This window comes from Quercus lobata, unplaced genomic scaffold (genome assembly GCF_001633185.2).
Source record: "Quercus lobata isolate SW786 unplaced genomic scaffold, ValleyOak3.0 Primary Assembly Scq3eQI_1866, whole genome shotgun sequence".
Lineage (NCBI taxonomy): Eukaryota > Viridiplantae > Streptophyta > Magnoliopsida > Fagales > Fagaceae > Quercus > Quercus lobata.
In genome coordinates, this window is record NW_022154708.1 from 412,656 (window position 1) to 484,744 (window position 72,089).

Genomic DNA, 72,089 nt, shown 5'->3' on the forward strand with positions numbered 1-72,089 from the left:
TTAAAGGATTGAGAAGAGGGACAATTGGCTAGTTTCATATGATGTCATAATTTTCTATCCAAATTAATGGCAAAAGTCATAATTTATGGTGCAAAATATACATTCGAAAAGTTTAAGGTACAAAATTTAGCCTTCCAACTTCCACCTCAATATCTTCTAATTACCAATTAAATTATTGATTAACATTGAATGATGAATGATTTTTTTCTTTCTTAAATTACCTTTTTTTTTTTTTTTTTTTATCAATTAACTTCTTTCCCACTTGATTTTTTAAAATATTTTTCAAATTTGGGGTATATTTATCCATTTGAGGCTTCTAAATTCCCAAATTTGAGGTATATTTTCATATTTGAGATATAATTTCTTAAATGAAAGTTTTTAATCATATAATAATTGAAATTACAAAAAATATTATTGATTTTCATTTTTCCTACGAGTCAAAAACATAATTTTTTTTAACCTATTCCAAAATCGAAATCAAACCAAAACACAAGCAAACGTTTTTTTGGGAAAACGTTTTTCGTCAAACAAACGCGTAGACAATATGACCACAACCAAACAAACGGGCTCAAAATTTCATTGATGTATATGTCGTGTTGACTTTTGACTTACCCAAAAGGGTTAAAAGTCTTTTTATTAAGTCCACACCCAAAGGTTTGTTCACGGAACTTGCCTAACATTTCATTTCAGCCAATGACCTAAATCATGTACAGGGAACATTTTAAAAGACCCTTATTGTGTGATGGTTGGCTTTGATTTTGGGCTACCTACTTTATTGGGAGTACACTTCAAAAGTTGACCTTCAAATTTTTTAGGTATATTATATCAGTCTGCCGTGCCTTATGCGAGGGACTGACCAAATCAAACTTTAAATAACATTCATCTAAATGTTCATATTCATCTCTTGAAAGAAAAGCTTGATTTATAATTGGATAATAATTTTCTTTTGGACAAAGCTTCTTTGGAGAAAAGTTTCTTCAACCTACTACGATGACTTAAAAAATTATTCACTTGTACTTATATGACATGCTTTACAGTGATATGACTTGTTTAAATAATATAAATACACATAAATGACCTTATGAACCACTACGTAATGTGTTTGGAGGAAAAATTGGTTTAAATTCTTTTGTGTTGTTAACAGTCATGGTTGCTCTATTAGCACAGGTTATGGATATTAAATATTGAGTTACAAGTTGGAATGCACTTTTACAAAAGGAAAAAAAAAAAAGCAAAAAATCAAAGAAATGCACAACCCCCCCCCCCCCCACCCAAATGGTTTCTTGTTATTTTATGTTTACCGTTAAACATCCATTAAAATAAATGATGAATTGCTTATATGATAACACATGTCTACATGGGGGTTTGTGGTACACTCTAATTAAAGCCCTAAGGGGTTTAATATTATACAATTAGCCGTTTACACACACAAAAAAAAAAAATTATATATATATATATATATATATCATAGTGGGATTTGGTATTATACTCAAAAAATCAAGGGTTGGGTTTTGTGTTTTGCAAGAAAACCACGAGAGGGTTTTGTGTATTTTTCACCAAAAAAAAAAAAAAACTACTATCAATACAAAGCAAATCCTTTAAATTTTTGGGGTAATTCCACCATGGGGTTCCCAAAAATTGTCCATTATTCCATCCATATTGAAATGACTTGATTAAATTTTACCAAGTCATCAACATTTAAATAGACGTTGACATTCTTTATTTTGGTATTTATTTAAACTATGATGATATAGGAAAATTTATTTTACTTGTTTGAAAATGAATGTATAAGATTTTATAAATCCCATGGTAAAGCTACCCTAAAAATTTTAGATCTTAATCCCTTATTAATGATTCACAATTGGGCATGCTCTATAGTAGATATAAACAATTGAAGGTGGTTTTTTTTTCCCCCCTTAATATCTAAAAAATAAATAAAGGGAAAAATTAATTTTAACCCAGTTCTTTAAAAAGTAACAAATTAACTTCAATCCATTTAGTAGAATGACATTGTCTTAGAGATTAATATAGACTAAAGGTTTAATTTATTACTTATTGAAATTTCAAAGTTTAGTAAGATTTAATTTGTTACGTCATTAAATTAATACAGATAAGGAAACAATGTTATCTCATGTAGCTAGAGGGAAAGTTTTTTACCATGAATTTCAGTTAACTTAATTGGTAAGATTTATTATTTTCAAATAAGGGATCTTATTTTAAATTACCTCTACATAAAAAAATAATAATAAATTAAAAAAATAATAATAAAAAAGAAGAAGAAAAGACCCTCACTAATTTCTTGACCTAATGGTTAGAAGCAATTATCATGAAATGAGTCACAAGTTTCAATTCCTCTGGTCCCACCTACAACAATAAGAATAAATTAAATGAAAATTTTATTTAATAATGGAAATTTTTTTTCTCCAAACCCCGTTACATAGCGATTTATAAAACCATTTAAATAAGTTATGTGACTAAAAGTAAACTAAGATACTCTTTTGAGTTACCAGGTGGTGAGTTGGAAGGGAAACTCTATCCTTTAACAGTAGTGATAACTTATAACAAAGAATGAGTCAAATTTTCGCTTCTCTCACGGTGAGACATGTGGGGCTCATATATGTCTATGCGATCTTATGTTACTGCTCACTTTTCTAAATAAATGAGAGCAAGTCATTTGCTAGTTCCATTTATATATATATATATATATATATATATATATATATATGTGCCTCGCACTCTCGTCTTAATATAACATATAGACTTGCATGAACAAAAAGTTGCTGCGAAAGACCAAAATGAATAGCTCGTCAAATCTGAAAGCACGGCTCCTCTTTGTTTTAGCCATAACTTTTCTCGGCAACTCAAGACTAGCTGCAGGAAATAATCAGAACGCTGGAAGAAAACTTGATGAAATTCCCGGTAAGTACTTCTTCGAATTTTGGTCAACGAACATTTCTCTCTTCTTCTTCTTTGGTGCTTGCCAAGTTGTTGTGCATTTATGTATGCTTTCTTGTACTCGATCTTAGTCTCTTACAATGGAGCGAGTAATTCATGTGTGTACGTTGTAGAGAAGTTTGCTGTGCTAGCTTTCATAATTAATGCAGCCTTCTTCATTTTTTACTCGAGCTTTGTTCTTTTAAGAAACTGTATTCCTATGATCAAAATTACTCCACTTCTTTTTCTTTTATTTATTTATTTATTTTTATTTTTACTCGAGCTTTGTTCCCTCTTTACCTCAAGTTGACTTGAAAGTCTCAAAGCATAAATGACTCCGCTTGTCTTTTTGCCTTTTTTTTTTAATACAAAATCAAGTAAGAGAGTGTAACCGTGTTTGCGATTACTACCAATAGATTTGGACTTGAGTGTTGATTAAATACTTGAATTTTTTAACTGGTTTATGACAAGTCGTACAGATTGTACCTTTTGTTTTTAAGTATATTAACTTTAGAGCATCCGTAGCAGCCAAGGAAGTCAATACTGTACCGGAGGCCGTATCGGTTTGGCCACCGGTACGATATATTTCGGATACCGGTCAATACCAGTGTACCGTTTTGGGTTTACCGCTATTTTTTATATTTATAAATATATATATATATATATGTATGTGTCTGTGTATATATATTATAATAAATATAAAAGTTTACCATAAAACATTTCCTCAATTCAGAACTAATTATTCATGGTTTTAAACTTTAGTATCAATTAAAAGGGAAAAAAATAAAAAAAAATAAAATAGAAAGCTTAAAAGTTACCATTGCATACTAAGAAAACAAATAATACTAATAAGTTAATACAAATAAGTTACCATTCTGTCCTAACAAAAATTCAAAAATTATAAAACTTAAAAAAAAAAAAAAAAAAAACTTTTTTCTGTACCGACCGGTACACCCGGTACCGGCCGGTATTGCCCGAAATTGGTCGGTACGGCCGGTATTTTTTCCGAAACGAAACAAGGGGGTCGAGCGTACTAGAATGCTAGCCGGTACGGTATATTCCGACCGTACCGGCCGGTACGGTACAGAATCGATAACCTTGGTAGTAGCTATTGCAAAAATTATGTCATTTTACCACATCAAAAGCCTACTTTATTATTTTACCACATCATTTTACAATATCTCATTTATCAAATATTTTATATTTTTACCACTTCATTTAAATATTATTTCTTAATTCTTTTTAATTCTTATTTTAAAACCTGGGGACTGGGGACTGTAGCCACAGATGTCAAGATGCCCATACCGTATGCCACAGATGTCACAAATTTAAAAACTCGGAACCTAGGGACTGAGGAGAAAGAGGAATAAAAAAATAATAAAACCATATCCCACATATGTCCGTACCGGGCCAAATATATGAGAATACTGTAGCATGTTGTAAAAATTATGAGATTTGGAATATCTGATATTTGGTGTTTTTTGGTGTTTGGTGTGCCAAATATTTGGCATTTGGCACATTTAGCACATCTAGTGTGGGTGCTCTAAGGATGTCAAGTAAAAAAAGTGAATATTTCTTTCTTTCTTTCTTTTTATTTTTTATTTATTTTTTAAGATCTGGATAAAACTTTTAAAATGTTTTCTTCAAATAAAAGACTATATATATGTGGGTGTATATATATATAATTTGAAGCTGGGGAATTTGAATCTTGAATTTTTCCTTAGAAACAACAAGAGGTGCAAGTGAGTTATACTACAGTATATTCACAAATTATTTTATAATATTTTTGCAAATTATTAATGTGACAAATTCTTACTAGTTCTAATCTGGCTAACATCATATTTTGAGTAATGCTACAACCAAAAATTATTTTATAACATTTAAAAAAAATGTTGATATAGCTAACTTCATATTAGTTTTTATCTAGATTCACCATTAATATCAATTTTTCATTTACCAATAATCGCTCATCACATTAGCAATTTGTAAAATTTTATGTAGAATAGTTTGTATCTTTAGCATTACTCTCATATTTTTATAATTTTACTTACTAATAATTATTTGAAAAATACTAATGATAGGCCATAAATTGAATGGCCCCTTGTGATAGAAATTAATTAATTAATTAGTCAAATTATTAATTAATCAATTTATCATGCAAAAACGTGGTAGCACAAACAAATCACTAATAAACTAATTATGTAGCGGAAAATAAATAATACGGTGATTTGTTTATGAATAGGGAAAACCTAACGGCAAAAACCCCACCGGGTGATTTTCAGGTCACCACTCTCGAAACTCCACTATTATCACAACAAGCGGTTACAAGTAAAGGAATCCTAAGTATTTTACCAACCTATAGTTGAATCCTTATCCCAATACCCAATTGAACTTGTTCTATAGTGACAGCTCCCCTTTCTAATGTACGACTCCCAAGTACGTGACTAACCAATTGCGTGGATCCTAGTACGCGACTTCAATCACCAACTAAGAAGGTTGTTGGTTGCAAAGTTTTTCAGTTCATCCACACGATAAAGATCAAGAAGATGCTTGGTCACAAAACCCTACGGTGCACATACACAGCAACTTCTTCAAGAGAAAGAGATGAACTAGGGCAAGAACTTCGTCTCCGGTCACAATTTGCTTGAACAGAGTTTGCTCAATGCTTGTGCAACTTGTGAACTCTTTGACGGCCCTTAAAACAATCCTTTTATATGTCTAGGGTTAGGAGAAAAAAAGGCCTAAAGACATATTCACGGATCCCAAGAAAATCATATTTGAATTCTGAAAATCTTAAACCTCGACAGATAGGAGGTGTCGAGCAGGTGTCAAGCACACTGGGTTTTGAACAGCTTTTTTAAGCTCGATAGATGTAGCTGTCGAGTCAGTTGTTGAGTTTTAATGAATTTGCACTATTAACTTGTTTTCTTGGACAGACTTGAAGGCTTTTAATACTTGATCTTGAAACATGGTTTCTTGAAGTATTTAAACACATCCTAAATCTACCAAAATACAAGTAAAGTGTGTTTTGTCAAAGGATAAACCAATTACATAATATCATGACATATGTTCTAAATATGTGAAACACATATGTCCTAACAATTTCCCCATTTGGCAATCCGTGACAAAACCACAACAAACAAATGAACATATGAGAGAAGTCATAAATCACTCAACTCATATTCACTTGTTGAATACAATAAAATCTATCCTAACACAAATTCTTGAAAAACTTTGCAAGAAGAGATTTTATGGCAAGTAGACTTTGACAACCTATATTTCTGAAACACTTTAAACAAAACTCATCAATACATCTTTGTGTGAAACAGAAATAACAGATTGCATACAAGTATAAGAAACATATATATTAAGGGAGAAAAGAAACAACACATGAAGGGGTAGGTGAAAGAAAGACATACATCAACATAAATAAGGAGATAAGTACAAAGTATGTCTATAAATGGTCACAAGACCTCATGTACAAGAATAATGTATCTAAAAAGAAGGAAAAGAAAAGATACATACTATCCTCACTATATCCCTCAAAACATATCAACACTCCCCCTAACAAAATGGTCTTATACTAACTCTCCTCCTAAGAATGACTACTCTCATATCCAAAACTATTCCCTCTTTTTGTCACGAGTGACAAAAGGTAAGAGTGTCAAGTAGACATCTCATCGGTAGAGCTAGCATCTCCATCAGCATCATCCGAAGCATCATCGTCATCACCATCATCATCATCCTCATCCTCAGAATCTGAAGTCACAAGAGAAAGTGGTGAAGGAGTAGCCTTAGGAGCAAAACCACCCATGGACGCCTGTCGCCGTGCAATACGGCTGACACAATGTTCACCTGATACAACTCCGTAGAGAGTGTATCTAGGCGAGCATCCATGCGCTGCAGCTGCACCATGATGTCTCCTAAAGTCACATCGCCCGAAGAAGAGGGAGAAGCGAATGTGGATGGAGTTGAATGGGAGGGAGGAGCTACTAAATCCGACTGCCGCAACCGAAGCTGGGCTTCACTACGTTTAACGGTAGCGTAATCTATGGCACACATAATGGTGAAATGGTTGGAAGAGGGAAAAGGAACGGAAAAATGACGTAAGATCCTCGTGATAGCGGAAGGAAAGATGAGCTTATCACGGGACACTGAATCTAGATGAACATCTATAATAGACAGAATGAAATGAGAAGGGAAATCTATAGTAAGATGCTCAAGAAGAGATAACAAAAATCAAGCACGAGGCTTTGTAATGGAGCTATAGTGAGAGAGTGGATGCAAAACAAAGGTCATCACCATGTTCATGAATCTAGGACCTTTAGCAAAAGGTCGACATGGTGTAAACAGACGCTTACCCCAAACAGAAGGGTGCTCACAGAAAGCAGGCATGAACACATCCCTGGACACAGTCCTCAGATGCTCACAACTAGGATAGTCAGGAAACTCTATCCTAGGGACCCGAAGCACATCCGCAACAAGTTACGGTATGATAGGAATGCGCATACCTCGATCGCGAGTGAAGAAAAAGAGGTACTAAACGATCAATCCCGTCATGTTGGAGTAAAACTCTTGAATAAGCACGAGAGGACAGGTGACCGGGACGTCACACAGTGACTTCCATCCCCTATTGTGAATGACAGAGGGAAGGCCAGTGTTGGCAAAGTCTGACAGAACAACTTGGCGTTCCGAATGAATGCCTCGTCTAGAAAAGTTCTCTGAAAATGCCTTGAAGGCATCATCATCATGGAACCGAATATGAGATAGTGTAGGATCAAATGATGAAGAAGCTCCGGAACAAAGAGGGTTTCGGGCTGGAGTGGATTTATACTTAGGTGCCATAGACACGACTAACGTAAACAGAAAGAGAGGGAGAGAAAAGAAAGACAATCAGAAAAGTTCCAAGCAATTTCAAATATAACAAGTATATTGAAAAAGAGTACGTATGCATGGAAAATGCATGAACACGTGAAATGCAAAAGAAATTGCATCATGGGCTCAGCCCAATCCAAACCTATCAGCATACAAACAAATAGCACACATCTAAATACATGACAATACCATTATAATGCTAATGTGATGCAATGTATGAGGTTTTAAACTCATTTAAGTGAAAACTCATCCCAAAATTTCAATAATAACTCATCAATTTTGAAAAACCCCAAAAATTTTCAAAAACCCCAAAACCTAGGTTTCAAAACATGAAATGTATGAATGTGAAAGGATTAGAAGCTTACCAAGTAAAGAAATTCTTCAAAAAGCTTGAAGAAACCTTAAGGAACAAAGATTGGAGTAAGATGAGAACGTTTGGGAGAGAAAAGAGAGAAGTATCCAAAGAGAGACCGAGTGAAATGAGTTTTGGATTGCACAGGGAGCTTAAATAGTGCCAGCAGTAAATCTCAATAGATGCAGGTATCGAGATATCTGTAGAGGGAGGTGTCGAGAAAATGGTCGTCGACAACTGAGGTATCAAGGAACAACCCAACAAAACCAAGAACAGAAACTCGATCGATCCACCAGGTGTGGAGAAGCTATCAAGGATGCAGAGCCATTCTCAATCGATCCACCAGGTATTGAGCAGCTGTCGGGATTGTGATTAGAAAAAGCTGAAGAAGCTCGATAGACAGCAAGGTATCGAGGAGGTGTCGAGCCAGCATTTAAAACCAGTTTTTCAAGATGTGAAAAACACAGACATGAATGCAATCCAACATGTAACTCAACCAATGATCTAATCAACATATTAAGCTCTCAAAATCATATTTCAATAAAAATTTTAAACACATGGATCTTCAAAAAGAAACACACACACACACACACATTAAACAAGTCTAACCAATTTTATATTTCAAAAACAAGTCAAGACAGTTTAGTGAGCATACATTAACACATGTAAAACCTTGTGATGGCCAAATCACATTGTACCTGCACATGTATCAAGAATAGTAAAGAATATTGCGTGTTGTGTGTGAAAAATATCGCAAGATTGCATAAGTGTATACATGTTATGATGATTTGAGATATGAGAAAATTACTTTAACTCACACACAATCATAACTGCTTGATGGGGACTATCACCTTCGAGGTACATTCTATAACTCCCACATCTCCTAGAATACACGCTTGCAATCATATTTAAAGCATTTTTGATCTTTTTGCTTTTGATTTTTCTTTTAAGCATATCATACATGAGCATATTAGAGAGAGAAAAGAAATACCCAATGATATTTGACATTCCAATTTTACTATGCCTAAGCACACAAATGTCATTGACACTGCACTTTTGCTATGCCGAAGCATACAGGTGTCATATTATGATTGGCAGGCAACAGTGATGAGATGGTTATTTATGCCTTTCTCTTAGGATTTTCCAGTCCTTCCGGTAAAAAAGAGTGATATGAGTGTTAAGTATAAGAGACAACTTAATTTTACTCATCATAAACACGAGCCACAAAGCTCACTTGCTTAATTGTGCATAGAGATGCTCATCTAAACTACAAATGATACAAAGTTTAGAAGACTTTGTTTCAATGGCCATTCAAGGTACACAAGTACCAATGTACACAAAACACATACTATTTTTGTCTTTTTTCTGATTTTCAATTTTTTTTTAAAATTTTTATATGAAAAACAAAACAAAGCAAAACTAAAAAATAACCAAACAAAAACATGTTAAACAACCAAAGCATAAAAACTAGATGCAGATGCATTGGGAAGAAAGAAAAAGAGAAGAAGATCATCCCATGGAGATAACACCAATATTTTGACAAAGGAATTCGAAGCGTTTACTGTCAAGAGGTTTGGTAAACAGGTCAGCCTTCTAATCATCAATGTGAATAAACTCAAGAGTGAGAGTACCATCCTCGACAAGCTCCCTAATGAAGTGATGTCGAATTTCTATGTGTTTGGTTCTAGAATGTTGAACTGGATTCTTAGAGATGTTAATGGCACTGGTATTATCACAGTAGATAGTGAGATGTTCTTGACAGATACCATAATCATGGAGGAGTTTTTGCATCCATAGGAGCTGGGTGCAATAGCAACCAGCAGCAATGTACTCAGCTTCTACAGTGGATAATGAGATGGAGTTCTACTTTTTACTCATCCAAGAGACAAGATTATTACCCACATAGAAACAACCCCCTGAAGTATTCTTTCTATCATCAGCATTCCTAACCCAATCAGCATCAGAGTACCCAACTAGGACATCACTTGTGTCCTTGCTGTACCACACACCAAACTCAACAGTGGTTTTAACATACTTTATAATTCTCTTTAAAGCAGTCATATGAGACTCTTTGGGATTAGCCTGATATCTAGCACACACTTCAACACTGTAACTAATGTCATGTCTACTAGCAGTAAGGTAAAGAAGACTACCTATCATGCTTCTATACAGAGAAGGATCAACACTTTTACCTAACAAGTCAACAGTGAGTTTAACATTTGGGCTCATAGGGGTTCTGACAGAACTAGCAGATTCTAAACCAAACTTTTTCATAAGATTCTTAGCATATTTAGATTGAGATAGGAATATACCTGAATCTTGTTGACGAATCTGCAACCCAAGGAAGTGAGTCAGCTCTCCAATCATGCTCATCTCAAACTCGGTCTGCATGAGTTTTGAGAAACCATGAGCAAGTTCATCCTTAGTCAATCCAAAGATAATGTCATCAACATAGACTTGGGCAACTATTAGCTCGCTATCTTCTCTTTTGATGAAAAGAGTCTGATTAGCCTTTCCTCTTATGAACCCATGTGACACCAAGTATTGTGTAAGCTGATCATACCAAGCTCTGGGGGCTTGCTTTAACCCATAGAGTGCCTTCTTGAGGTACAGTACATGATCTGGAAAGTGTGGATCAATAAATCCTTTTGGTTGAGCCACATAAATGTCTTCTTTGAGCAAACCATTTAAGAAAGCAGTCTTCACATCCATCTGATAAAGCTTGAACTTTAATTGAGAAGCCAGTGCAAGGAGAATTTTGATGGACTCCATACGGGCAATCGAAACAAATGTTTCATCATAGTCTACTTTTTCCATTTGTGAGTATCCTTGAGCTACAAGCCGAGCCTTGTTGCGGATTACATTGCCCTCCTCATCAGTCTTATTGCAGAATATCCACTTTGTACCAATGATGTGTTCACCCTCCGGTCTAGGTACCAAGGTCCAAACATCATTCCTCTGAAACTGAAGAAGTTCATCATGCATTGCTTCGACCCAACTTTCATCCTGAAGAGCTTCCTCAACTTTTGTGGGTTCAACTTGTGATAGATAACATGAATAAGACATAAAGTTAACAACACATTTATCAACAGTTCGTTTCCTTAATGTGAGTTCATTCATATTTCCCACAATAACTTCTGGAGGATGATTTAATTTAACCCTGGATGAAGGTCTTTTCTCTTCATGAGACTCAGAATCTGGTGAAGTGGGTATGTCTATAAAATCTTCTAAAACACTGGGAGTACTAGGAGCACTTAGAGATGCAGGTTCTCGTTTAATAAGTTCTTGAACTTCATTAGGCTCTAGAGGAAGAATTTCTTTGGGTAACTCCTCAATTCCTTTCTGAGAACCAGAATTTGAAGACTCATCAATAACAACATTCACTGTTTCCATTACCTTCATAGTTCTCTTGTTGTATACCCGATAAGCCTTGCTTATGGAGGAGTAGCCCAAAAATATACCTTCATCACTCCTAGAGTCAAACTTTCCAACATTCTCTCTATCCTTGAGGATGAAACAGGTGCTTCCAAAGATCCTGAAGTACTTCACATTCGACTTCCTTCCTTTTCATAACTCATATGGAGTTTTCTTGGTACCGTGTTTGAAGTACACCTTATTAACTGTATGACAAGCAGTGTTAACCGCTTCTCCCCACAAGTTTCTGGCCAAATCCTTGTTGTATAACATGGCTCTGGCCATCTCTTGAATAACTTTGTTCTTTCTTTCTACCACACCATTCAGCTGAGGAGTAATAGGAGCAGAGAATTCTTGAGATATACTTGATTTTTGGCAAAATGACTCCATATATGAGTTCTCGAATTCTTTACCATGGTCACTTCGAATTCGATCAATCTTCAGGTTCTTCTCATTCTGCAATCTTGTGCATAAAGCTTCAATGTGCTTAGGAGTATCAGACTTGGATCATAAGAGAATGATCTAAGTATACCTAGTGAAGTCGTCTACCACAACCATGATGTATCTCTTACCACCAAGAGACTCACTTCTAGTTGGACCCATAAGATCCAAATGTAGAAGCTCCAATGGCCTAGATGTAGCTAATGTTTAAGTGCTTGGATGCTTAGCTTTTGTTTGTTTCCCAAGCTGACATGGTCCATACACCACATTGCTCATTCTACTAAGCTTTAGTATTCCCAAGACTGATTCATGCCTAGATACAATAGAAAGATGTTTGTAACTAGCATGTCTCATCCATTGATGACATAAATCTTCATTTGGCAATCGAATGCTGTTACACACAATATCAGCATCAGGAACCAATCCATAACAGTTGTCTAAAGTGCGAACACCGCTTATGAGGTTCTTTCCAGACTCATCCATAACAAGGCATTTTCCCTTTGAGAATAGTACCATGAAGTCTTGATCATGTATCTGACTTATGCTTAACAGGTTCACCCTTAGACCTTCTACATAGAGGACATTTGCAATGTCTGGCAGTCCAAGTAGAAAAATAATTACCTTTCCTTTAATTTGAGATTTGCTTCCATCACCAAAAGTGACATTTCCACCCTTTTTAGATTCGAAAGTCTTGAAGAGAGATCTGTCTCCAGTCATGTGTCTTGAGCAACCACTGTCGAGGTACCACAAACATGTGTCCATAACTTTAAATGCGGATTTCATCATAAAACACGCTTCATGTTTAGATGACAAATCAGTGGGAATGATGCTTTCTCTCATCTACCTTTTTCGAGCTAAGCCTTTAACTTTCACTCTTCTCAGACGCACTCCTTTGCACATTTTCATTCTAAGATAGTCTAGTTTCTTCTTAGCAAAACTGAGATCTTTTTCAATAGTCATCATAAGAGAATTCAAATAACTTTTAGACTTGTATTTTCTGAAACACTCAACTAAAAAGAGATTAGAAAAACAAGATGTATTTGAAAACGAAGATCTCTTCAAGCTAGTTACAGCCATGACAACAGGGGTCAATGGATCAACACAGCAAAGATTAAACCCCAATCAGAGTATGTCTGCTCTGATACCACTTGATAGGCCACAAACTGAATGACTCCTTGTGATAGAAATTAATTAATTAATTAGCCAGGTTATTAATTAATCAATTTATCATGCAAAAACGTGGTAGCACAAACAAATCACCAATAAACTAATTATGCAGCGGAAAATAAATAACATGGTGATTTGTTTACGAATGGGGAAAACTTAACGACAAAAACCCCACCGTGTGATTTTCAGGTCACCACTCTCGAAACTCCACTATTATCACAACAAACAGTTACAAGTAAAGGAATCCCAAGTACATTACCAACCTACAGTTAAACCCTTACCCCAATACTTAATTGGACTTGTTCTGTAGTGACAGTTCCTCTTTCTGATGCACGACTCCCAAGTACATGACTAACCAATTGTGCGGATCCCAATACGCGATCTCAATCACCAACTAAGAAGGTTGTTGTTTGGAAAGTTCCTCAGTTCATCCACACGATGAAGATCAAGAAGATGCTTGGTCACAAAACCCTACGGTGTACATACACAACAACTTCAAGAGAAAGAGATGAACTAGGGCAAGAACTTCGTTTCCGGTCACAATTTGCTTGAACAGAGTTTGCTCAATGCTTGTGCAACTTGTGAACTCTTTGACGGCCCTTAAAACAATCCTTTTATATGTCTAGGATTAGGAGAAAAGAAGGCCCAAAGACATATTCACGGATCCCAAGAAAATCAGATTTGAATTCTGAAAATCTTAAACCTCGACAGATAGGAAGTGTCGAGCAGGTGTCGAGCACACCGGGCTTTGAACAGCTTTCTTAATCTCGATAGATGCAGTTGTCGAGCCAGTTGTCGAGTTTTAATGAATTTGCACTATCAACTTGTTTTCTTGGACAGACTTGAAGGCTTTCAACACTTGATCTTGAAATATGGTTTCTTGAAGTATTTAAACACATCCTAAATTTACCAAAATACAAGTAAAGTGCGTTTTGTCAAAGCCTAAGCCAATTACATAATATCATGACATATGTTCTTAACATGTGAAACACATATGTCCTAACAACTAAAACTATATCAGTAATTTGTAAAAATGTTGTAAAATAATTTGTATATATACTATGTAGCATTACTCAGTTCAAGTTAAGCTAAATTGGTGCCTTGTCATACTTTTTTAAGAAAGCTAAATGCACACAATCACACACTCCCAAATCAAAATATTTTTTTATAAGGGAAAAAAAAAATACAAGGAATTTCTGCCATGACGCCATCTAAAAACTTCCTGACTAGATCGAAGAAGTTGCATGCACATCAGTGGCAACTTCAGGAATTTTTTTCAGGGTGTTCGTTAAGAAATATAAATTACATAATCTAATAATTTGTTATATTGTTGTTTCATAAATTATAAAATTATTAATTATTGTTTAGTCTAACATAATTTAATTTGTTTGTCTTTTATAATATATTGGTTAATTAAATTATTAATTATTGTTTATTAGTTGCTTCTCTTAATTAATTATTAGTTAATTAAATTATTGTTTATTAATTGCACTAGTACACATCTTATATGCATTTACTTCACTTAATTCAAATATTCCATTGCCCCATGTGCCCATCCACCCCACCCCACCCCACCCCACTCAACAGACAAGTCTCATGCCTCCAATAAAAAGTTTTCAATTTTAATTAAATAAGTTGTAATAAATTGTCAACAAGGATTGAACAAAAAAATAAATGCACATACAAGGAAAAAAAAAATCATTGTTGCACTATGTACACAACACAACACTACAATTCACTAACTTTATTATATCTCAACTCCCAATTAATTTCAAAGTTTCAAACAAACTCAATTTTTACTTTTTTTTAAAAAAAAAAAGAAAAAGAAAAAAGACTAACAGACAAGCATAAGAGCACCCACACTAGATGTGGGATATGTGCCAAATGCTAAATATTTGGCACATATCCCACAACAAACCCAATTTTAGCCCATTTAGTAGATGTGGTATATTGTTTTTTTTTGCAACATTGAACAATACCGTGACAAATTTGCCACGGTACGGAAGATATGTGGTATATTATTTGTTGTTTGTTTATTGTGTTGATGAGTAGTAAATATTATTTTAATGTGTAGTAAATATTATTTTAATGTATAGAATTGAATTATAAAACATCTGATAAATAAAATGTTATAAAATAATAAAGTAGGTATTTGATGTGGTAAAATGACATAATTTTTAAAACATCTGCTATGGATGTTCTGACTATTTACCATTAAAAAATCTGCTATTCATATAAGCACAAAAAAAAAAAAAAAAAAAAAAAAAAAAGACAAAATTCAACTCATAGAGCACAACACGTGGGAGGAATGGAGGGTATCAATCCACCACTAGACTCTAGACACTTCTACCACGTGTTGTGCTCAAACTCACCAGAGACTTAAACAATGACTTAAACTCACCAGCCCCGCCCCTAGACTTATATCAATCCACCACTAGACTCTCTCAGTACACCAAATTCAACTCAATACTCTCTCACTCTCTGTCTTTTGTATCAGACAGTTTAAGAGATTTTTTTTTTCGGGTGCTCGTTGCTCACTTGAGAGAGAGATACCAGATCTGGTGAGTTTGGGCTAGGGGCGGGGCTTGCGGCTCTGCTGCTACCATGCTGCTGCTGCCTCTCCCTTCACTGCTTTACTTCAACCATCAGCCGCTAAGTCTCTTGGTTAGGCTTAGGGTTTTATTTGTTTGTTTGTGTTTTTTCTTTTTTAATCTTTGATGGAATGACAGATTAGTTTTGTTTTAAAATTTTGAAAGGCCGGGCTATTTGTTTTTTATAAAATTTGGTTGATTGGGTTAAATTTTCTTTAGCTTTACTATTTTTGTGATTTATGTTGTTGTGCTAAATTTTTTGGGCTTGCTAAATTTTCTTTTATAGATTAGATTCATAAATTCTTTTTATGGTCTTTTAAAGTGCCAATAATATTGTTGGGCTTTTTGTGGGTTTGTTCTGTTACAATTTTTTTTTTTTTTCAAATTTTAGTTCAAAATATTTTTGGGCTTTTTTTTTTTTTTTTTTCCTTGAAAGTAAAACAAATAATTTTTTTTATATATTTTATTTGAGGGTGTTTCTAATTTTTCTTGAGGGTGTTCCTAATTTTTTTTAAAAAGGGTAAACAAATAAATTTTTTTTTATTATTATATATAATTTTTATTTTTTTCCAGTTCAGGGTGTTCCTGGGAACACCCTGAGCTTAACGTGGCGTCGCCACTGATGCACATTCGAGTCTGGGATACAATACAAAGTCCGAGACCATGTTTTTAGTTCTTATCCAAACTCTCACCACCTCTTCCTCTTCTTCTTTCTTCTATAAGGCTCACGATTCTTCCAATCTCTCTTTATTTCTTTGACTGGAGTTTGAGATTGTTTCTTATTTTTCGATCAAAATTTTTGTATTGGTTTATGTGTACAAAATTCTGTGGCATCTTCAAGTTTAGTTTAGGTGAGAGGATTTATTTTGAATACTTGATTTTCTTTTAGTTCTTTTGGAGAAGCGTTGCAGTGGGTTAAGATTTCCTGATATTGGGCTGTCCACATGGGTACCTATTGGGCCCAAGCATATGGCCCAATTCCAAGAATGGCTCGTTACTATATTTTTATTTCAATTTCATGAATTCATTATGAAAATTGGGAGAGCAGGATTTTATCCATTTCAGTTAAAATAGAGTTAATTCGTTTTATTGTTAAGATTTTACTTCTTAGATTTGATTGTAAGTAAAATACCACTCATTTAAAATTCATCTAGCTGGGGACCAAGCCCATTACCCATTGGTCAACACACTCTAGATGCCACCAATCCAGGCAAAGGATGATGTTTTTAGTACCATCTCCTACTTCAAACTTAAAGAATTGCCTAGCCTCATTCTTTTATTTGAGCAAAGTTCTCCAACTCTAATAAGTGTTTTGTTGTGGAATTTTAACATTCCAAAAGTACATTACCCTACAAAAGAACCTCATGGACCAATGCAACCCAAAGAGAACCAACTTCAGCAAAAAGGTTCCAAATGTGTTTCATAACAGCAACCCCGTTCCATTCTCCAGGCCTTCTTAGTACCAATTCACACCTTCCTTTTTTGGAGTACACAATTGCTTCCAGGAGACTTTTTAAAGTTGGCACACACATGCTCTTTTTGAAGTTTTTTTGTTTTTTTTTTTTCATTTTTTTTTTTTTTTGAAAAAGTTAATGGATGCCCGAGTATAAAAAATTTTTATAGGAAAAAAAAAATATAATTGATTTTTTTTAACAGCTTTTTATATTTTTCATAAAAATGATATTAATTTTTTTTTTTCCAAATTGTCCTTTAACAAATGCTATTAAGGCCCTAATGGTACTCGTTAACCAAATATTTTTTTTTCCAATAAAGATATGTACTTATTATGGTACCATACTATCAAAGTCAATGTTTCCAGTATTTGTAAGAAACCTTGTCAAGACAAACGTTTCTGTTCAAGATATTGCACAATTGATATTGTAATGTTTTTTGTCTAATGGAAAAGCATTGCAATTTCCTTCTGAATAGCAAATTTTTTCAAACATGTTTCCATGTTCAGAACTGCTTTTAAAGTCATCTAGGATATCTTAATGTTATTATTTGTTAATTTGTTAGCATGCATACAACGACCCCTATGCACAGCATTGTGCAGTTAAGATTGATTCCAGAGGTTCATTCACTTATCTTTTGATTCTTTTCATTAGTATAGTTGCCCATGTGCATGTTCAATTCATCATTTTTTTTTCTTGGTCACTATTGCCTCAGCATTTTAATGTTTCTCAAGCTTTAATACAACTTGTCTGTTCAATTGTACGTCTCTTTGACTAGAGAGTCACTATGTTCCTCAATCAGTGTAAATTTGTTAAACACAACGAGGCGGTTTAGGAAGTTGTTCTATCAAATGAATAATCAATTCCTATTCACTTGTGTAATAGGCTGGTAGCTTTTAATTAGTAAACACTAAACACTACACTTATGGTATAAAAAAAAAAAAGTTTAACATCTGAATAATCTGAAACTTTAAACAAACCAAAACCAGCGTTTTGGCTTTCACATACATATACAGTTTTGTCTTAGCATGGGAGTTCACAAGGCCACAAAAAGTTGGGTGTGCAACTTGCAACAACATTGACTCACCCAAGCTTGGAGCTTAAGCTATTTGAAAATTTGTGTCTTAGGAATTTTGGTAATTTTATCACTGAAAAACATAGGGTGTTCTGAAACTCATTGGTACCTTATTTGTGGAGACTATATAGGCTGCTTATGACTAATTAACTCCCTCTTTCTTTTTCAAAATTTCAAGGTTTCATTAGCATTGATTGTGGCAGCAATGAAGATTACATTGACGAGCATACCAAAATCCCTTACATATCAGATAAAGGATTGATAGACACTGGCATAGTAAAGACGGTATCCCCTGATTCACCCGGAAATATTCGACAAAATGCTAAGAACTTGAGAAGTTTTCCCCAAGGAACAAGGAATTGTTACACTCTGAAACCAGAGCAAGGTAAAAACAATAATTATTTGATCAGGGCAAGATTCTTTTATGGGAATTACGATGGTAAAAACCAGATACCAGTATTCGACCTACATCTTGGGGTTAATGAATGGAAAACAGTGAATTTAACAAATGCTGGTCCAAATCGTATTGTTCATAGTGACATTATTCATGTTCCCTTGACGGATTACATAGACGTATGTCTAATAAACACGGGCCGTGGGGTACCCTTCATTTCATCATTGGAACTACGGCCTTTGAACAGTTCCATTTATCGAATTCCGGGAAAAGCACTGACAAAAATAAGGGGATATGACGTTGGCAGGAACCCTTCTGACTCGGACGTCAGGTGAGTCTTTTATACCTTCCTAAGCTAAAAAATAAATTAGTTCAACAATTTCCTGGATCTCATATTTGCTTCATCTTCATTTTTCTTTTCCTTTTACAACAGAAGTTTTTTCTATCACTGAATATTCATCTTCAATAACGTGGTGGCTATAACTCATTCTATTGCATATCATGAAGAATACTTCAGATATTAAGAATGTTAAGGGAAAAAACCTCCAGAGATAGAACTCCCATACAAGATACAACTTACAATATTAACTGTGAAAATATTACTACTATTGAAAGATCTCCAATATAAAATACTAAGTATGTAGAATACCCAAAAGAGAAATAGGCAATCACACAAAATAATATATATATATATATATATATATATATATATAAGAGATTTTGGAAACAGCATTTTATTTATTTATTTTTTTTCCAGTTACCAAACAAGTTTTTAGGTTTAGAAAATAGAAAATAGAAAATAGTTTTTTAAGTAAAAAACTGGGAAAAATATGGTTACCAAACACACCTTCTCTCTTATCGTCTCCCTCCCGGTCCTCTACTTTTTCTCCCTCTTTTCTCTATCTTTCTCATATGCCTAGACCTCCCTTAACACACCTCCTCCTCTGACTCACATGACTTACTGGAGATGCATGTTAAATTTAGTTTGGAAATTCAGAAGTATAATGTAGTTTTAGATATCAGTCTAAAACCCAAGTTTGCCAAAATTTGTTAACTTTTTTACTAGTTAGAGTCCTCTGTCACTTGGCAATGGAGTATTGATATAGGGAAAATGCTTAAGTATTTCCAAAGTATAGCGTAATGATGCTCCTCTCACATTATTGGTGGACCTCACCATGAATTTAATAAGTGAACCCTCACCATAAATGTATGAGGAGAGAGTATCATTCACTCCCAAAGCAACTAAGAATTCCTCTTGATATAGATGAGGTGAAGGCAAGTAGTAATTGACAATTGATGACATGACCTTATCAAAAACACTTTTTTTTCCTGATGATATGACAAGTAACGTTTCATTCAATGTTGTATCTTATTAAAATCTACTCTTTAAAAATGAGTATTAAAAAAAATTAATATCAAGGTTAAAATACAAAACTTATTGAAAAGTTTCATTATAATTCATTTTAATTCTCTAATTTTTCTTTTGTTCATTTTAATCTTTTAAGTTTCAAATTTATTTAATTTAGGCATTTCCATTTACTTCTGTTAATTTTTTTAAAAAAATTCTGGAAAATATCTTTCAATTATTAATTAGATTTTTTAATTTAATAACAATTGAAGAAAAAAAAAATTAAAAATTTGGAAACAATTAACCGCAACATTTAACAAAAGTTGGTGAAGAGACCTTAATTAAATAAACTTGAAACCTAGTGGACCGAAATCAATTATGGTGAGATATAGAGGGCGGGTTCTGCATTTTAGCCTAAAATCATATATATATATATATATATATTTATAGGGTTCAAGTTATACCTAGTGTAGTTTCAAACAGTGTTACACCTCTCAATATGTTTTAATTGGATGTGAATTTTGATAAATCTATTGTTAGGTTACATTATTTTCGTATATTCTTCGTGCTTGCAAAATTTTAAAGTGATCAAAGATTAATGGCTATGTCATCAATCAATTGTTTAAATTCAAGTTTTTATAATTTAAAATAATGCATAAAGATGAGTTTATGGATTGAGTAGTAAATAACATCCAATTGACATGAATGTGTTTTTTTTTTTTTTTTTGACATACAATTGACATGAATTTTAAGAACATATAAAACACGTAATTCAATTAAGAGATTTTCAAAATGTGAATTCTATAACAGGTTATAACATATCATGATTGGTGGAGCATAAAAGGTAAAACAAAAGGTGGGATAGAAGATTTGTATTCACTTAAAATTGACTAATGTACAATTTGTGCAATATTAATTAAGATAAAATTTGGCTACAAACTTGATTGTAGTCAGGAGCTGAGAGAGGGGGGCTACTGCCCCCTAACTTTCTAAAAAATTCTCTATGTATTTGTAGTAAATTATTAATAAATGTAGTAAAAGGTTATTTGCCCCTTCTGACTAAAACAACTTTTTAGTTTTTACTATATATGTATAGCTAACTTGTCAACAAGAAGACAATTTTACATTCACAAAGCACTGAAGCAGCACTTTTATTGAATAATGGGTCCCACCTACTAGTACATTGGTTTTGCACTCAACTTCGCTGAATAGGACTGGGAAAAAAAAAATAGTGATACAAACTATAGCACCTCACCAGTCTGCCTCTTATTTACAATTTTTTTTCTCTTGTAATCAACCATTTTTAGGCTGAACTTGAGTTTTTGCTGATCTAAAAGAAAGAAAAAAAAAAACCTGAGTTTTTGCTATAAACTCAAATGTCTACATAACATTTTAAAAGCATTCCTGGCATTGAGGAACATATGCAACTTCATAGTAATATGTCCAGGTCAAATTCTAAATAAGCTCGTACTGAAGTAGATTTTTCAATCGAGTAAATTTAATTAGAAATGAAAAAAAAAAATTAAAGTAAAATTTTATATTTGACTTTTGCATATAGTCGTTTATTTATTTTGTTATTAGTATCGATTAATATTTCTTAGATTAATTTTACCTTCAATTTTGCCCCTCCTGACTTGAAATCTTGGCTCTGCCACTGGTTGTAGTCTAACTCCCACTAAAAAAATTAAAATGATTGTATATTTTGAAAATCTAATCATTGAATTACATGTTTTTATGTTTTTAACACACATGTCAGATTGTATGCCAATTAGATGTTATTTACTATTCGACTAATAAATTTATTTTTTATGTACAGTTTTAAACCATAAAAATTTGAAATATAAACTTTTGATTGATGAAATTGTTATTGATCTTTATTTTTCTGAAAATTATACAAATATGGAGGATATATGTGAAAAAAAAAAATGATCCAATTGAAGATTTGTCAAAATTTACATCTAACAATTTTTTTGTCACAACTTTGATGTAGTAAACTGTGAGTGATTAACCATCACTTATACTTGGATCCACAATTTTTTCTTTACTAATTACACTTTGTCATGTCATAGTTTTTCCCTAGAAAGTATTGAGTAAAGTAAGATTACAACTAAATTTTTCTGTAAAGCTTTGTTGCTGAATTATATACTGCTACATCAATTAAAAATCCATAAGAAAGAACCAACTCAGTTTCTTATCCCAAAAAAAAAAAAAAAAACACTCAGTTTATCGACAAAGAGAGAGATGCCAAAACACAACGGCTGTGTTTCCCTCCGTTATTCCGCACAAATTGTGCTCGTGCTTAAATTTTCAGAGCTAAATTCCAAGCCAGTTTCATTGGTCTTCCTCTCTTCATCTTGCTCTCTCTCATACACACAAATGAAACAAAGCAAATCTCAAGTTGGGTTTCGAATCTCACAGTGAGTCCAAGTTTGACACAACTCCATCTTTGTAAAAGCATTCCAACTTGGGTTTCAAATCACATTTTGAGCTTTTATCTGTTGAGTTCAACAGTGTGGAATTGAGTTTGTGGCTTATACATATACAATGAATTTGGTTTTTGAACCTTCTGTTCATTGAGAAACTTTATCAAACACAACAAAGGCAGCAAACATTCCAAGCTTGCTGCGGCCAAAAATTTACATAACAAACATAAATACTAATAGAGTGAACCCTATCATCTTCTGACTCAATTATTTTATTTTATTTTTTTTTAATTAGGTATCCGTATGATGGATACGATCGCATCTGGAAGCCTTTACTAATTGACAATTGGATTCCAATTGCCACAAGCTTAACCGTTTACTCCCTGAGCACTAATAACGCTTATAACATACCAGATGTAGTGTTGAGGACTGCAGCCAAATCACAAAACTCTACCACTCCGTTGAGCTTGTACTTAAGTCCACCAGATTCTCTTTCACAATGTTATGTTTACTTTCACTTTGCTGAGATTGAGAAGCTTGAAAATGGCCAGCAGAGGGAAATGACAATTTTGTTGAATGGTGAGAGGTATCTGACAGAATCTGTTAGACTTGATTACCTAAAGCCACAGACCATACTCCGGACTGAGCCGGCAATTATGGGAGAACGGCTTCACTTTTCAATAATTGCAGCTGAGGGAAGTAAGTTTCCTCCAATCCTCAATGCTGTAGAGATTTTTGTGTCAAAGGAGCTCCCAAATATAACGACTGCCATAGAAGATGGTATGCTTTCTTCTCTTTTATATTTTCCTTTGTACTGATTAGCCTTATCTTTTAATAAGAGACTTCAATGCTGATTCAATAAGAGTTCTAACCTTAACTTGGTGATGATGGTTGTTTCAATAATTTTTATTCGGGAGTTTTCTTTTCTGAATGGAACATTATAGCTTTAAGTTGTTAGTGTCATATGCTAAATTTAGAAAAGCTTGTTATAGACTTGTGATCATGAGCCTTTGTTTGTTGCCGAGTAGATAATGCAAATTTATAGTGTAGTGGTTGAAGTTGGGAAATTCTTGTTATAAAACTTTTATCAGAGCCATCATACTTTTACCCCTTTTCGATAGATTGCTATCTATCAACGAAATCTGTGATTCTTCTACACACCAAAAAATAAAATAAAATCTGTGATTCTGTATGTCTAAAATGCCCGGAATTTTTAAATCCGAACCTCGATATTAAAATCAAAATATGAAATCTCTGTTTTAAATAAATTTAGGCAATTCCGCTGAATGTTGTATTAATTGGTTAATTTTCCCAACAATTCCAATCACATAATAATCATCAATAATATATAGACTTCTCAAGATAAAACATTAACAACATTCAAAAAATAATCTTTGGTATAGTAAACTCCCAAAATAATATTGGAAAAAATATACAAAACCCACAATTTAGTTTTCCCTTAAACACTGAACACCCTTGAGTTTAGTTTTTTTATTTTTAGATTTTGAATGTAACAATTTTCTTTGAGAGAGGGTGGAGGGGTTTGAGTGTAACACTTAATCCCCTTGTGGTAAGTGTAACTCAAAACCGCTTGTGCCTTGTTGGATTGTTTTATGTGAAAATGCGGTTTTAAATTTTCACATAAAGCAAAACCATAGGGGGGGTTTTGTGTTACATTGAAAAAGCCCAGGGGTTAGTGTGTACAACTAATATTTTAAAAACAAAACAATACAACAAGGAGGTTAACGTTACAGTCAAAATGTTAGGTTTTCTATATTTTATGGAGAAGCCGCATGGGGGTTTTGTATACTTTTCCTAATAATATTTAAACTTCTAGAAAACAAAGAAAAATTCTCTAAAATTAATTAAGCCCTCAAAATCTCAACTAAGAGTCAACCTATAGGCCATAATATGCACGTCTTAAATGATCCTTAAGATTATAAACCTAGACAATTAATTTGAAAAATAATGATAATAATGCATAATTGAGCTATATAGACCATTAAGGCTCTGTTTGGTTTGCTTTGGCGTCTGCATCGACCATGAACAGTGCATCAAGGCAAATGAACAGTAATTGGAAAATTTTTTTTTTAAATTTTTTTATTGTTTTTAGCAAAATAAATGGTATTCAAATGCACACTAAGTAAAATTTGACCTGTAAAAAATGATTGGGAATCGGTGGACCACCACCTCATTCATTTTTCCTTTTGCCTCCGACTTGTGGTCATTTGTGTTTAGCTTGTTTGGTATCTCTTGGGTTATGCCTAAACCAGTAGTTGAGTTGCTTGCTTGCTGCCATGGAGGTGTTGGGAGACATAGAGCAACACCTGTTTGGGATGTTATTCCGCAGTGTATTATGTGGAGTATATAGAGAGCGGAACAATAGAATCTTTGAAGGGGAGGAGTGTTTTATCATTGAGTTGAAGCACATTTTCCTTTTATTTTTATTTGAATAGAAGACTGCTTTGAATGGCCTTGCCATACCCTCTATTTTGGATTTCCAAGATTTATGCAGTTTTGGGTAGATTTTTGCTTCCCTTGTTCACTCCCTGTGTTCCAGGGAATTTTTTTTTTGTTGTACTTTTATTCTGTTTTTCAATAAAATATTTTATTACTGATAAAAAAAAGTACAAAGTGACTCGCTTGTACAATGAGGTAGGTATAAAAGAGTTGGAAAATAAATGGATACAAAAGTTGTAGAGGTAACTCAAAGACCAGGGTGCAAAGATTTAGTTACCGATTAAAGTAAAAAATTTAAAACTAAAGAAATAATGATATCTAATATTAAAATGAATAATGAAGAAGAAGAAGGAGCCCGGTAGCTCAACTAGCACTTTCGAGTGTCTCGAACGGAAACATCCAAAGTCCAGATCCCCCCTCCCTCATTGTCATTGTCAAATTATCAAGGGAAAAAATGAAGAAGAAGAACATATAAATTCATAACCACATAACCAAAACAGGAATCCAATGAAGGATATAATAATATAACCAAAAAAATAAGATATAATAACTTCATGTCTTGTTTATTGGGCCTCACAAGCAGAAGAATGTCCTATGTATTAGTTCCATGAAAGGGTCATGTATAACCTTCTCAACCACCACCAACATATCCTCCACAACACCATATATAAGAACAACATAATCCCTGTCACAGTCCATGCATTGCCTCTATGAACATGGTCCTTGAAATCATTTATGAGCTATAATCAAGAAAGAGTAGTTTATCCATTACTTAAAATAAAACATATTTAGGTTTGTTCGCAATGCAAAAGAATGTTTCAAAAGAAACATAAAAATCTAGGAATAATGATAAAATGCAGAACGCACAAACACCCACATATATTTTATGACATGGAATCTCACTAAGGTAGGGTCTTTTGGATCCACCCTGGGAAGTAAACCGTAGATACACGACCCCAACCGCCAGAACCGTGTATCAAGGAATCTAAGAGAACTCCTATTGGGGATGAACATAAGATGTTTAGGTCTATAGTTCATCCCGAACCTACAAATAATTCTTGAGGACAACAACGAATAGGTAGACATGAAATGATACGCATTGACTAACTCAAGGTTTTACAAAGAAGGAATAAATAAGAGCATGATGGGTAAAATTTTACTTACCTTAACCACTTAAACCAAATAAGCAAAACAATCTCGCACAAGGAGTTAGAAAGATCTTTGGAGCCTAAACCAAAGAAACATAATACTGCCTAATTATGATATATATAATCTTACACTTATGCTATCACTTTATGTAAAATATCTCTTAACTCCAAAATCCTCTAATACTATTTTTTTTTTTTCACTAATAACCATTAAGCTTATTAAATTAATATGTAACTAACCTTAAGAATGTGTTAAAAGTCGATTTGGATCTTCAATTCCATATAACTACTGTCCATTTTGAATTCCTTAGCTTTGATGTACAAAAACACCAAATTAAGGTAAGATCCCCTGTTAATTGCAACTCTAAAATATAATTTTTCAAAAACGTTGATCACCCCACCAAATAAATGTTCAAACCTACAATTGGATTTCATATATCAACCTTCAATTTGAAATCAAAGTAGTCAGATCATCAAAATCCCTAAATAATAACTTGCTTTTTGACTCTATTGTACCCTCCATGGTATGTAATCCAGCATATTCTTTCAAGATTTGGTTTTAATTTTACTTAATTCTCAATACTTTAGTGGAAATTTAATTAATTATAATAGAAATCTCCAAGTTATTTTACAAATATGATGAATTGAAATTGTATCATAAGTTGCGTTGTTACTTGCCACCATAGTATCTGAAACTGTACTTATCAACAAAAGAAAACCATAGTATTTGCAACCGCTGGTAATTTGCTTTGCTAATCATACAAGCTACATTCAGACAATTCATCATCTCTGCAAAGGCATGTGTTCAACTGCTGCAAATTTGGAACTAGCTTTTACTTTTCATATTTCTATATGATTTTGTATTTCAAACTTATGCTTCTCTTTCCCACTCTCTTTTCGAATAATCATCTATAAATTCTTGTTTTCCATTAAAAATAATAGTTGAAGCCATAATGGAAATCAAGACACTGTACAAGTTGACTAGAAACTGGCAAGGCGATCCATGTGTCCCGAGGGAATACTCATGGGATGGTTTGCACTGCAGTTACAACTATTCTATTCCAAGTATTATATCAGTGTAAGTGCATTTCCAAAACATCATAACTTGTGTTCAGGCTTGCTGTGAAATTCCAATCAATATATCATCTGAAGGGAAAAGTATCCTCTTTAACTTGTAGGCATCACATAAAAATAAAATGGACCATTGTATAAACTGATATGAACTATGATGCGTCATTTTAGGAAATGGGATATTGGAACAGATTCCTTTCACACACAATAATAGAGTGGACCAAAAGTAATGTCATGCTTTATGATATTTAACTGAATTTACTTGTTTGTGATGTCACGCTTTGTTTGTTTCGACGTAAAATATTTGCAAAGGTAAAATATTTTACATGTAAAATATTTTATTGAAAATGTTTTCATTTTACCATGTTTGGTTTGTATTCTTGAAAATGCAAAAAAAAAAAAAAAAAAAAAAAGTATATTTTAAAAGAATTTTAACAATCTCACAAAACAATTTTGAGTAAGTCCAGGTCCACCAAACATATTCCTTGAGGGTGTCAATGGTTTTTTTTTAAGGAATATCAACAACTAATGGCTACACAAGTTTGAACAGGCTATGTATAATGTTTCTAGGGTTGGGTTTTCCATTGTATTTCAGTGCTTTCTCTGGAAACACCACTCCATGTGGTTGTTAGTTACTAGTTTTACATGTAATTTCTTCAGTTAAATAAAGACTTTCTATTGTTTTAGCTCAAAAAAAAAAAAAGACAATCTCACAAAACCAAACCACCACCACCCAAATCACCACTAGATCGCCACAATCACACCCACCACCACCCCGACACTCCATTGACCACTCAAATCCACAAATTGGAGAATGAAAAACAAAAAAAGAGAGGCCAAAGCCGGCCACCCACCCACCATAACCCACAAACCCAGTCCTCACCATAGCCCACAAACCATTCCAGCAACCTAAAACCTTAGCCATCAACGGACCTACAAACATCTCAGCCACCCATTGCAACTCAAATACCTAGCCACCCACCACAACCCATAAAACCAGCCAAAAAGCCCAAATCAATAAACTCATGTAGTGGTCAAAAAAAAAAAACTAGATATGAGAACTAGTGGGTGAGTTGATGAAGGTGGAGGTAGAGCCAGTGTGATGGTGGTAAGAGAATCGGTGGAGTAAGAGCTGGTGTATGGTCAGATCGAAAAAAGAATCGGTGGGTTTGAGTGGTTGAACCAAACTCAGTCGGTGGAGGTGTGGAGGGGAGTCAGGCGATGATGGCAGAGGTGGAGCCGGTGATGAGAGCTACCAGAGATGAGTGGTGCCAACGAAACTGAGAGTGGCTAGGTGGCTCTGGTTTGTGGGGAGGAAGAACTTGAGAATGAGAAGGGAAAGAGCGTGAGAGGGACTAAGGGGTGAGGTCTGAGGAAGTGTTTGGGTGAGAGCTTGAAAGAAAATGTAAAATGTTTTACCAAAATTTTTAAGTGTAAAATATTTTACATAAATTTGCCTAGTTGATTTGGTTGACTGAAAATTTTTACTTTTGCCTAAATATTTTACTGCAAAACAAACATAGTAAAATAGGAAAATATTTTTCTGAAAATATTTTACATCAAAACAAACAAAGCGAATGTTCAACCACATAACACCTCCCTTCGTCCATGGGTGCTGACTAATTGCACGAGATTAATTTTATTTGGATTGCATATTATCTACCAAAAATTCAACTCCTCTTCCTTTTTTCATAATGACAAACAGGAACTTGAGCTCAAGCAATTTGACTGGGAAGATTGCAACTTCATTCTCGAATCTTAAAGCAATACAGTCCTTGTGAGTCCTAATTTGAATTGTGGTTGATATGTTGCATTTGGTTACTATACAATTGTACTAGCTAGATACTAGCTGTTCGAGCAACACCACCTATACAATTGTGCTATATGCAAGTTCAGTATCAGGTTTCAAGAACAGAAAACTATTCTTTAACTTAACATTTCTGTATATGTTTTCTAAAGATCTTGCTAACTCTTCTTTCAGGGATTTGTCATACAATAACTTAACTGGGCCGCTGCCAGAATTTTTGGCACAACTGCCAAATTTGAACACTCTGTAAGTTTTTGAGATTTGATCATGGTATTGCAAACGTAAATTTTCGTGTAGGGAGATTGAGGTCATCTGCCTAACACTGTCTCTTCAGTGATTTGCGTGGGAACAAGTTCACAGGTTCAATTCCTGAGGATCTTCTGCAGAAGTATAGGGATGGGAAGTTGGCATTGAGGTTATCTTATCTTCCTTCATAATTCCTTTTGCTTCTTAATTCTAATTTCACTTGGTCATTTTCTATTGTTTTTTTTTTTTTTTTTTTTTTTTTTTTTTTTTTTTTTTTTTTTTTTTCTCTCTCTCTTCCTTTTATATATAACTACTTTTGTGTGCCTAATACTAGAAAAAAACTATATATATATATATATATATACTTCTTCACTTATATGTACGTAAAATCTTAGGAGTATCTCATTTATTCTTCCAATATCAATTTTTATTGTATAAAGACAGCAACATTAATGTTTAATAACTTACTTACCATGGCATACTACCTTGATTCACTCTATGCAAGGGTGAATGAAAATCCAGATCCTTGTCAGTCAGTTGCATGCAAGAGAAGGAAGAAAAAGGAGTTTGTTATTCCAGTTGTTGCATTGTCCGCAGCAGTCCTGCTCCTTCTGTTCATCTTTAGTGGTCTGGCTATCTATAAACAGAAAAGACATGGAGGTATTTCTTTCTTGTAATTGCTAGTGATGTCGTTTAGAAAAAATGCAGTACCCAATCCTAGCCAGTCTTATTTTCCTGTGATACACCAACGCCTTTAAGATGGTTATGAAAGTAAAACGAACATTGTTTAATTCTCACCAGAGGCAATTGTGACCAACCACACGACACAGTCGTGATGGCAATATTATGCAATTGATCGACAATAATAAATACATCCACATACCACTTCAACATGTGAACAAGGGGTAAATGCACTCATTTCTCTTCATGCAATGCTTTGGTATGAATTCATGATTCGGTGGTGCTCTAAGTAGCTTTATTGTGTCAGTGGGTAGTGTTCTTCAACTGTTGTTGCCTTTTTTACTGGACTGATAAAAAAATATTAATAACAATAATGACTACATCCATGGCAGGTTGGCAAGAATTCTAGAAGTTATATAAGATCCCAAGATTGAATGCATAGGGTTATCATATTAATGGCGTGCACTACTGCATTGCATTCTTTCCTTGGATGGGGATAGCTTCCCATATAAGATATTGCCTACCTAAACATAAGTGATCTTTCTGAAAAAGGCTGTGTTAGGAATTTAGACCTTGGCTGATTAATTTTAAGCCAAATTTACCAACTTGATTAATTAAGCCAATTATGCAGAGGCCTAATTCAGTTTATGATGGACACAATCATACCACAAAACAAAAATAAAGTACTGGGTAGTTTAATCTACTAAGCGTTGTCATGACCAAATATTGCTTATATAATTGGGATAGTAAGGTAGTTTATGTAGTATCCTAGCAAGCCACATTTGGAAAAAGTTTGACGCATCCTACAATATGTTAAGGATATTATCTAGTCTAGGGATTCTTTATGAAGTTGGTTTTTCCACTGCTGATTGTACTGGAGATATTTCAACACATAATTCCACAACTGGATATATGTTCAATTCTAGTTGGGGACAATATCTTGGTGTAGCTATCGACAACCAACAATGTCTCTCTCAACAAATAAAGTAGAGAATAAAGTTGGCAGCACAGAATGTGTTTCGTTCTTGGACGAAGTAGTTGAGGTACATCATCATTTTATTTGAGAAAATATACTAAAAGGTTATATTCAAGAACATATAGCAGTTATATTCATGAAGGGATAATCTATCTTGAAGTTCTCCAAATTTTGATGGCAGCTCAACGCCATGAGAAAGTAGTTGGTGTTGATGGGGACTATGTAAGAGTTAGCTCAATAGGTCAATGCTTTGTTCTTGAAGCATTTTGCATGTGTGCTATTTTGTGTTTGCATGTCTTTAGAGTAGCTACAAAATAAGATAGGGATAACATCTCACTTTAGTGGGCGGATGGTTGTCTTTGGCATTCAATGGCTTAGGAATACATAAGCAACTTGGGCATAACATGTTAGATGATGGGATTTAAATGAACCAAGTATTTTATGAACAAGTCAAACTCAACTAGGGAAAAACTTGTTTATATTCATATATTTAGCATATGAGCCAAGCTCATGCCTCAGTTTAGACTTGGACTATTAAATGAGTTAAGCTCAAACATAATAATGCATTCATGTACAAACTCATAGGTCTAAAGCTTGATTTAAGTATACATTGATAAAATTGATTGCCCTAAAAGCTTGAACTGTTAGGAAATAATTAATTTGGTCATTTAATCTAACACTCCTGTGTGGTCCACCTGAGCTGCCCTTAAGTGGGGCCTAAAACTTTGTTTTTATTTATTTATTTATTTATTAAATGAGAGGTAATTTGGAGACAGAGGATTGAACCCAATTCCTCATACCATGATAAATTACAAATTATCTAAAAATTTCAAATTGTTAGGAAATGGTGAATTTAATAATTTCATCTAATATATAAAATGTTGGCATTTGGGCCTATAAGGATTCCTAGATAGGCGCTCATGTAGGAAACCTATTCCATTAGGGTTTTTTTGGTGAGTACATATATAATAGTTCATATTCATAAGAGTGGTGGTAGATCCATTTCCATGGCATTGAGTTTTGCTGAGGGTTTGATACCAAACCCAAGAGGTAAAGTACCAAAAACCTTTGATTTACAACATGAGAACATGTTTGTATGCTTTTCCTTTATATAATAATACATATTCATATGCATACATGTATATATATTTTTATAAACTTGAAATTGGATATAGTAAGTTTGTAAATAAGTTTATAAGATCTTAAATTATTATTTATAATTTATTGAGAATATAAATAATCCATTTTGTATTAAAAATTATATATGATTTTTAACAATATAGGTTTGCTGAATTTAATTATTAGCACGTATTTGTGAAGAGATAAAACATTTTAGTTTGGGTCTTTAATTATTATATATGGGAAAAGAACAAATTAATCAAGTAGCTCGCGAACAAGTGAAAACTTGTTCGACAAGAAAATGGACTAAGCTGAGATATGTAATCTAGTTTGCCGATGAGCTCAAGCTTGACATGTGTTCAGAATAAAATAAAACTAACAATTTTGAACTATAATACTCGACTCATTTACAACCCTATCTAAATGAGAAATAGTTGCTTTGTTGACTTTGTATCTTTAAATATTCAACCTTTTGCAAGTAGTTCTGGTAAGTTTAGGAAGCCTGTCTCTTTTGTATGGTATATATATAAGGCTTCCTACTAATTGGGAAAATGTGTAAGTGAAATAAAAAGCAATAGTGCAAATGAAGAGTGATTAATATGTTTAACAAAGTGTGTCTGTGTGCAATGTTCTAATTACTAATAAAACTTCTCTTCTGTAGAAAACTCATTTCTGCATTCTGTTTGAGTATAGTGTGACTAATTAAAAAATATTTGATTATAAAATTTATTATTCTGAAAAAAATTAATACAAAATTTCAATGGGGAACTCATGCTAAAATGCAAAAGATGCAGACAAACATGCAATTCAAGACTTCCTCTAGCTTTACCACGGACAATACATGTTGAGAAACCTTAACCTAAATATGGTAAACTGTTACTGTGTATAGATTTGGGGCCACAAGCGTGAGCATTTACTGGCATCCCCAACCTAGGATAAGTGGACTCCATATTTAATCCTAGTAACAATAACATGTGAGATAAAATAGATTTGAGGACACAAACATAAGAGATTTAGAACATAGACTCTGCATTTTCTCACGCAACTCTAAAACATTGTTTTGATAGTTTTATTGAAAATCTTCCTTGCTGTAGGTATAGTTACCAAATCCAATATCAGATCAAAGGATCAACGGTATAGCTACTCTGAGGTTATGAACATTACTAATAACTTCGAAACCATCATTGGAGGAGGAGGATTTGGTAAAGTGTACCTTGGTAAATTGAAAGATGAAGCTCGAGTAGCCGTTAAATTGCTCTCTCCTTCATCAAAGCAAGGCTATAAGGAATTTCAAGTTGAGGTAATATAGAAAATTGCAGCCTGTTTCTGAATTGCTTGATTTTTTTTTTTTTTTTTTTTAATTGAAGCTGTGAATCTATAATTACATGAGACAGCAACTAAAGATTTTCATCCAACTAAACTGAAGAACTGGTTTGAAATATAGGTACAACTCTTGATGATTGTTCATCATAGAAACTTGGTTTCTCTTGTTGGATACTGCGACGAGGATGACCAGAAGGCCCTCTTATATGAGTATATGGAAAATGGCGATTTGCACCAGCATTTATCAGGTATTTACCATTTAACCTATGATGAGTCATAGGAATACAGGATGAAGAGCGCTCTTCATCTTGTATTCCTATGACTCATCATAGGTTACCTTTATCATATCAAAAGCATGATTTTTAATATAGGGCAAGACCTGGATTGAGTTCCATAACTGCACTTGGTTGGCTTTTAGTAAGAGCAAACCACCAAACTAGGTGCTACTCATATCAAATGCTTGCCAAATAATTTCCAGTAGGTAGTCCCATTTGGCCTGCTTTTAGCGTGAAAATGATAACTTCTTATGAAAATGAAACTAGGACTTCCCCCACCCCATAGTGAAACACCTATGCAGCAAATAAACATATTAAGTGTAGGGAATTTAATCAAAATCCTAACCTGTGAGAAACAAAAAAAATAGAGAAAACACACGCCAAAGAAAACAATCACACGCACAAGACAATATTTACGTGGTTCGGCAATTTGCCTACGTCCACAGAGTTATAGGGATTTCACAATTATCAGGGAAAATACAATAGTGCACAAGAACACTCTCAAGAAACCCAAATCCCAATTATACCCTAGCACTCTCTCATAGAAAAAATAAGAATAGAAGTTGGCTGCCTCTCTTTTCTCTATTTTCTCTCATGCGGCTGCTAACTAGGTTAATTGGAATTACTCTCTATAATCTCACGGCTACACTACTTCAAAAAAACCTAATATATATATTTATATATATGTCAAAGTCGGCTGGAGTAAAATTTCCTATTACAAATAGGATTTGGTCAATAGTGACCGACTTAGGTGGACGTGGGCTTGTGGCAATTCAAGCCACACACGGCCCACTTCAACAAATCTCCACCTTGGCTTGAATTGATCAAGCTACACGAGCAAACTCCTCCATCAGCTCCACCTTAGCCCTTAAGGGCTCACAAGCTGCAAACATTAGCCACAATCCTCCATAACACAATCCCTCATCCCTGCAACTCATCCTCCTGTCCTCAAGCTAGAAGACCAATTGAAGCTGCGCACAGCTTCAACTTCTCAATAGTGACACCCTTAGTCAACATGTCTGTCGGGTTCTTAGATCCACAAATCTTCTCAAGCATTACCAGCTTATCTTCAACAAGGTAACGGATAAAGTGGTATTTTGTCTGTATGTGCTTCGACTTTGAATGAAAAGCCGAATTTTTGGCAAGAAAGATTGCACTCTGACTGTCACTGTGTAGAATGCCCATCTCCTGCTTCTTACCCAATTCATCTAAGAAACCATGTAGCCAAATCATCTCCTTTCCAGCTTCAGTTGCTGCAACATACTCAGCTTCTGTAGTAGACAAAGTAACAATCTTCTGTAGATTTGAAGCCCATGATATAGCTGTACCACCCAGAGTGAAAACAAACCCTGTAGTACTCTTTCTACTATCAATATCACCAGCAAAATCAGCATCTACATAACCCTGCAGTTTCAAACTTGCACCTGTGAAGCAAAGACATGTATCTGATGAACCCTTCAGATATCTCAGAATCCACTTGACTGCCTCCCAATGCTGCTTTCCAAGCCTACTCATGAATCTGCTCACAACTCCCACTGCATGTGCAATGTCTGGCCGTGTACACACCATAGCATACATCAAGCTGCCAATAGCTGAGGCATAAGGCACCTTGCTCATATGGTCCATTTCTTCTTCTGTCTTTGGTGATTGTTCTTTACTTAGTTTGAAATGACTACCCAAGGGTGTGCTCACTGGTTTAGCTTCATTCATGTTGAACCTGCTGAGAACTTTCTTCACATACTCTGACTGTGAAAGTTTCAATGTATCATTAGCCTTGTCTCTAATGATTCTCATACCAAGGATTTGCTTTGCAGCTCCCAAATCCTTCATTGAAAACTGTTTGGACAATTGCTTCTTCAGATTATTAATCTCTTCAATGCTAGACCCTGCAATAAGCATATCATCCACATACAACAGTAATATGATGTAAGAATTGTCAAAAGACTTAACATAGCAACAGTGATCAGTTTCACATCTCTTGAACCCAATTCTATGCATAAAACTGTCAAATTTCCTGTACCACTGTCTAGGAGCTTATTTTAGGCCATACAAGCTCTTTCTTAGTTTGCAAACTAAATTCTCTTGTCCTTGAGTAATGAATCCTTCTGGCTGAATCATGTAAAGATCTTCCTCCAAGTCACCATGAAGGAATGCTGTCTTCACATCTAACTACTCAAGATGTAAGTTTTCTGCAGCCACCATTCCTAGTACTAGTCTGATTGTTGACATCTTCACAACTGGAGAAAATATCTCTGTGTAGTCAATGCCTTCCTTCTGCTGGAACCCTTTAACAACTAATCTGGCCTTGTAACGTTTGCTACCATCATGCTCATTCTTTATTTTGTATACCCACTTGTTGTGCAAAACCTTCTTTCCTACTGGCAATTCAGTCAGTTCCCATGTCTGATTCCCCAACAAGGAATCCATCTCATCCTTCATGGCTAACTCCCACTTGCTTGAATTCTCATCTTGCAAGACTTCATCATAACACTCTGGCTCACCACCATCAGTCAACAGGAGATAATTTAGAGTGGGTGAATAACGCTGTGGAGGTCTAATGTTTCTGGAAGATCTGCGGATTTCAGCTACAGATGTACTCAAATCTAATTGTGAATTTACATTCTCCTTGTCTTCTTCATCCCTTTTCTGGACAGTACCTTCAGTCAATTCATCTAAGTTGACAAACTCAGATTTCTTTTGATCTATCCCTGTAATATCTGACACTACAGTTGACCTGTCTTTGTACATAACCTGTTCATTAAATATCACATTTCTACTTCTGATGATTTTCCTGTTTTGTTCATCCCAAAACCTATAGCCAAATTTCTCATCACCATAGCCAATGAAAAAACATATTTTAAATTTTGCATCAAGTTTACTACGAGCATCAGAATCAATATGAACATAAGAAACACAATCAAAAACTTTTAAGTGTGAAAACTTTACCTCTTTACCGCTCCAAACCTCCTCAGGAAGTCTGAACTCCCTGGGAACTGAAGGTCCTTGGTTTATCAGGTTAGCTGCAGTGCTAACAGCATCAGCCCAAAAAGTTTTTGGTAGTCCAGCATGCAACCTCATACTCCTAGCACGCTCATTGAGAGTTCTGTTCATGCGCTCAGCCACACCATTCTGCTGTGGTGTCACAGGAATGGTCTTCTCCATCCTAATTCCCTGTGTAGCACAATACTCACTGAACCCTCCATCTATGTACTCTCTTCCATTATCTGACCTCAAACATTTTACTTTCAAACTTGTTTCTATCTCAACCATGGCCTTCCACTTCTTAAAAGTTTCAAATACATCAGATTTATTTTTCAGAAAATAAACCCATATCTTTCTACTTGAGTCATCAATGAAAGTGATGTAGTACCTTGAACCTCCAAGGGATGCAACTGGAGAAGGTCCCCACAAATCAGTATGTACTAATTCCAATTTTTCAGCCTTCGGTGTCCTGCCAGTTTTCAAGAAGCTCACCCTTTTCTGCTTCCCTAAGATGCAACTTTCACACATGTCAAAATCAATGGACTTCAATTCTGGTAGTTTTCCTTTTGACAGCAGCATCTTCATCCCTTTCTCACTCATGTGACCAAGTCTGCGGTGCCATAGGCTTATATCAGTACTTGCATCAGCAACTGCAATTGTGTCTCTTGGACTTGAGGTCATGTACAGAGTACCAGTTTTCTTTCCACGAGTCAATACCCTAGCTCCCTTTGTAACCTTCCAAGTACCACCAACAAATAGTATTGCATGTCTTTCATCATCAAGTTGTCCAACAGAAATCAGATTCCTCCTTAGGTCAGGAATATGTCGAATCTTCTCCAGTAACCAAACAGACCCATTGGGCAACAATATTCGAACATCTCCCATACCCACAACATCCAAGGCTGAACCATCAGCCAAATACACCTTCCCAAAATCACCTGCAACATAATTCTGTATGATTTCTCGGTGTGGAGTGTTATGAAACGAAGCTCCTAAATCCAAAACCCAATTATCAAGTGGACTGTCTACTGCAAGAAGTAATGCATCCTGTACCTCTTCTGTTACAGCATTAGCAGAATCATCTTCATTCTTCTTCTTAGGACTTTTGCATTGATTCCTAAAGTGACCTGTTTTCCCACAATTCCAGCATTGTACTTGTTAGCCTGATCTAGATTAACTTCTATTCCGATTAGAATTTCTGGATTTTGATCTGCCCCGATTTGAATTTCTGTTATTACCTCTGCCTCTTGTCTCAAGGTTTAGGGCAGAACCAGATCCTGAGGATTCACCTGCATCTCTTCTGCGAATCTCCTCAGTCAGAATTAAATCTCGTATATCATTGTACTTGAGTTTTTCCTTTCCTGTAGAATTGCTTACTGCCATCCTCATTGCCTCCCAACTGTTTAGCAAAGAAGCCAAGACGATCAGAGCACGAATCTCATCATCAAAATCAATTTCTACAGACGACAATTGATTTGTGATAGTATTAAATTCATTCAGATGTTGTGCTACTGATACATTCTCTGCCATCTTCAGATTGAACAGTTTCTTCATCAAGTGCACCTTATTGTTTGCTGACGGCTTTTCATACATACCAGACAAAGCCTTCATCAGATCTGCTGTGGTCTTCTCCTTTACAACATTGCGTGCAACAGACCTAGACAGAGTTAACCTAATAACTCCTAGTACCTGCTTGTCAAGAAGAGCCCATTCCTCAGCCTTCATAGCCTCAGGTTTTGTCCCCAAAAGAGGCAGATGCAATTTCCTCCCATAGAGATAATCTACAATCTGCATCCTCCAATACGCGAAGTCTGTGCCATCAAACTTTTCTATTCCAGACGCCTTTCCTGCTTCCTCTACCATTGCTCCCACTCAAACCTAACCCTAGGCTCTGATACCAGTTGTAGGGAATTTAATCAAAATCCCAACCTGTGAGAAACAAAACAAATAGAGAAAACACACGCCAAAGAAAACAATCACACGCACAAGACAATATTTACGTGGTTCGGCAATTTGCCTACGTCCACGGAGTTACAGGGATTTCACAATTATCAGGGAAAATACAATAGTGCACAAGAACACTCTCAAGAAACCCAAATCCCAATTAGACCCTAGCACTCTCTCACAGAAAAATAAGAATAGAAGCTGGCTGCCTCTCTTTTCTCTATTTTCTCTCATGCGGCTGCTAACTAGGTTAATTGGAATTACTCTCTATAATCTCACGGCTACACTACTTCAAAAAAACCTAATATATATATTTATATATATGTCAAAGTCGGATGGAGTAAAATTTCCTATTACAAATAGGATTTGGTCAATAGTGACCGACTTAGGTGGACGTGGGCTTGTGGCAATTCAAGCCACACACGGCCCACTTCAACATTAAGATGTGGAGAGAGAGAGAGAGAAGGTAGGTTAAAATGCCTAAGAATTAATCAAAGGTCCAGCTAATCTTTTCACGATACAACAATTTGAAATTTCTGATCATCCGACCAATTAAAACAGACAAAACGGGGGGATGGGTGAGGTACCAACTAGCTAGTATAAGCTTTATACAACTGAATTGCTATTGCTATTTCATACTATTTGGATTAGGAATGCATATGTTTGATGAACATCTTACAATTATAATTTCTTATGCCTTGAATTTGCAAAACAATACCTTTTCCAATAGAACCCAACTGACAGTTATATTCATATATTTTTCCTGTAGTGAAAAACACAAATGTGATGACTTGGAATGAGAGGCTTAATATTGCAGTGGATGCAGCACATGGTTCGCAAACAAATTGATTACATTACTATTGATCTTTAATACATTTTGGATTTTTTTTTTTTATATAAATTATTACTTAGACTTAATGATGGATTGTTGGTGGAGTTGTAGGGTTAGAGTATCTTCATAATGGTTGCAAGCCGCCTATAATTCATAGAGATTTGAAAACTTCCAACATTTTATTGACTGGACATATGCAAGCCAAGATAGCTGATTTTGGGTTGTCTAGAATCTTTGCAACTGAAAGTGACTCTCATGTGTCAACTTGCCCAGCTGGCACATTAGGATACCTTGATCCAGAGTAAGTGTTTATACTTACTGGTTGATATACTTTTTTATTTTCTTTTTTTATGTTGGAGTTGGATTGTATTTCAGTATCTTTTACATATGTTCTAATGGGATTTGAGAACAGACAAAAATTGTTACAAGGTGATATTACTCAGTATTTTCACCGGTGGGAGTTGTCAAAGCATCAGGATGCCAAAAGCTATTACTTATAATTAAAGTAATCAACTGATAGATTCTTTGAAGAGAGAAAGAAAGCGTAAAGATGGAAGAGAGACACAGAGTGAGAGAAAACACAAGGATTATGTAATTTAGCCTTACAGTCAATGTCCACAAAGGAAGCCCTTGACGACTCTTCACTATAATCTCAATTTTATGTTACAGTGAACCCTAAGCAGCCTATATATAGGGATTAGGAGCTAGGGTTAGGCGTACATGGGCTGAGTAAGATAATTGGGCCTCTTAGGTTAATACTCATTAATATCTCTAACCCATCCCCCCCCCCCCCCCCCCCCCCCCTCCCCCTCTCTCTCAAACTCAACATGTCATCTTGGGTTTGGAATGTAACTTGTGAAGATAAAGATGCCTTGAAGATGACCATGAAGACAATCACATATGGATCAGACAATGAACATGCAAATTGAGAGCAAACAACAAAGATTAATGAATGCCAAAAGACAATAAGGGCCTAAGAAGGCTGCATCAATGACCAAGGAGGAGCTGTTATAGCTTGAGGGCCATTGGCAACGAAATAGTGTTGTGATGAAGCATGTGAATGAGTTGATGAATATCATAGATGGTGAACTCAATGAGCAAAAGGTCAAATTTCATTATTATTATTTTACTGATCTGAGGCTTGGGAGCCTCAAATGAGGAAACAAAGTGAGTCCAGTGGTTGAAGGCTTGGGATGAGTTATGAATTCAGACATCCTAGGTTTGATTTTCACTAGGAGTACCCCTGGATCACTTGATACACATTTCTGGCAGTTGGGATCATATATCTATGGTTTATTCCCTAGTGGTAGGTCCAAAAGGTCCTCCCTTGGTGAGGTTCCCCGTTATTAAAAAAATAAAAATTAGAATCTAAGCAAAAAACAAAGTGGGACACATTTGGTTGTAAAATGTCAACTGTGGTCACTAGTCAAACTCAAATTGAAAGTCAACTATCAAAGTTAGTCCATAGTCTTTTTTAAACCAAAACTCAACTATCCAATCTAGTTCAAAGATCCAAATTTGAATTGATCAAGTAGTCCACCCATCAAACCGATTCGAGTTCAGTTTGGGTAAGGTCAAATATTCAGTTCAACCCAACTTGACTAGATTCCTGACATAGCATGATGACCTGAGAAGATAGGCTGATGCGGAAGCTGAGGTGACACATGAATGCTAACGTGGAATAACTAATGTGGCATTGGTGTTAACATGGCAAATGTGGTTTGTTTTAGAGAAAACATATGTATTGGGTTATTAAAATTAACCCTAACATATAACATATTATTGATATATATAGGTCTACATACAGTTTACTCTTTTGCCCTAGTTTTATACTCATAACATGGTTGATGACATGGCCATAGAACTGATGTGACACATTTTGGAGGTTGATAAATGGCATAGGCATAGAGGGCCGGTGTGTGGAGGTAGGTCACTAGCATATGAAGAGTCCAAAAGGCATGTGGTAATGCATGGGTGTGTGAGAGCAAAAGCAAAAACTTTGAACAAGGCATGATGTGTTCGATGACCGTGATTCTTTCATGGTTGAGTAAATCAGCGAAGGAGCATCCCAAGGGCAGTGGCAGTGGGCAAAACAGAGGTGGTTCCAATATCAACAATGGTGTTATGGCAGTCTATCAGCATCTAATGACATCAAATGTGTTAGGTTCTAAATATTTAGGAATAAATGTTTAGGCTTTAATTTTATGTATGTTGGCAAATTGAGTACAAAAACATGTCTAGTTTAAGATATTTAAGTTTTAGAACAATGTTAGACATTGCTCAAGTTGATCCAAGTCAAGATTCAAGAATAGTCAAGCTACAGAAAGAAGAATTCAGAAATTGCAAGGCTTGACTAATCGAGAGACAGATTCGACTGATCGAAACTCGTTTTCTACAAATTTTAAATCAGGCTCGAAAGCCCATGAAACGTTTAGGTTTTGAGTCCAACACTGCTAGATATAAAAAGGAAAACCTTAATTCAAGTTTCAAAAGTCTTATGAAGTTTTATGAGTTACTATTGTGAGATCTGTGAGGTTCTGTTACCTTCTAACTCAACAAGCATCTACCGAAAGGAAGATCCAATCACAAGAACTAGTGGAGATAAGTTGCTGCATACAAGATCAACTGCTGCTGATGATCTAAAGCTTTAAGTAAGATCTCAAAGTCACAAATGGAGGTGTTTGTGCACACCAAATTCAGATAGAAAAGTCCTTGGATTCGAAGCTGCATTGAGTCAAGTAAGTATGACAAGAGGTAGCATTAGATTTAGGGAAAAATCTATTGTAAAACTTCCATTCTATATAGCAAATTTTTTGCCTTGAGGATTGTCTAGGTTAATTCCTCCCCAAGTTTTTTATCTTGAAACTATACGGTTTTATTGGTTTTCTCGGGTCATTATATCGCTTGTCTTTTTTACTTTTCCGTACTTAGTGATATGATTGTTTGTATTTAACCTAGATTTAAATAATAAACCTAAATAACAATTTGGTTAATTAATTAGGTTAAACAATCTAAGTTTACAAGAGTCTAAACAAACAAACAAAATGTCTTTGGTAATGATGATTGATCTATTCCAAAGAGGATTAGAGCATTGTGGAGCTTGACCAAAAAAGACAAAGGCAAGAGCACGGAGAAAGATAGAATTGCACTACAACGCCCAACAACACTTTAGAATCAGAGTTATGGCGCTCATACCACGATAGATATTATGAAAATCTAAAAAGAGAGAAAGAAATAGTATAAAGAGAAGAGAGAGAATGCAATGATTACGTGGTTTGGTCTAACGGCCTACATCCATAGAAGAAGCCCTTGATATGATAGTTCATCTTTAATATAATCCCAATTCTATGCTATAGGGAATTTTCAGTAGGGTATATATATGGTTTAGAATCTAGGGCCGAGTAATATAATTGGGCTTCTTGGGCTAATACATATAAAACTAATATCTATAAATTCAACTATATAAAAACACCAACTGCAACTAGATATAATGGAAGTAATAACCTATTGAATTAAATCAAGCTATGTATTTCTTGTCTTGATCCGATTGCCTTGTGTTTTACATACAGATATCAAGCATCTGGAAACTTTGGTAAAAAAAGTGATGTCTATAGCTTCGGTATTGTTTTGTTTGAACTAATCACTGGTCGACCTGTAATAATGAGAGGACCTGAGAAAAACACTCACATACTTGACTGGATTTATCCAATAATTGAAAGTGGGGATATTCAAAGTGTTGTTGATCCAAGGTTACAAGGAAAATTCCACACCAATTCTGCCTGGAAAGCTGTGGAGATTGCCTTGTCATGCATACCACCAATTGCAAGCCAAAGGCCAGACATCAGTCAAGTATTAGCAGAACTAAAAGACTGTTTGGCTTTGGAGATGACTAATGCAAGCCTAGCAACTGAGCGTAATATGGCACCTTCAAGCATTCCACTTGAAATATCCTACTTAGAGCTTGAATCAGATATTGCTGCCCTTGCTAGGTAGTTGTTAAACAAAATGTTTGTAGTCAAGTTTTCCTTCCATGCGATATGCTCATATGAGAAATTTCTAGAATTAGATTGGTAGTTCAAGAATTTCTTTTATTCTTGTTTAATGTTTTGTATCTCTTTCAATTAAGTACGAATGATGTATCTCTTACAATGTTTTGTATTTCTGTTGCTTTGATGGGCATATCGATACAATGATGTAAAATTTTTATTATGAATGAGTTTATGTTATTATTATTTTTATTTTTATTGTATATATGCCGTCAACTCCTACTATCACGAGTTCTGTCTCTCTCGCACTTTCTCTTTTGGTGTTTGACTCGGTTTCTTGTAATTTTTTTTTTTCGTTTTAAATCTAATTCCTGAAATGAGTTATGGTTTGTTTATGTATATTGTATTATATATTTAAGGTGCTCATTAATGGGAGCGCTGGTCCATGACAATTGTGTTGGCCTACGTTTCGGCCGCTAATTTTCTGTGCTCCTCCAATCCTTCTGCAGCCAAGCAATTGAGTTGCTCTACTTTATGTTTGATAGAGATGATGACTATACGAGTAAATTTAGCAATAGAAAAAATAAAAATAAAATTTGACACAGACGAGATAAAATTATTTTAAAGGAATAAGGTTTTTTTATTTATTTTTATTTAATTTTAATTTTTAAAGGAACAAGTTAAAAACACGTCTATACTAAAATTGTAAAAAAAAACTTAGATCCATAAATGACAAGATTGATTAATTCTATGCTCGGATTGTTTGTGTTGCTAGATCTCCTTTGTCACCATTATTATGTTGTTCTACGAATTTTTGCCTCAAAAAAGGGTAGTTACATGTTAGTGGTGGAAGATGACATTTCGGACAAACTTCAATTGAGTAGTAAATATAATTAATATGGACATCACTTAACCAAAAATTGTACATCTACAAGTTTGTGTTCAATTGTTTTATATTAATCAATTGAGACATTCATGGTTCAAATTGGCTCACCTCCAACTATTGAATTTAAAAAAAAAAAAAAAAATACTCATCTCTTATAATTTTTGTTGAATTAAAAAAAAATCACTCAACTCTTATAATTTTTGTTCAATTTAACACTTTAGTCACACATGGATCACAACAGTCAAATTATCTAACTTCATATTTGTTACAAGTACGCTATTACAAAAACCTAATAAGGATAGGAGAAAATACTAAAGCTGAACATGGAATATTATTTGTCCATAAAAAAACATAGAAAATTTTGTCCTCCCCCAAGGTGATCCTAAAAAGAATGTAAGAGTTACACATTTTTAAACCATTGATTTATATTTGATCTAAAGGTTAAAGACCACTTGTTGCCATGTCAAGATTCTAGTAATTAGTGAATAAGGCATTAAGCCATTAAACTATCTATAGCTGGATTTTTCTCTCTCTCATAAATTACTTCCTTTATACTACCACCATGAGTAAAGAATAACAATAAGCACTCACATTGATGGTGCTGAAATTGCTAAAAAGCTATTTTAGCACCCCAAAACACTAAAAACATGCTACATTGGTGGTAGTAAAGCTAAAATGTTTAGCAACAATAAAATGGTATCAATACCAGTTCGTTGTAGCTAAAAGGTTCACTGTAGCTAAAAGGTAAAATTAAAAAAAAAAAAATTTATTTTAAGTCATTCTCTTTCTCTCCCTATTTACTAACACACTCTCTCTCTCTCTCTCTCTTGACAGTGCCACCACCACCACCAAGACCCATGGCCAAAGCTCTCCGCCTCCTCTCTCTCACTTCGTATTTCTTCTCTAACTCTCCATTTCTCTCTCATTGTCCTCTCCTCGCTTTCTCTCTCTCACTTCTCTCTATCTCCTCTCTCGTTCATCATGGATTTGTGGCTGGGTTAGACTTGTTATTTTTCAATTTTGATTGGCATTGGCTGAATTCAGTTGTTGCAGCAATGGGTGGGCTATGGATGTTTGTGGTAGCGATGGTAGGTTGTAAGGGTGGTGGGTTGCTCAATTTTGTGGCTGTTTATGATGGTTGTTGAGATGGGTTTGTGGTAATGGTGGTGGTTGTTGCGTTTTTTTTTTTTTAATTTTTTTTTTAATTTTAAATCAGAGTTATGGTGGGATGGTTGTGATTGTGGTGGTGGTTGGTTGTGGCTAGGTTGGTTCGATGGTTGTGATGTGGGGGTTGTGGTTTTTTTATTTGGTTTTGGCCCGGGATTTTGATTTGTGGGTGGTAGTGGTGGTGGTGGCAATTGTGAGTTTGCTAGGTTATGAAGAAAAATGTGTGGGTTTGTTCATGGTTGTTCTTTCTTTAGAGAAAGAAAGAGAGATGGAGAAAAGAGAGAAAGAGAGAGAGATGGAAGAATAGAGAAAGAATAAGAAAAACTATTTAAAAGAAATGGTAAGAAAATAGATCATTTGATGTTGGGTGTATTATAAAGTGGGGTGTTAAAATAGGTAAAGTAGTTTTTTAGGTTATTAAAAGCTAAAGCTTTTAGCATTGATGATGCACAAAAAATCATCAATGATCCAATCATCCAAACATGCAGTGTTAGGGGGGGTACTTAAAGAATGAAGGATGAAGAACCTATAGAGAGCACTGATAGGGTGTTGGCCAAAGACCCTCTGAAAGTTAAGTTAGTGACTCAATGATTTCCAATAACTCCAAAAGTATGAGAGATAAGAAATTTGGCATGCCTTGGAGAAGAGGAGGCTTGTTGCTTATATAGTGGTGTAGAGCTGACCAAGCTCCCGTGAATGTAGGCTTATCCCTTATAGGGAGTGTATGGAGTTAATGTCCAGAGATCTTCGAGTTTGACTTCCAATACTTGGAAGATATGAATATGTAAAAAGATGTGTGCATGTTATTTCCTTATGGAGATAGTGGAGTGGAGAACATGCTAGAGTTTGAGAGCCAAGTGTAAAGGACCATTTGTCAGGTCTTGCTCGTTTGTTACCACTGCATGCTGGAAGTGTAGACACTAGGTAGGTTGCATTGCAAATCTTCAAGTATGGTACCGAACAATAGGGGGGTACATGTCGGCTCCCTGGTTATTTAGTGACTCTCACATATTAGGTGTCAGGAAGGGTACTTGATGGCCCGTGGGTACATGACAACTATCAAGATGGAATGTATTGCATGGTGTCAGGTAGGGGTGTCAATTCAAGTTAGCGTGTCTTGTTTGTGTTATATCAAAGTAAGGGTATTTGACTAAATGGCTCAATCTAAACCCAACTCATTTAATAATCATGTCAAGACTATTCAACCCTAACTCGACCTGTTAATGGGGCGGGTTGACACAATCCAACCCACATGACATGATTAATAAATGGGTGGTGTTAGGTTGACATGAATGTGACACAACCCATTTCAACCTACTTACTATTAAATATAACATCCTTATAGAACTGTATTGTCCTTAGCTTGCAACCAAAACATTAGAAATTGATCCGAAAAGAAATCCTTCTTTCACAATATTGCAACTTAAAACATTGATATCCTTCTTTCATCCTTTTGAAGCCATATTCAAAATAAGTTTGGATCTTTTTGTATATATTCATAGCACTTTCAAGAAACACGTCGACGAATGAGTGCACAAGAATGGTCTTGATGATGATGAAGCCGGCCAACATGTCTCCACACATTCGTTTTCATTTTATTCTTCAAAATTGCTTCCAAGCTTAATATTTGAAACTTGGAAAATATAACAGTGTGATGCGGTATAAGCGCTAAGAATGTTTGAGATGGTCCTATTGAGACACTATCGAACAAGAAAAAAAAAAAAACCCAAAAATTGCCTCTTGGCTCTTGCTCTTCACACTCATTTGTAATATCTGAAAAGTGAGCCACAGCCCACAGGCCATGGTGGTATTTTTACCCAAAAACGTGTTCCCACACATCAATAAGGTTTGGCATGGGGAAGTTCTATTTATATATTTTCTTATTGATCCAACCATCCTTATATATGTATTTTCTTGGTCTATTTTTCATAATTGACAAATTTAAAGCTGAAGCAAATTGACAGGATGTGGGATGTGGTTAGGGGATGTGACCCATGGTTTTCAAACACAGGCCATTCAAAGAACCAGCAAAAGGAGAGGTTCAAGGTTTTTAAAATTAGACTGAAGTTGATCGAGGTCAAATCATGATGATGTCATAATTAATTTAGTAATTAATTAAAATAAAATAAAGGTAATAATTTATAAATATTAGCAAAATTGACTAAAATATCTAAAAAATTGAAACAAACTTTCAAATAAATTTTCATGATATTATAAGGTTAACATAAAATAGTACATTATAAGGTTAATAGAAAAAGGTATAGTATAAATAAGCATGAATAAATATATTATACAATCCTTCAAGTAGAAATTATTTTGATTAAATAAAAATCACTTTTAAAATAAAGTCATAAGTAGTAAATTCCTATGCAGAGGTATTATTCTTAAATCACAAGTTAATTTAGCAATGAAAACAAATTTAGTAATATTTAATACATTGAGATAGAGGTGATATGGAAGTTTAGAAACTATAAATCATGTAAATCTAATATAAATTTAATAATACTTATTATTAGCTCATAAATAGCTTACCTGGTATGTTGGTCACGGTGTCAGCCATAGTGCTTAACAAGGGAGAGGTCTCAGGTTCAACCTAAGAACATTAAGAATGGACATTTGTGAAGGCTAAGGATGAATTAATTAAAAGAGATAAAGAAAGTAGAAAAGAAAATAATATAATATTCTCTCAAATTAATTAGGATAGATAATGCCGTTATCAATAAATTTTAAGAATGTCATAGAATGTTTTAGTGAGGATGATCTCCCAGATGATGATGATTATAGTGACCATAAATGGAGGGAAAACAACAGTCATTTTCAGTAAGAATGAGAGAGAAAGAAAGTAGAAAAAAAAAATATATATATATATATATATATATTTATATTATCTCAAATTAATTAGGTTAGATGATGTGGTTATCAATAAATTTTAAGAATGACATAGATTATAGTGATTTTCTAATGTTTTAGTGAGGATGATTGATGTGCATGAAACATATACAATATAATACTCTCATATTTGCATTTTTTTTGCCATACTTTTAAACTATTTTGCGACTGATTATATATTATCTTTGTTTAATAGGTGATAAGGGTTTACATGCTAAGTTGGGCTCAGTCAGTTGCTAACCCAACCTGAAGGACCTGGAGGGCATGAAGTAAAGAATATAAAAGCATGACGTGCTAAGCAAGTAGAAAGAAAATTAAAGAAAAGAGGTCCAGGCTTATTGATTCAAAGCCAACATGAAAAGAAGGACATGGAGATACGTGAAGGAGCAAAGAAAAGAACTAATAGATAGGGAGCTTATTCACGTGGAAGAGATACATGGGCTTGAGGTTTAAATGAACATTTGTTAATTGTTGGTGGGCCTCTCTATTTCTTATTGAAACACAAACACTCTTGGGCTAGTCTTCGGTTTCAGTTGGGCACAACTTAAAGCATAGCGTGTGGCTTACAATCCTAGTTTCACTTGTATTAGGAATTTTCATAGAGTCAGGCGGCTTCTCTTTGAAGTGCGCGTCTTTGTGTGATATAAATATGAGCAAACAGAAAAGTGAGGCTAATGCTGGGGCCCGCATGTGGCTTTTCTCCATAATTGCATTTTGACTATTTTTTATTTTATTTTATTTGTTTAGTTTAATGTTTAGTATTTTATTTTTGTATTTTATTTCAATTATCACGATTAGCTAAATTTATAATTATGGTTGAAGATGAAACCTTGTTAAGGATTATCAATATTATTTATGTGATTTGATTTTTTCCACAATATTTGTTTTTTAATAATTTGAATTGTTTTTGCTTCATATCAATTGACTAAGATGAGATTCTAGATATAAGTTTAATCATGTTTTTCTCATGATTTATGATTTGTCTTAATTAATTGAATGCTTAATTTATTATTTCTTGATTTTAAAATTGGATATCTCTTGTGATTTATTTGACTACAGATACAATTGATGATTTGATTTTATACCAAGGAACCAAAGAAGAGCATGCTTTAGATATTTAAATAGAAGTTTTAATGATAATATTCTCCATGGTAGCAAGATTGATTTCTAGATTATCATGTAATGGTTGGGAAAAATTAATGATTTTGAATATATGCTGATAAGAATTAGCAAGGTGGATTCCAAAACCTTAACTCTTTATCTAGATTGTTTACATCTCTTTTATGCTTTATATTATATCTTTGCTTAGTTTAATTATTTGTTTAGTTTTTTTTTTTTTTTTTTTTTTTAAAAAACCAATTTTTATTAAACTAGATTATAGTTAATTTGGTTAGGATTTGATTAATTTTTCTACGTTCATTCAAGTTCCTGTGAGTTCGACCTCGTTCTTGTCAAACTATACTTTAATACGGTTTGTACCGTCGTGAGTGCTTTAAAATTTCATAACAATGATCTCCCAAATGATGAGGATTATAGTGACCATAAATAGAGAAAAAACAGCAATCATTTTCAATAAGAATGACATTAAGGATTATAGTGACCATAAAATCACTATAATGAAATCTTTTGACTGGGTGAAAATTGATCATCCTCATCTTCACTCCATTTCGAACCTTGTTTTAGTGGTGGATACGCAACCTCGCAAGCAGGAATTATTTGCGATGGTGGCCTGGTCAATGTGGTGTTGACGAAATAAAATCAGAAGTAATGAACTTTGTTTACCTCCCCGTAGAAGACATTGAGGATTATAGTGACCATAAAATCACTGTAATGAAATCTTTCTGCTAGGTGAAAATTGATAATCCTCATCTTCACTCCCCTTAGGGCCTTTGTTTCAGTGGTGGATACACAACTTCCCAAGCTGGAATTATTCGCAAGGGTGGCCTGTTCAGTATGGTGTCGACGAAACAAAATCAGAAGTAATGAACCTTGTTTACCTTCCCATAAAATTCTAGAATATATTCTTAATCTTCTATCTGAGTATAAGAGAAAGACTTGGGTTCACGTTCATTGGCCGAGCCGAGCAAGGTCCAAGTGGAAGCCTCTAGATGCTCCTAAAGTGAAGGCAAATTTTGATAGGGTTATGTTTGTGGAATCAAGCGAGGCAGGGATTAGTGTGGTAATTCGAAATGAAAACAAGGAAATTATGGTTGCCTTATTTAAGAAGATAGCTCAACCATTATTGGTGGAAACCTTGGAGACGTTGGCGGCGACTCAAAATGTACTATAAAAGCCCTTGCTGATGGAAATTCCTCCCTCTTGAGCATAGGTCATCTTGTAAAAGACTTTAGGTCTATTTCGGGTTTGCATCATTCCCACTCCTACTCTCATGTAAGGAGGTAGGCAATTCTATAGTCCATGTTTTAGCATAAAGAGTTAGACTTTCTTTTTCTTTGACGGTTTGGATGGAGGATGTTCTACTATCTGTTCTTCATTTTTCTTTTAGATTTTCTAGTTTAATAATACATACTAATGAGTACAGTTTTCTCTCCCCCAAAAAAAAAAAAAGAGACAAAAAGTTTTTTTTTTTATTTTTTTATATCTTTTAAAAAAAAAATGAAGAAGATTATGAATTATAATTGGATGATTTGTAGGCAATGACTACAAACTCTCTACATATATTTTTAGTCAATATGAATTTTGACAAATCTACTATTAGATAACATTTTCTTATTATATTCTTCTTTCTTGCAAAATTTCAAGAAAATTGAAGATCATTAGTCATATATATCAATTATATGTTTAAATTTTAAGTTTTTATAGCATTAAGTTTTGCATAAAAAATAATTAAGTTTATGAATCGAATATTAAATAACATCCAATTTGAATGAAACTTGACATTTATTTTCAAACATGCAATCTAATGGTTAGATTTTTAAAATATATAGCCATATTAATTTTTTTAATGGGAGTTTGAAGCCATTGCCTACAAACTAATTTGTAGGCAAACTTTTTCCTAATTAGATAATAATTTTCTTTGGATAGAGTTAGTTTGGAGGAAAGATTTTCCAATTTATTACATGGTAATTTAAAAAGGAAAAAAAATTTAATACCAAACTAGTTTGGAGGAAAATTTCTCCAATCCATTATGTACTAGGTGCCTATTGATAAATGACAAAATTTAACTATAAAATTAGTTATAACCTAAGGCTACAACCTGACTCAATATCTTTTATTGGATGTGAATTTTGACAAATCCACCATTAGATTACATCTTCTTCTTATATCCTCCACGCTTGTAAATTTCTAAAAAATTAAAGATCAATAGTTATGTTATCAATAAATTATTTAAATTGTAAGTTTTTGTAGTTCAAAATTATGCATAAAATATAAACTTATAAGTCATGTAGTAAATAATATTCGATTGATAAAGAATTTGACATGTATATTAAGAGCATAAAGAACATGCAATTCAACGGTTAGATTTTCAAAATATGTAATAGTATTTCTTTTATTGAGTAAGGTTGTAGCCTTAGACTACAACTAATTTTGTAACTTAACTTTTCCATTGATAAAATCATATATCAATGATGCACTAGTTGGATGTTCTCTAAAGTAAATATAAACAATTAAAGGTGGTTTTTTTTTTTTTTAGTACAAAATTTAATTTTAAATCCTATAGTTTGAAAAGAAATCAACAAATTAAAATTCAGTCCATTTAAATCGAATGATATTATGTTTGGAGTTTAATATAGATTAAGAACAATCATCATAGATGTAAGGGCAGATTTTGGTTCCTAAGCCCAAAAGATAGAAGGATCTAGGCCTAAAGAGCCTAATACAATGAATTTGTAGAGAGTGTGTTAGAAAACTAGACTCTAATGAATTGGATAACAATTATAGTGTCCAGATGACAAGAAAGCAAAGATAAATTGGTTTTATCCAAAGAAAATCATCATCGGCACAATTCGAGTAGATTAGTTCTTGTATATATTTCTTTTGAATTTGATTACAAGTCCAGTTCTTATTGCTACAATGTTTTTCTATCAATTTTCCGATCCCCCTCCTTCAGGGGCTTCCTTCTCTTTTATACTATCCTATTTCTTTCATATCCACCATCCACGTGTAGGTCAAGTAGTTGGTTTTGATCCTTGTCCCATTAGCACTTTCATGAAATCTCTGGGAATAGCTGTAAGGCTAAAAATCACTGTTCAGGTATCACTTCCACATTAATGCGGTTAGAGAGTTAGTTGTAGAGCATTCAATATGGTGGTAGCAGCTTTCTCTTAGATATTTCTTAGCTTCCCTTTGTCCTATGCTTTCATGATGTTTATCCTTATCAAGAAAATCCTCCGAAGTGTTGCTCTTAATAGCAGACCACAACTTCTGACCTCTACTTTGCTTAGCTGAGGAGGCACTCCTCCTCGAACTACCTTCCTGAACCTTCATGACTAGACCCCTTTCTTCATTCACTAATGTGGACTTCTATGATAACATTTACCCGTCCTCAGACTACTAGGTGTCCTCGTACATGGCCCACGGCCCAATATGTACTACTGGGCCTATCATTCCTACAATAGATATTCTGAGTTACCAAATAATGAGTTGGAGAAACTTGCCTTCGAATTCATTTAGAGGAATTAGGAATACCCTATCCTTTAACAATAAAGATGATAGAAAATCGATCTGCCTTGTATCATTCATCCTCGTATAAGTAGCCCATTCATCCTCCTATAAGTACATACTAGCATGAGCATATATTTGCTGAGAAAGGCTAACATCGATCATGATGCAGCAAATCTGAATGTGTTGGTAGCGGCCTTCCAAATATATATATTTTTTATTATTTGTACTAATAAAACAAAAACAAATTTCTTATAAAAATAAATAAATAACCTCTGAAAGATAATGCAAATGAATTGTGAGTTATGATTATCTATTTGGAATAATATGTTGGTTGTTTGTTCTTGATACCCAAAGCCAAAGTTAGAAACTTGGGACTTTTAGGATTTGGGTCTTGCTTTGCTGTTTAAATCACCTAAAGAATCGTTTTTTTTTTTTTTTTCATCAACAATATGACTTTATAATTAAACATCTTTATCAATTTGATATTTTATATGTTCCAATAAATTCTCAATTACAAGAATTAAATCATCAATTTAGTGAGCATGTAATGAAGTTGTTCTTAATTCAGCTTTGGATCTTCGAGAAACACTATAATCTTTTTATAATTGATTATATTTGTTTGTCAATAAACAAATTTTATATGTAAAATATTACAAATCATGAGAACTACCGTTAAAAATGAAATTTCAATATTTCATTATTACTAGCACAATGTAATTTAACATATAAACTTTTAAAAATTGTTAATATATTTTTGAATTATGCCTTACAGAACTATTGTGTTAACTTTCTAACACAAAATAAAATTATAATTGAAAATTTTATTTATCATGTTGATGTGATTCCAATCAATGTTATGCGTATTGCCATCAATGGCAACATCATTCATTTAATTGGAAGCTTTAGGGGCTTAACCTATGGTCTTAAACGCTTAAACCCCTATTGCCAATGGATAAGAACAAAGGACTCATCATACGTAACAAAATTTGATCTGACTATAATAAATGATGCATGTATCGAGTGTGCGAAGTGTGGCAATCCCCCTTGGACTTGATTCAGTTATCTAAAATTTTCCTAAACTTTGTTCTCTTTTTAAATTTTTACACCAATGCATCTTTAGTTATAAGGGGGAAAGAATGATTTGAATCCTAAATATCTCATTTTGAAACATCAAAAGGTTTCAATGAATTGACCTACAAAGCTTTTAGCAAGAATGAATTTTTTTTTTTTTGTAATTTTTTTTTTTTTAGAGTTTCAATCTATGGCATTCGCTCCTGATAATAACTATTTATCATCAGAACAAGACACAAGACACGAATCAGTTTTTGGTATAGGCGGGTATTAAATTTCAGATATTTTATTCAATCATTAGAGACTTAATCAGTTGAACTAATTGAAACTCACTTATTTTTCAAAGTTAGTTAAAGAAAAAGTTATGGTATTTTGGGAAGAGTAATTTTTCTTTGAGTCATTCTAATGGGTGCCCTTAGGGTAATGGTTAATAATTCATTTTAAGAAAATTTTGACATCACTTTTATGGGAGATGGAAAAAGTATTGGTATTTGGACTTTTAAAAAGAAAATTTTGCGAAGAGTAGTTTTTTCTTTTTTATATTAAAAAAGGGTTTTTTTTCTTTATTATTATATTTTAATCTTCCTGTGCTATATCCGTAGTCACAAATTAATGTAATGTCTCTTTTTCCTTTCTCAAATGATAGCCTTTTTTTTTTTTTTTTTTTTTCTTTTCATCAGATAATTCAATTGTTGGAGGAGGGAGTTTCGAATACTAGGTATCTTTTGCTTAGAATTACTAAGAGATTTCAGTTTAAAAAAAAAAAAAACCCTTGGTGACCGTATTTCTAAATTGGTTTTTTCCTGTTGACTCTTTTCTCTTTGAGTCGTCCGAATATGATCGTAATTAAACAAGTTTGTAAGCTATAATTATAAGCCAAAATTGTAGCTATATATATATATATATATATCCACAACGGCAGCTATGGAAGCATTGATCTACAACAATTAATATTGTAGCTATATATGATTGGTCCATCTGTGACCATGATTGAAAATCCATCCCAGCAGAAAGAACAACAGACTGTAAATCGGTTGTTGATCAGCATTGACCCGTGGTGTTAAGTTTTTCCCAAGTGATATTTTTATTTTTTCTCAAACTAGTTGCCTTCTCTGTCAGAGAAGTTCAGAAAAGAAGAAAGACCGGCTGATTATGGTCCGTTTGGATACAGTTTATTTTGTTGAAATTAAAAATTGAAAATACTGTAACAAAATAATTTTTAAATATGTGAATAGTACCGTGTGATCCATTTTTAATGAAAAAGTGACTGTAAAGTGAAATTTATAGGTCTGTAAACAGTGCATGAATACATTGTTTATTGTGGAAAAATCAACAAATGCGGGCTAAAAAAAATAAATAAATAAAAAAAGAGAAAAACGCTAAAAATAAAAATACAGTCGCACAGACACTGAAACTAAATGGGTACTAAGAGCCTTATAGCTCAATTCAGAGAAGAAGAAAGACTGGTTGATTAAAAGCATTATAGGTCAACATGCAGCTCTTGTCGTCTCTGACAAAAACATTATAACTATTTATTTGATAAAATTAAATTAAAAAATATAATTAAAAAAAAAAAAAAAAAAAACCTACTGCTTGATTACAGCGTATGTGGCTCATAGCAGCCGAAGGTAACATAATTAATTGATTATTAGAAATTCGAGATCGTTGCCTAATTGGATACGTTATTGGGTTCAGCTTGTGTCCAATTCACAGTTCACACACAAAGCCCGATTCCATTACAGTGGGAGAAGTGCAAGCAAGAGGGCAATTAATCCATAGAACCAATTATTCGTATTTGGCATCTAACATTCTCAATTGGAGCTCCGCTCTTATGGACCAATTTTTTTGGGTTACAATATTTGATTTGAGTCTGGGCTTCACCGTCGTCAGTTAAAGACTTTCAGCCCGTATTTGAATTTGGGCTGACTCGGCCACGTACAGAAGTGGTACTCCAGCCATAGAAATTGTACTTTTGCCCGTACATTAATCAATAGGTATTATTAATCTCTAAGATATAAGATCCGTTTGGATTGAGCTTATTTTATTGAAACTGAAAATTGAAACTGAAAACACTGTGACAAAATAATTTTTAAATATGTGAATAGTACCGTGGGACCCATTTTTAATTTTTTCTAAATAAAGTGGCTGTGGGTCCATGAATAGTGCGTGAACAATAACATTTCTCTCATGAACAGTAAATTTTGTCTCCTCCTTGAAATGCGTGAAAAAAAAAAAAAAAAAAAAAAAAAAAAAAAAAGAGAAAAACGTAACACAGGATTCAACGGAAACGCTGAATCCAAATGGCATCATAGCTCCCAAAAAGAAAAGAAAATTAAAAGACCAAGTTAAATTTTGCCAATTAAGTACAAGAAGTAAATGATGCAAGTCTGCAACTGAATTTTACCAATTAATACTTTGTAGCTTTGTGCCATATCTTATGATCTTATTTTGATTTGATGTACATAATCTTAAAACAATTACGTTCTATTTGTTTCGATAGAAAATCTTATGTAAATATAGTTTTTGGTTTTTTTAGTGTTTGGTAACATAAAAAAAAAAAAAAAAAAAAGTATGGTTTGTTTTTATAAATTGTTTTCCACTAATTGTTTTTGGAAAAACAACTCTATCTCATAGCAAGCTAAATATGGGAAGTTTGAAGATTATTTTTCAACTCATTTAAGGTTGCCAACAAATATAGGAAAATAATATTGTTTTCTAGAAAATACTTTTTAGAAAATGACTCATTTTTTAGAAAACATTATAACTGAAACAAACAAAGCGTTAAATTGATGTCAAGTTGTCCCTTATGTTATAAAGGATTTTGTTAACTCACTAAAAGCAATAGTTAAGATGCATTTAATGATTTATTAAATAATTTTTTATACACATTTTTCAAAAAATAAAATCAATATGTTGCATATATTAAAAAAAAACACTATTAACCACAATTAATTTATACATGTAATCTAATGAATCATTAACACATATATACATTTTATTTTGGAAAAGTGCACATTATAATTAAACATTTATTAATATTTATCCGATGCCCTCAGAGCACTTAACCCTTTCATAAATAGGATCAAAATCAACTTATATGAGATATTTTTTTTTTTTAAGTGATTGTATATTTTCCACTTAAATTCATTAATATAATTGTATTGATAAATAGTTGAGAATTGAGTTGCAGTTAAAGGAAAATAATATTATTATTTGTGCTGCAAGACTCAATACAACTATATATAGTTGATCTATGTATCTCCTTCTATGAAGAATATCAAAGAGAGGTTATCAGCTAAAGACAAGCAGTGGACTGATGTAGTAGTTTCTCATTAAAATAAAAGGAGATTATAGTTAAAAAAATTTATAATAATAAATGGTAATGAGTTTTAATCTCTATATTTTATTTAGTTAGTGAATGATGTAATAGTTTCTCATTAAAATAAAAGGAGATTCCAGTTAAAAACTAAAGGTAAGCCAAACCCTTTTTTAACTGGTTTGTAATGAAATAAAACATCCTTTTAGTACTTTTTGCTAAGAGATTGATTTTTGTAAGGACACGATTCCTGCGCGGCCCAGTGACATTTTCGGGTTCACGCGGGAGAGATCCCTCACAATACGATTTGTAGAGAGTGGGCTTGAAAAGCTTGGGCTTGGTCACGGGGGGATGGTCCGGTCTGGATTTCAGAAAGATCCCTGTGGAAAATGGACTGGGCCTAAACGTTTAAAGCCCCGCCATACTGCCACCTCTGAGAATGGGATCCTCGGACTTGATCCGAGGACCCTTGTGGTCCTTTCCGGCTGTCCAACGGAGGATTTTCTCTGTTCTGTGCATGGATCGTTCCGGCGATCTTCCTCATGAAGTCTCCTTTTTTCCTTTCTTTTCCCTTGCTAGATTCACTTACTTCTTCTTTTATACTAGTGTGCGTTCGATGTCCTTCGTCCACGTGTAGGGTCAGTCTTTACAAATACTGACATTGGTCCCATCAGTCTAATCCCAGAATTGTTGGGGATGACTTGATAAAGCTGTAGAGTACGGTTCTGCCAGGCATTGGGCCTTATCCAGAAGGGTATTTAGGGTAATCGCCCCAAGGTATTTTGGATTTCCTTACGAATTTATCCCTTTATTCTGGGCGGATTATGGGCCTGCCGAGGACTAGACTGTCCTCGGTTGCCTCCCAAAAATTGGTCCGTGCTCGGCGTCATGGAGCTTGGGCCACAGTTCTCCTCGGATTGGGCCCTCGGACTTTCTAAGGGCAAATGGGCCTGGTCCACGAATTGCTGGGCCCCACAATAGCCCCTCAAAACCCTTCTATCCGAATTCCGGATTGGAAAGGAGGGTTTTGGCAAACCCGGGCCCTTAATATGGCCCATTTAGCTTAATCCCGCATTTATGTGAGCTGTTTCTCAGGAAGTCAGGCGGTTTTTGAGGGATTCCTTTTAATCCGCTCGGAATCTGCTCCTGCCGCTTGGATGTCCCAGACGCGCCCTTAATGAATTCCCCTTAATGAGGCTCATTTATGTCCAGCGGCTCATTTGATAAGGTGGAGAAGTGGAACGGACGCCTCTTTTTTCTTCAGATTCTTTGGGAAGGTTGAATGCATTTAATGCCATCCGTTCTGCTCTTCCTATAAGAAGGCAAGCAGGAGGCCATCACTTTCGTACTAACTCCCTTCTATTCTTCTGAGATCGCACCAAATGATGAAGAAATCATGCCCCTCCTCTAGACACCATATTCTGATAAAGCTTGAAATGGCTCGATCAGGGCAAGGGTGGCGCAGACTTAAGATCTGTCTCGCCTCTCTTTCAGCCAAAATCCGAAGCAGGGACTCGTCGTGTCGAACTCTCGGCGCGACTGAGTCGAGAACAACCAAGACCAGCACCACCCGGCTCCTCATGAGCATACCTAATATGGCACCAACGTGTTAGGAGTCAGGGCTGAGGCAGGGGCTAAGTGCTTCTGCTTCTCCCTCTTTTGCTCCTTGGTGCCCTCCTCCGCTTTCCTCTTATAGTCTTCCCAGCACCAGTTCCGTCCTGGTGCCTTCCCTTTTCCCTCTTTTGCTCCTTTTCTTTCTTTTCGTCCCTTCTCTCTTCTTCTCCTCCTTCTTTACTCATGTCCTCCATCTTCCTCCTTCATCTCCTCCATCTTCTTCATTGATTTCTTCCTTACTATTTCCTTCTCCTTCAATTCTTCTTCCTTCTCCTTCAATTCTTCTTCCTTGTCCTTCATCCTTTTCCGAAGAAGGTTCTTGTCATGATATGAGCAATGTTGAGGCAGAGACTGAAGAGACCTTGAAGATGAGTTTTAGAAGAAGCCTGACTGTTTACTTCTCTGTACTGCGAGTGTTATCGTTGCTTCAGCAGTTCTCCTTTTGTATAGGCTTGTTTGAGCCCTTTTTCGTACATTGTAATAATCTCTTATATTAATAAAAGTGTTTATTATTTCATTTTGCATATTCCGTTTATGTTTTTGTATATTGGTAAATGCTGCTCGGCTCAATGAGAAAGTATCTAAACCGATGACAACTAAGACCAAAATACTTGATAATAAAAAGATGTTGCCATAACTCTAATATAAGTGTTTGGCCCAATAAGGCCGACCAGTGAAAAGTAATGATTACCCATGCTGGCCGAGGAGAGAACTGGAGGCTTGATGCCGTGTTTGGGTCCGAGGACCATACAAGACCTTGATTCTATACAAAACTCGTAATAATAATAATTTTTATACTCGGTTTCCCCATAGGCTTGAGTCCGAGGACCATGCAAGGCCTTGGTTCAGTCCATAACTTGTAATAATAATAATTTTTATACTTGGTTTCCCCATAGGCTTGAGTCCGAGGACCATGCAAGGCCTTGGTTCAGTCCATAACTTGTAATAATAATAATTTTTATACTTGGTTTCCCCATAGGCCATAGGCTTGAGTCCGAGGACCATGCAAGGCCTTGGTTCAGTCCATGACTTGTAATAATAATAATTTTTATACTTGGTTTCCCCATAGGCTTGAGTCCGAGGACCATGCAAGGCCTTGGTTCAGTCCATGACTTGTAATAATAATAATTTTTATACTTGGTTTCCCCATAGGCTTGAGTCCGAGGACCATGCAAGGCCTTGGTTCTGTTTTATTCCCTCTCCTTAGGTATCCCGTACGCGGCCGGGCAGGAGGTTGTCCTCGGCATTAGTTATTACCCGGCGTGGGCCGTAGTCCGTGGGCCATCATGTAGCAAGGGCATGGGCCGCGAATTTACTAGGCCCACTGATCATGAGATATTTCCATAATCTTTGGCCACGCGGTACTTCTGGGTGTCCCGATGTTCGAGGTGCACCTCGGCGAGGCTCCTTTAGTCTTGTCGTTGCAGAGGTTTGTTGGAAGTCGAGCTGGAGACGTTTTGTCTGTAGCGTTCCTCGGGAAGCTGCGCTAATTAAATGCCACCACCCTATCTCCTCAAATAAATAAGAGAGCAAGTTTCTTTGCCTAGGCACCAGCTCCTTAGTCTCCTCCTTCAGCTTCCTCCCGCAGCAAGTCATGTTTGAGACGAGGGTCGGGGAAGAAAAACTCTCTCCGCCGCAAAGGCGCCACGTTCTCCTCAAGCTCAGAAGAGTGATATTCGGGCAACGAAGGCATAGATTCAAAGAAATATTCCCTTATGACAGAGGGGTGAGGGTGTTTCCCACGCTTTTAGTCAAAATCCGAAGCAGGTTCTGGTCATGCCAGATTTTTGGTATGTCCGAAGAAGGAATTTCCACCATCAGCACTGTCTACCTTGCAGCCGGCAAATTTCTGCGGGGGCTTCCCAACTTTCGGCTCCCTGCATCTTCTTTGTAGATGGTGTTAGCCTGAGGTCAGGTTCTTTTGCTGCCTGAGTTTCGGGCACGTGAAAGCGTTGAGGATGAAACGAGGTCTTGAGGCAGTAGCCAACCTCTCCTCTGTGCTACCTGCATCCTCCCCACTGCGGCGTGAGGCTCAAGTTGGGCTCCTTTGCTGCCGGAGCTATGGGCATGCGAAAGCATGGGGGAAGGGACAAGGCCTCGAAGCAGTAGCCCACGTCTCGTCTGTGCTACCTCCTCGGCCTTCTCTTGCTTCCTTGTAACTTTCCTTTCTATCATGTAGCAAGTTTTATCACAAGTTGATTTCAGCTTTTTGTTGTATGCTGTACTGTTTCTTTGTTTTAATAAGAAAGGAAATTTTGCCTACTTATTTTGAATACTACTCTTTTTGCAACATTATTTTGTGGAAGGGTGTGCTCCCTGTGTCTGTTTCTTCAATGATACTTAGAGCAGGAAGTTTTGAAACATAATCCAATCAGTTCTAATGTACCAACACTACCAAACCTTACGGCGATAACTCATAGCAGGTTTAACTCAGGAAACTAGCAAAAATAACAATTGAATATTCTGTGATAAGTATGAGAGTACCGTCCAAGGAGTTGACGGAGGGTAAAGAACTCAAATTGTTTCTCAGGTGACGTATTGCCCTAAGTCGCATCGATTCCTTTGGTGCTGCAGATCTAAGAGCAGACTTGCGAATCCCCGCAGTTTGGGAACTGTCCCAATGGCGAGTGGGGAGCTTTCCTCAGATGAATCCAAATTCTACGTAATGTAGTTTTTCCTTACGAGTAGTTGGTTTTCTCATAGGTTTGAGTCCGAAACTTGTGATGTTTATCTCTTGTACTTGGTTTCCCCACAGGCTTGAGTCCGTGGACCATGCAAGGCCTTGGTTCTGTCCAAGACTTTTGGTTTTCATCTCTTGTACTTGGTTTCCCCATAGGTTTGAGTCCGAGGACCATGCAAGACCTTGGTTCTGTCCAAAACTTACGAGATTTATATTTTTTTTTGTGTTTGGTTTCCTCACAGGCTTGAGTCCGTGGACCATGCAAGGCCTTGGTTCTGTCCAAAACTTTTGATTTTCATCTCTTGTACTTGGTTTCCCCATAGTTTGAGTCCGAGGACCATGCACCTTGGTTCTGTCCAAAACTTACGATTTATTTTTTTTTTTGTTTGGTTCCCACAGGCTTGAGTCCGTTGGTTCTGTCAAACACTTTGCGGTTTCCCCATAGGTTTGGTCCGTCCATGCAAGACCTTGGTTCTGTCCAAAACTTACGAGATTTTTTTGTGTTGGTGGCTTTTCCGTGGACCATGCAAGGCCTTGGTTCGTCCAGATTTCACTCTTGTACTTGGTTTCCCCATAGGTTTGAGTCCGAGGACCATGCAAGACCTTGGTTCTGTCCAAAACTTACGAGATTTATTTTTTGTGTTTGGTTTCCCCACAGGCTTGAGTCCGTGGACCATGCAAGGCCTTGGTTCTGTCCAAAACTTTTGATTTTCATCTCTTGTACTTGGTTTCCCCATAGGTTTGAGTCCGAGGACCATGCAAGACCTTGGTTCTGTCCAAAACTTACGAGATTTATTTTTGTGTGTTTGGTTTCCCCACAGGCTTGAGTTCGTGGACCATGCAAGGCCTTGGTTCTGTCCAAAACTTTTGATTTTCATCTCTTGTACTTGGTTTCCCCATAGGTTTGAGTCCGAGGACCATGCAAGACCTTGGTTCTGTCCAAGACTTACGAGATTTATTTTTGTGTGTTTGGTTTCCCCACAGGCTTGAGTCCGTGGACCATGCAAGGCCTTGGTTCTGTCCAAAACTTTTGATTTTCATCTCTTGTACTTGGTTTCCCCATAGGTTTGAGTCCGAGGACCATGCAAGACCTTGGTTCTGTCCAAAACTTACGAGATTTATTTTTTTTGTGTTTGGTTTCCCCACAGGCTTGAGTCCGTGGACCATGCAAGGCCTTGGTTCTGTCCAAAACTTTTGATTTTCATCTCTTGTACTTGGTTTCCCCATAGGTTTGAGTCCGAGGACCATGCAAACCTTGGTTCTGTCCAAAACTTACGAGATTTATTTTGTGTTTTGGTTTCCCCACAGGCTTGAGTCCGTGGACCATGCAAGGCCTTGGTTCTGTCCAAAACTTTGATTTCATCTCTTGTACTTGGTTTCCCCATAGGTTTGAGTCCGAGGACCATGCAAGACCTTGGTTCTGTCCAAAACTTACGAGATTATTTTTGTGTGTTGGTTTCCCACAGGCTTGAGTCCGTGGACCATGCAAGGCCTTGGTCTGTCCAAAACTTGATTTTCATCTCTTGTACTTGGTTTCCCCATAGTTGAGTCCGAGGACCATGCAAGACCTTGGTTCTGTCCAAAACTTACGAGATTTATTTTTGTGTGTTTGGTTTCCCCACAGGCTTGAGTCCGTGGACCATGCAAGGCCTTGGTTCTGTCCAAAACTTTTGATTTTCATCTCTTGTACTTGGTTTCCCCATAGGTTTGAGTCCGAGGACCATGCAAGACCTTGGTTCTGTCCAAAACTTACGAGATTTATATATATTTTTTTTTTCTTGTGTTTGGTTTGTTTTTCGGATGTAAGCCCCTAGATCAGGGCGGGGAGAGCCGGCTTGAGGCCAAGAGCCCCTAGGGCTGCCAACGCCATGGGCGCTGCAAGGAGTAGCCCCTAGCAGAAGTTTATGTCGGAACAACAGCTGCACGTCAAAGGAGACGGAGGAAGCTCCGTGGATTTTTGCTTAGTAGAGAGTTGACTCCACCGCCACCTGCGCCAAGCGCACATGCTTCCCACAGATGGCGCCAATTGTAAGGACACGATTCCTGCGCGGCCCAGTGACATTTTCGGGTTCACGCGGGAGAGATCCCTCACAATACGATTTGTAGAGAGTGGGCTTGAAAAGCTTGGGCTTGGTCACGGGGGGATGGTCCGGTCTGGATTTCAGAAAGATCCCTGTGGAAAATGGACTGGGCCTAAACGTTTAAAGCCCCGCCATACTGCCACCTCTGAGAATGGGATCCTCGGACTTGATCCGAGGACCCTTGTGGTCCTTTCCGGCTGTCCAACGGAGGACTTTCTCTGTTCTGTGCATGGATCGTTCCGGCGATCTTCCTCATGAAGTCTCCTTTTTTTTCTCCCTCCTCCCTTTGCTAGATCCACTTACTTCTTCTTTTATACTAGTGTGCGTTCGATGTCCTTCGTCCACGTGTAGGGTCAGTCTTTACAAATACTGACATTGGTCCCATCAGTCTAATCCCGGAATTGTTGGGGATGACTTGATAAAGCTGTAGAGTACGGTTCTGCCAGGCATTGGGCCTTATCCAGAAGGGTATTTAGGGTAATCGCCCCAAGGTATTTTGGATTTCCTTACGAATTTATCCCTTTATTCTGGGCGGATTATGGGCCTGCCGAGGACTAGACTGTCCTCGGCTGCCTCCCAAAAATTGGTCCGTGCTCGGCGTCATGGAGCTTGGGCCACAGTTCTCCTCGGATTGGGCCCTCGGACTTTCTAAGAGCAAATGGGCCTGGTCCACGAATTGCTGGGCCCCACAGTCATAACTACCCACAATGGCAATAAATACTCATAATGAACTATCATATAATAATTCAAAATTTGAAAACTTGTAAAAGGAAATTTTAAAACTTAATTTTTTTTTTGTCAATAACTCGATATATTCAAGTTCTTTTTTATTAATTTTTTTTTTCATTTAAATTTTTTAATGACCTCCTAAACAAAATTCTTGAATCAGCCAAATATTCAAGAATTTTATCAAATACAAGGAAGGTATGGAATACTTGAATGATGACAAAATTGGATTTGGTTACTTGCTTTGCTTGTAGCAGAGAGTTTGAACCTGGTGGCACCTTTGGGATCGGGGTGTGTTATTGAAAAAGTATATTTATAAAATAATACCTAAAATGGAGGTTTTTGAAGAATAAAGATGAGAAAGGAGGAAACACAAGAAAAAGTATTCACAAAAGCTCAAAAGTGTCTTGAAAGTTGCTGAGGGAGATTGTGATTGTGGGCTAGAACTTAGTAACTTTAAAAAGAATATAGATTAATACTTTATACTTTTGGTCTGATGGTTATTCGATAAATATAAGTGTTTGTGGGGGTGTAGAGGGGACAAAAATTAGAATTCAAGTATTTAGGAGGGAGTTTCAAACACCTATACAATTAAATTAGGTTAGAGTAGAATTTTTATATTGTATAAAAAATAAAAAAAATAAAAAGTATAAATTCGGATAAATAGCGTGAAAATCAATGGACCATGACACATCACCCAGCACTACGATTTGGACTTTTGAAATGAGAGTCGGCAGTGATATCTTGTCTTTGTATTTAATGAAATACCTAAATTCCCAGCCCATAATGGAAAATGGGCCAAGCCGGGTCATATTTCTCTTTTCTTGTCGGTTGTTGAATGGTTGTTGAATGTGATACTCAAACACTATTGCTATTGCCATAATACAAGAAATCTAAAAAGCCTTCTTTCACTAATTTGTGGTCTATGCAAATAAATACTAACATAAGGGATTGATCTTGGAGTTTTCACATCTTATGTTATCCATAAGGTTCTAAGTTCAAATCTCTTAATCAATTATTTGGACTAAAATTGGAAGTACAAATTATGTAGACCATGTTTGTGGAGAACATGCTACGTCATTGTACCAATTATATATATTTGGTTTTTTTTTTTTTTTTCCTGATAATAAGTGGTTAAGAGACCAGGGGTTTGGTTGAAGAGTTCTTCTCAGTTAGGTGTTCATTCAATTCATGGAAACATCATACATAATTATCCTTTTTTGTTTTTTTTTTTTTTTTTCTTTTTCTTTTCCTTTTTAGCTAAGAGAAACTTTTCATTTAATGGAAGAGAGAATCGAACCAACAAAATAAAACATAGAGAAGAGAAAAAGAGAAAAAAAAAAAAAAGTTGGGGCGGGGGGGGACAAAAACGAAAGCGGATTAGAAGTTGATCTCCAACAAAATTGAATCTGGCATGGGCGATTTATTTTGCATGTGGAGCCATATGGTTTCTTCTTTTCCACAAATTAACTTCTTTCTTTGGCTCCACAGCTACTCTCCCGCGCACCTCACTACAACATGGCCGACATAAGTAGGTGGAGTCCACACAATGTGTACGTGAGACATGTTGCTAGTAGTTGATACTTGATACACAAGATACCACTTCTTCTTCTACCCAAGTAATTTTAGGAAAACGATGTTTCTCATTAATTTTTTTTTTTTTAATATAATAAGTTATGATCTAAACATCAATTCATATGATCTCCCACTAACACTATTTTTATTATATATCAATCACAAATGCTATGAAAAATGACAAAATTTAGTTACAAAATTTGCTACAATCTTACTCAATATCTTTTTATTGGAGGTGAATTTTGACAAATTCACCATTGGATGACATATTCTTCTTATATTTTCCATACTTGCAAAATTTCTAAAAAATTTGAAGATCAACAGTAATGTCATCAATAAATTGTTTAAATTGCAAGTTTTTATATTTTAAAATTATGCATAAAATACAAACTTTATAGATTATATAATAAATAATATCTGATTGACACAAAATTTGATATGTAAATTAAAAGCATAAAGAATATGCAATTCAATAATTAAATTTTCAAAATATATAATATTTATTTTATTAAATAAGTCCGCAACGTAATACTACAACCAATTTTTAATAATTATTAAAAATCTTATGTCTCTTGTCAAAGTTGTGTCACGTATGACTCATATATTTATAAGAGGAAAATGCAGGTATTCGATGCAAGAAATCCCTTTCCGTGAATTTATTGCCCTTGCTATCTTTCTCCTCATTCAGACACCCATCTTGAAAATCCGGCCATGAGTGGAGAGCTGAAACAGAGAGCTGAAGGCTTGAAGCACAGAAAGCAATTCGGCCATTTTTGTGTGTGAGTTCTAGAGAGAGCGAAACACAGGAAAGAGAGAGCTTCAGCTTGAGAGGCGCAATTCGAAATGACAAAGAGAAACACAGTGGGAGTGTGAGAGAGTGAAAAAGAAAAATGAGATTTTTTTTTTTTGCTCAAGTTACACACAAGAAAGATAAATTGATGGAGTTCTCATGGAGTTTTTGAGTGCTACAACCATGAAGAGTTGGAGCATTCTGAGAAAGATTTTGCTACTGGTTTTGTGGTGAAATTATATTTACTTCTTGAGATTTATTTGTTGTATATCCAATTTATTATAGACTTAAGTTTAGTATAAACTACTAAACTTGATAGTTGTAATCTCTATTTCATAGTGGATATTTTTCGGAGTTGTCTCGTGATTTTTCCCTTTACACTGAAGGGTTTTTTCACGTAAAATTTGGTGTTCTTGTGTGATTGTGTTTATGTGATGCTTGCTGAAATTTTTTTTTGTTTCCATAATATTGCTATTGCTATTGCTTAATAGTCATTAATTTTAATTCACACATATACGTTGAGGGGATTAGGATTTTTCCCCTACACTTAATATTAGGAACGTGACGACAGAATAGGAAGGAAATGGTGCAAGTGGTCTCTCTCTCAGTGACGCACATAGGAAATTGCCGGCTACAATTTAATACTAGCAGGCAGCGGCACTGATTTTTCAGGTCCTTCTTAGTAGTTTATTGTTTCGGCAACTTGGATTTTTTTTTTTTTTTTTTTTTCAAATGACAAGCAATCCTAAATTTTTTATGTATCAATCAAGACAGGGAACCCAACAAATCAAATAACAATTACCGGTGTCATTCGTTCCTATAAGGACTGGGATTGAACACTTCTGCTACTAGATGAGTGGACTTAAGCCCAACTAGCCCAATACAATAAATTTATAGAGAGTATGCTTAAGAACTAGGTCTTAGTGAGGATTACAACAACTAGACACAGTTATGAATGGATTGAATAACAAGGACAGGGACGAAAGTATGAAATTCTGTCCTCGGGCATTTCTTCCGAGGAACTTACTGTTCTTATTCTTTCTTCAGTGCTAGGTTCCAAAGGTTTCCAAGATCACGCAAATTGCTACCTTCTTCTCCTTTTTTTCCCCCCACTTTTCCTGGAGGATTTCTCACATTATATATCCCCCTCTAGTCGATCTTGGCCCTCCATCTATTGGTCATGCAGGTCACTACTTGAGTGCTTGTCCCATCAGTCACCTTCCTAAACCTTCTATAAGGTGCAGCAACCAAGACTGCACTGTTCAGGGGTCATTTTCTCATTAATGCGGTCAGAACGTTAGTTGGGGGCATTTAATGCGGAGGTGACAGTTTCTCATTGAATTACTCCTACACCATGCTCTCATAGATGTCTTACTATACTTGTCCTTTTTCTTGGGGCGCTCTGGGAGACTGCCTTTAACGGTGTGCCGTTCTTCCCTTCTAGGATCTGGGATGGCCGAGAACAGGATCGTCCTTGGCAATGTTTCTAGGCTATTTGGGCTTTCTTCGTTCGTCCTCGGCCATTTCTTCCTCCTCGGCGTGGGCCTTGGGCTTAGTATAAAGTGGGCCGGGGTTGTCAAATTCTTTGGCCTCACAATTCCAATTTGAGATTTACACATTTTCTCATTAATATTATGCATTTAGAATTACTAATACAACTTTATGACCGGTTATCAAAAAAAAAAAAAAAATTACTAATACAACTAGGTGTGTCATGAGGCCAGTTTTAAAAAATGAACAAGTATTACATGTTTATTTTGTAGCAAAAAAAAAAAACCTATGTTTTTATTTTATATATATAATTTTTATTTTGAGAATCTAATTTATAAATGGATAAAATAATTTGAAAATCAACAGGAGAGTAATCTTATTTTTTAAGTAATGTTTTAGTGGGAGTCAAAATTATATTTTTACAAGATTATCTTTTAGTTTTATCTTTACTTAAATATAGAGGTGTAGGGGTAATTTAAAAAAAAAAAAAAATGAAGATTCCAAACAGAGAAACCCTTTAAATAGTAATATAGATGATGTTTTTCCTAACATATTTTGAGATTATATTCATGACATTTCTAAGTATCATAATTTATGGTAGTGCATTATTTCCCAATTGAAGAGTTTCACTAGGACATCTCCTCAGCTACACTCAAATACGTCTTGATATTATATATCGAGTGCTCAAAAGTTATTTGAATGGGTTCATATATAAAGCATATTTCGTTTTAATTCGTTTTTCATGTTCTGTGCTAAATCAATTTTGGCAGCAACTACACTTTTTCAGACCCTTTACTTCAACAAAGAAACAGATATACAAGAGCTCATGGTTGAAGGCTCTAATGCAGGATGTGGCATTACTGGAGTGGAGGCTCCTTCTGGCTAGCTAACAAAATTTGGGGCTTAAGGCAAAAATTTTATATGGAGCCTTTTTATATGTAAACATTAATTAAATAAAATTATATAATACTAATTAAATTAAGACTAATTTGATGTAAATATAGAAATTGATGAATAATATTAGTTAAAGTAAGGTTAATTTCATATAGAAGATTGAATATTATAATTGAATCAAAAGGAACTTACTTTAACTTGGATATATGATTATGCATAGTTAAGTATAGTTGTAATCTAAATTTTAATTTTATATATTCTTTTTAAGAGAAAGAGATAGATAGATATTATTTGGTGTGTGGCTTAGTAGGAGATTAGTCCTCATTGAAGATTTATCATATTTGCAGCATTTTATTTGAAACATCTTAGGGTTTCAGTTGGGTTAAATTTTTATTGGTATCCTATTTTAAAAGCCTTGTTAGAAATGAAAAAGAAAATTACTAAAAATACTACAAAATGTTCACTGTGGGGTGTAAAAGACCGGGAAGCCCATGTTAATATCTACATTGGGCCAAGGGCCCAGTCCAAGAAAGAACCCCTCCTCGGCCATGGATGTAGCCGAGGGCAAAGGGAGCAGCCTACTACTGGTAGTAACACTCCGGCTCATTCCACGGAATAGGGTAAGTACTAAGACAGAAAAGGACAACGAGAAGAGTAGAAATATCTAAGGGAAAGCTGCCATTATTACATTCGGTGCTCCGTACCTGACATAGCCATACCTCTCTGCCTTTACAACCACTCCCAACAACTTTAGGAATGGGCGGATGGGACAAGTAGCAGCGCTATGAATCTAAAAAGTGAGAGGAGGGAAAGGGGGTATAAAAAAGATGGAATGGGAGGCAACTGTGGGGTCGCTGGAATCTCTATCACTCCACGCGAACTGGAAAAGGCTCCTAGGATTATGCTGATGACCAATCTTCCTTGATAAACTCAGTTCATCTCAGCTTGATTGTGACAAACACCATATTAACTATTATACGTGCACTAAAACCTGGCTCTTTGACCCATTCTCTACAAATTTATTGTACTGGGTTCACTGGTCCAAGATCTCATACATCTGGGCTTAGGCTGAAAAACGTGACCCTACAATTGGCGTCGTTTGTGTGAAGAGCTCATGTGTTAGTGAGTGCAACGGTTAATCATAGTAGGATCAAGCTCCCATTAGCAAGAGTCCCTTAAGATGACCATTTTAGCGGTGGTGCATGCTACACGGAAGCTTCCCCATTATTTCCAGAAATACACAGTTATTGTCATAACTCAGCTTCCGCTCAGGACTACCCTTCGAGATACTGATTACGCAGGGAGGATTGCTAAATGGGGCACAGTTCTAAGGGCTTCTGACATCAAGTACATGCCTCGTACATTTGTCAAGGGGCTAGTTCTCGCGGGCCTAGTAGCCCGGCTTGATGAATTCCTATTGGAGAAAGAAGCCGAGAACCAAGGTCTTGCATGGTCCTCAGACTCAAGCCTGTGGGGAAACTAGTTACTTCAAAGAAGAACCTAAGTGCTAGATAGAACCAAGGTCTTGCATGGTCCTCAGACTCAAATTTGTGGGGAAACTAGTTACTTCAAAGAAGAATCTAAGTGCTAGACAGAACCAAGGTCTTGCATGGTCCTCGGACTTAAACCTATGGGGAAACTAGTTACTTCAAAAAAGAACCTAATAGTTACTTCAAAGAAGAACCTAAGTGCTAGACAGAACCAAGGTCTTGCATGGTCCTCGGACTCAAACCTGTGGGGAAACTAGTTACTTCAAAGAAGAATCTAAGTGCTAGACAGAACCAAGGTCTTGCATGGTCCTCAGACTCAAATCTGTGGGGAAACTAGTTACTTCAAAAAAAACCTAATAGCTATTTCAAAGAAGAACCTAAGTGTTAGACAGAACCAAGGTCTTGCATGGTCCTCGGATTCAAACTTGTGGGGAAACTAGTTACTTCAAAAAAGAATCTAAGGGCTAGACAGAACCAAAGTCTTGCATGGTCCTTGGACTCAAATCTATGGGGAAACTAATTACTTCAAAAAAGAACCTAATAGTTACTTCAAAGAAGAACCTAAGTGCTAGACAGAACCAAGGTCTTGCATGGTCCTCGGACTCAAACCTGTGGGGAAACTAGTTACTTCAAAGAAGAATCTAAGTGCTAGACAGAACCAAGGTCTTGCATGGTCCTCAGACTCAAATCTGTGGGGAAACTAGTTACTTCAAAAGAATATAAGTGCTAGACAGAACCAAGGTCTTGCATGGTCCTTGGACTCAAACCTGTGGGGAAACTAGTTACTTCAAAGAAGAACCTAAGTGCTAGACAGAACCAAGGTCTTGCTTGGTCCTCAGACTCAAACCTGTGGGGAAACTAGTTACTTCAAAGAAGAACCTAAGTGCTAGACAGAACCAAGGTCTTGCATGGTCCTCGGACTCAAACCTGTGGGGAAACTAGTTACTTCAAAGAAGAATCTAAGTGCTAGACAGAACCAAGGTCTTGCATGGTCCTCAGACTCAAATCTGTGGGGAAACTAGTTACTTCAAAAAAAACCTAATAGCTATTTCAAAGAAGAACCTAAGTGTTAGACAGAACCAAGGTCTTGCATGGTCCTCGGATTCAAACTTGTGGGGAAACTAGTTACTTCAAAAAAGAATCTAAGGGCTAGACAGAACCAAAGTCTTGCATGGTCCTTGGACTCAAATCTATGGGGAAACTAATTACTTCAAAAAAGAACCTAATAGTTACTTCAAAGAAGAACCTAAGTGCTAGACAGAACCAAGGTCTTGCATGGTCCTCGGACTCAAACCTGTGGGGAAACTAGTTACTTCAAAGAAGAATCTAAGTGCTAGACAGAACCAAGATCTTGTATGGTCCTCGGACTCAAACCTGTGGGGAAACTAGTTACTTCAAACAAGAACCTAAGTGCTAGACAGAACCAAGGTCTTGCATGGTCCTCGGACTCACACCTGTGGGGAAACTAGTTACTTCAA

The 72,089-nt window shown here is 35.3% G+C and overlaps 1 protein-coding gene across 2 annotated transcripts; it reads left to right on the top strand.

Annotated features, from left to right (window-relative positions):
• Positions 1–2,754: 2,754 nt before the first annotated feature.
• On the top strand, positions 2,755–43,484 carry LOC115972981 (putative leucine-rich repeat receptor-like serine/threonine-protein kinase At2g19230). Of its 2 annotated transcripts, XM_031093193.1 has the most exons (13): positions 2,755–2,919; positions 18,479–19,025; positions 22,761–23,245; positions 27,016–27,151; positions 28,850–28,921; positions 29,126–29,197; positions 29,286–29,366; positions 29,703–29,857; positions 33,068–33,273; positions 33,418–33,544; positions 39,267–39,329; positions 39,441–39,630; positions 42,899–43,484. In XM_031093193.1, exons 1-13 carry the CDS (start codon positions 2,766–2,768, stop codon positions 43,320–43,322), a joined length of 2,712 nt encoding a protein of 903 aa, XP_030949053.1. In that variant the 5' UTR covers positions 2,755–2,765; the 3' UTR covers positions 43,323–43,484. The 2 variants fall into 2 exon arrangements, with proteins under 2 accessions (XP_030949053.1, XP_030949054.1); XM_031093194.1 differs by lacking the exon at positions 2,755–2,919 and having other exon boundaries at positions 18,890–19,025; positions 22,880–23,245.
• Positions 43,485–72,089: the final 28,605 nt, after the last annotated feature.

What these genes read in the sequence shown, in the direction of transcription:
- LOC115972981 (XM_031093193.1), top strand. Translation starts at nt 2,766, where the DNA reads ATGAACAAAAAGTTGCTGCGAAAGACCAAAATGAATAGCTCGTCAAAT. An exon ending in CCTTCTGACTCGGACGTCAG is followed by an intron (nt 19,026 to 22,760) that starts GTGAGTCTTTTA and finishes TTTTTTAATTAG; the next exon opens with GTATCCGTATGATGGATACG. An exon ending in TTAGGATACCTTGATCCAGA is followed by an intron (nt 39,631 to 42,898) that starts GTAAGTGTTTAT and finishes TTTTACATACAG; the next exon opens with ATATCAAGCATCTGGAAACT.